Source organism: Miscanthus floridulus, chromosome 8 (assembly GCF_019320115.1).
Source record: "Miscanthus floridulus cultivar M001 chromosome 8, ASM1932011v1, whole genome shotgun sequence".
NCBI classification, from domain to species: Eukaryota; Viridiplantae; Streptophyta; class Magnoliopsida; order Poales; family Poaceae; genus Miscanthus; species Miscanthus floridulus.
Genome location: NC_089587.1, coordinates 136,734,307 through 136,806,395, shown reverse-complemented (window position 1 = coordinate 136,806,395; position 72,089 = coordinate 136,734,307). Strand labels below are relative to the sequence as shown.

Below are 72,089 nucleotides of genomic sequence, written 5' to 3'. Positions count from 1 at the left end.
ATACGTGTCATATGTATACAGACCACAAAAGCTTAAAGTACATCTTTACTCAGTTAGAGTTGAACATGCGACAAAGAAGATGGTTAGAACTGATTAAGGATTATGATTTGGAAGTACATTATCACCCTGGAAAAGCAAATGTGGTTGCAGATGCCCTCAGTCGCAAAGGTTATTGCAATTGTCTAACGGTGAGAACAATGAGTTTGAATTTATGTCAAGAAATGGAAAAGTTGAATGTAGAAGTAATTCAACAAGGAAGTTTGACCAACATAATTGTTGAAGCCACTATTCGAGATCAAGTTATTGCTACTCAGAAGGAAAACAAGGGTATAGCCCATATTAAGGAAAGAGTCAAGAATGGAAAAGCGGAATGCTTTAGCATTGATAATGAAGATGTGTTGTGGTTCAAGGATCGCCTGGTGGTACCAAAAGTTCCTGAGTTGCGGCAGTCAATTCTAGATGAGGCACATGCTACTAGGTTATCTATCCATCCAGGAAGCAACAAGATGTACCATGACTTGAAGCAAAGATTTTGGTGGACTAAAATGAAAATAGAGATTGCTAGATACATAGCAAAGTGTGATACTTGTCAAAAGGTGAAAGCTATACATTTGAGGTCTGCTGGTGAGTTACAACCATTACCTATTCCATCTTGGAAGTGGGAGGACATAAGTATGGATTTTATTGTTGGTCTACCCAAGACATCAAAAGGATTTGACTCAGTATGGGTTATTGTAGATCGACTCACTAAGTCAGCACATTTTCTTCCAGTCAAGACAATATATCCTACGATCCAATATGCCAAGATGTACATAGCAAGAATCATGAGTTTGCATGGAGTACCCAAGACTATTGTGTCAGATAGAGGTACACAGTTTGTCTCCAACTTTTGGAAACAATTGCATTCTTCATTGGGTACTAAACTTCTATATAGTACAGCTTATCATCCGCAGACTGATGGACAGACGGAAAGAGTCAATCAAGTACTTGAAGATATGTTAAGGTGTTGTGTCCTTAACTATTCCAATAAGTGGGATGAATGCTTACCTTTGGCTGAGTTCTCATACAACAATAGTTATCAGGAAAGCATTAGAATGGCTCCATTTGAAGCGCTCTATGGTCGTAGATGCAGAACATCATTGAGTTGGTCTGAGCCTAGAGAGAGAAGATTCTTTGGAGTTGACCTTGTGAAAGAAACAGAAGACAAGGTTAGGCAAATACAGAGTAATTTGAAGATAGCTCAGTCCTGCCAAAAGAGTTATGCGGATAGAAGACGGAGACCATTGGTATTTAACAAAGGAGATTTTGTATATCTGAAAGTATCACCAATGAAGGGAGTTACCCGTTTTGGTGTTAAAGGAAAGTTGGCACCTCGATATATTGGACCATATCAAATTTTGGAAAGGTATGGAAAAGTGGCATATCGCTTGCAATTACCTGAACATCTTACAGCTGTGCATGATGTGTTCCATGTTTCTCAATTGAAGAAGTGTCTCCGAGTGCCTGAACAGAATGTTGAAGTTGATGGAGTGGAACTAGAACCGGATTTAACTTATTCCGAATATCCTATCCGAGTGTTAGATCAAAAAGATCGTGTTACTCGAAGACAGACAATCAAGTTCTATAAAATACAATGGAATCAACATTCAGAAGAGGAAGCTACTTGGGAATCAGAAGATTACTTGTTAGAAAAGTTTCCAGCGTTTCTAGCGTCAATATAGAATAGAATAATGTTAGTTGAGCTCGGTTGCTACAAGTTGTGTTTTGTAAAGTAACCTCGGCTGTTTTATGGACAGAGTTTGTATGTGTTCTCGCGACACATTTCCTTTTCCATTACTTACCCTATGGCTTTGAATCTCGGGGCGAGATTTCTTTTAGGGGGAAGGATTGTAACACCTCGGGTGTTTAAATATTAAAATCTGGCATGTCATCATATGCATTGCAAAGCATTTGGCATTTGGTGAAAACTTTGATATGCATACACTAATACAAGTTTATATTTATGTGGTATGTGTTGCAATGTATTGTTTGACTCAAGTTCAATGTTTGTTTAGATTTTGAATTTTTCGAGAAAACTCCGCTTTTCCACATTTAAATCCTACCCTAAAAATCCATTTCAAAATCTAAGCATATTTTGGGGTTGGGCCCAAAAGCAAAAGTGTAGAGCTTAATAAGTTATACAAAGTTTATCTTTGGAGTTTTTCAAGTTGTTTAGAAAAATTTTGAGTAAATCAAAAAGGCGTAATTCGGTAAATTTCCCTATTCAAATTCAAAAGTTCATTTCAAAATCTAGAACGAATTAGGAGATGGTTATAAAAGCAAAGTTTTAGAACTTTTGATTTTGAACAACTTTTATTTTTGGAGATTTTTGAGTTGTTGCAAAAATTTGGGAGTAATTTGAGTTTCAAACTGGAGGGCAATTTTGTAAATTCGATGAACAGTACTCACCGCTCAAGCTACACCGGCGGCGACCTTCGGTTTGCTTCCAGGCGTGGTCGTGGCCGTCTATGGCATCGCGCTAGCGCGGTGAAGGCCACAGCATAGCTTCCTTGCGCTTCTGAGCTACTCTATTTAGCCCAGGCCGTCGCCGTTGGCCCCGTTCTCTTGCTCTGTTTTCCCGACGCCACCGCCATAGCTCCGACGAGCTCGCACCGTCTCCCTAGCGCCGTGGTCATCTTGGTAAAGGCCGTTCCAGTTCCGTCTTTCTCTTGCGCATCCACCCAGCCAACTGTGGTCGGCTGGTTTGGCCGGGAACTCGCTGACCACGCTCTTCTTCCTCGTGGCCGGCAGAGTCCCCGTCGAGCGAGCGCCATCGTGGCCAGTACTCTACGGTGAGCTTCTAATCTCGGGAAGCATTGTTTCAGCTTCTCCGTGATGCCGTGGTGCTTAATATCTTGTTGATTGCTCGTTTTGTCCACCATAGCCACTGGAACACCGCCGTCGCCATTGCTCGCACCGCCGTGATCGCTGTGAACGCCGCCCCGCTTCACCGTTGCTTCTCCGGCCTTAATTCTTGCTTGAACGTGTTCGTGGTGAGCTACTGGACCTTCCCAAGCCCTCTGTTTCCCCGTTTTTGGCTTCGTTTCACCGGCGTAGCACTGTCGTGCCACCGCATCCGCCATGGCCGACGTTGAGCTAGCATAGGACCGTTATCGGATCAAGTAGGGACGTCAATAGATGCGCCTAGTCTTGGTGAACGTTTTGGTACCTTGGCCATCGCCATTGGACTCACCGTCGGCGAGTTATCTCCGGTCAGAGCCGTCGCTGCCGTGGTCAACGTCGGAGGTTGAAGATGACATGTGGGACCCGTTGTCAGTGACTCAGCGTTCAAATGGATTTTTCTATTTTCAGATTTGAATGAATAGTGTATGTTTTTGTTATTTTTGTGTAGATTTATTTAGAGCTCCAAAAATTATGAAAATTTTTGAGTGACTTCTCTGTGAGGTATAGTATTTAAGAAAAATATGAAATAATGTTTTTCAGTAATTTTTAAATGTGATAAAAATTGCTCAATTTATTCATAAATGGATTTCCATGATTTTTCTAGGCTTATTTATTTATCCAAAAATTATGAAATTTGTTTTGTCACTTAGTTAACATGTAATGAACATGTACTAAAATTTTGAGCTCAATCAGAATAAGTTGATTTATTTCATAATTTTGAATTAAATAATTAATTCATAAAAGCAAATAGTAACCTTTAATGATTTAGGTTTTTGTTTGGACTTTTGGATTGAGTGATGACCTCGGGTCATTTGTTGTTAATGATCCTTGGCAGTTGATATATGTGTTACAAAAAAGATTTAGTTTGTTTGACTTGCAACTATACCGCGAAGGAAAGTTGTATTCAAATTATTAATTTTGCATCCATCATCGAGCATCATATTTCATATTCCGCATCATGTTAAACATGGCATTGTTATTACGTGTAGTGAATGAAGGTGAAAACGTGGTAGTTAATCAAGTTGTTGAGGAGGTTAATCCGTCTGTTGAAGTCGGATCGAATCCTTGTGTAACGTCGTAGGAATTGGACTTTTCCGTCAACGAAGGCAAGCCCCGGATGCATACAACCCTACCTTGTGTTTTACAAATTAATTTCGCTTTTGCTTTCCATTACTGCATTAAGTGATTAAGAGTTAAGTAAAAGCCTAATTGGTGCATTACCACCCTTGTTATTCCATACTTACCATTTTATCAGTTTTAAACTCGTATATGCCTAGTTTTGCTTAGCTATGCGTAGAACGATGAAAGTCGGGTGACCCCCTGCCACCTGCAAGTTTTAAATGGGACATTAGTCAATATTGTTAGCATGTGATATGGGAATGTGGAGTAATAAATCTAGATCGGGCGGACTCGGTGTGTGTGAGCCACAAGACATGGAGGTCTTGTGAGCGGGTTCTTTTCGCCTGTGTCGATTAAGGCACGTCCGTTGTTGAATTATATGAGGTGAGAATTTGTAGTACTAACCACATACTCCGGTAAGCCTGAACTTGGCAATTCTATTACGAGAATGGCTACTCGCGCACTGGGAGTGGAGAGATGGCGGGAATAGCATGTACCCACATGGCCATGGGCTGGAATGGTGGAGTACTGTGTTCTCGGGTGGCGCGGACCTGTTCTTGTTTTAGAGGATCCGAGGGTAGGTTGGTATATGGAGGTCAGGGACCTGCATATGTCGTGTGGTCTAGAATTCCCAGCTGGGTTTATAATCGATTCGAATCGTCGTTGCTCCTCGGTTAAGGAGACTCAACTCACTGTTCATCATTGTAGAATTAATAACCGGAACTTGAATAAGGCTTGTGAAGGTGCTGAATATGAAGTTTCATGATCTCAGTGCGGATCGTGTCAGCTTTGTATATAATTCTTGAGAAGTTTTCTATATAAAGAATGTTGTTAAAAGAGCTTTTACGCAAAAGAACTTTGATCATTGTTAAAGCTATACCTTGAATCCCTGAGCCTGCATTACTGAGTTTATCAGTTAATATTTCGGATAAGTCTTGTTGAGTACTTTTGTACTCAGGGTTCGTTGACCCCTTGTTGCAGGTGAGCCTCATGAGCAGATCTGTTTTGGATCGTGCTGCATGACTATCGTTCGTTCTGACGATGAGAAGTAAATGTGTGATCCTTGGGCAGGATGTTTATTTTGTGTGTTATGTATATATTAATTATGCCACTCCACTACTATTAGGGTTTGTAATAGTTAAAGAACTTAGTTTGTAAGGTTTGAAATAACTGGTTTGTAAACTATGTTATCGTAAGACTTCCGCTATTTTTACTCTGATTTTGATATTTGAATAAATGTTGTAATACTGCAATGACTCTGTAACGTGATCCTGCTCGGAAATCATGGATGATTCGGGGTTCCCCGAGGACACCCGACAGTCTTTTTAAGTTATTGCAAACATATGCATAAATGTCAAAGGTCGTCGGACAGTGACAGGTGCATGTGGCCCTATAACTTAGGAGGTTCTGCCACAGTGGCCGATGGCGCTGTGCTTAAAACAGTGAGGGGAGCATGTGGGCGAAGCGTCCTGGCATTGCCAACTCTAGCTTGAGCTTGCCACCACAGCAGCTGCGTGGCTGCTCGCGCGAATGCAGCAACATGGAGTGGCGGTGGCGGTGAGCAAGCACAAAAGTAGCTCGCCGATGGCCATGTTCACCGATTGAATAGGCCCTGTTCTTCGTGCTAGTTCTTCTGATTTTGCAAAACATCATCATGACTGGCTTTAAGAAAAAAAATTCATCCATCTGAGATCTCCAATATTGCTTAAAGGATCAACATCAACCGATCAAAGATTTTGAAGATTTTGGGTTGAGAAGAGAGGCACTTTGAAACTGTAGAACTACATTCAGTTAGGGTTTTGGAAATTAATTGATTAAGCTACTTTGGCATTTAATTATTGAACAATTATTAATCAAAACATCTCAACTAATTACACAATAACAAGATCAAGTATGCTACCAATCAATGCAACAAATGTTGAATGAACTTTATTCATGAAAATTGATTTAATAATTTTCCAAAATTTGAACTCAATAACTGCATTTTAGGGACTTAGGCAAAATTTTGTTAAGTATGAAATTCAACATTGAATCCAATCTTTGACTCAATTTTAAACTTATTTGACTTGTAAACATCATTAACCTATGACCCCACATTAAAGTACACACTATGCACTACAAAGTTTATTTTAACAAAAAAAATTCTTGTTTAAGCAAATTCACATATATAAATTAACAAAGTTTCTTAAGCACTAACATTGGCATCACTTGGTGCAACATACGAAACATCATATATGCAACATATGAATGCTATACTTGAAAAATAAATTGCATTTTTGATTCAATGCTTGATGATTATGCTGGATGATGCTCATGATCAAGTTTTAACTGCTTTTCAACATCTGGGATGTTACACCAGGTCCATCCTTGCATACTTGAACTAAACCCTTGTATATTAGTGCACAACATTAGTCCAATAGATCATGTTGTCACTCAATCACCAAAATCACTTAATGGCCATAGCTAGGTGCTAAATTCCTAACATATGGCACATTGTATTCCTTGTCATAAAAGCTATAATGTTGTTCAAATTTCTGACCTTTTCTTCCAAGAAATTTTACTTGCATGGTATGCCTTTTACCAGGAGCAGATCCATACCCTAGCGACCCTAGGCCCTCATCTAGGATCCTCTCTTGTTAATCTCTTAAGGCCTAGTACATGGCCTAGCTGATGAGCATAGGTACTAGGGGAGAGAGTGGTGTACCTGGGGCTAAGTGTAGCATCGCCTAAGCTCCTCTATTTTTTCTAGGTTTGCCACTGTCTTATATTATTGTTTCATATCATGATGCTAAATTCTTGAGTCACTTGCCTACCAATCTATACCATACCTCTCCTATGTCTTGTTCTACACATCCTCTATGCCTCTATGCTTGCCATTGCAATAGTAATTGTGGATATGCAACAGTCATTGTAGATGTGGCATGTAAGTCGCAAGAAACACCAACAATCAACAAAGGGATTTGATCTAGTTATTCTTCAATTAAAATTAATTTATCATCGTATAATAGTTAAATGGTTAGAAGCTCTTATGTAATTTATTTAATTTTTTGTAACACCTTTTAAACTCGCGCTTGAGTTCTAACTTAACTCAAGCAGGGAAACCCTCATGTTCCCATAAAACAACAAGAGAAGGCAACACTTAAAAATTAGCTCCTATTTGTGGTAGAACCACCCAAATAATATGGCCCACGTGCACCTATCATTGTCCTAAAGACCTTTGACTGCTGCACACGAGAGCCAGATAACTCTAGTAGTCTATTGAGTGTCCTCGGGGAACCCCTGAATCATCCACATTTTACAACTCACACATGCTCAACATGGAGTTACCACAACATTACAACAGTTGGTAAAGATATCATACATCAAAGTGCGGAAGATTTACAGAATTAGATTACAAAGCATGTTCAAGTAGAATCTTTAACAAAGTTCAATTGATGAGTAGAATTGTGGAAGTGACTTAGGTAAAACATCTTAAGGTAAGAGAGTCAACCAGATCACGTCAAACCCACTAACATGACCTTGATTAGCAGCACAAGTCAGAACCTACAATAGGGGTTAACAAACCTTGAGTAATTTAGGGTACTCAACAAGTCTTACCCGACTAAAATAAAAGACTCCAAGGGTATGCAAGCTTAAAGGAAAGTTAGAAGCAAGAATAACCTTTGTAGAAAAGCTTACTACAAGTGGATCCTTACTTTCAATATTTTAGCTATGTATTAGGTCATTATCAGAATCCAGTTTGCACCTGATCTAAACCAAACACTTTATATCCATAAGTAACCATGTTTCAATGATTAACTACGATGTATGGTCAGAGGGTTGAGTCTCCATAACCGATGAGCACGACAATTCGAATTGATTTGGTCCAGCTGGGGTTTCCTTACCACATGACATATGCAGGTCCTAGACCTACATATATCAACCTTCACTCGGATCCTCCAAAACATGAGCCGGTCTGTTGTTGGTATATTTTAACGCACATAGAAATCCACAAGCGCATGGATATTGTTGTAGCTTTCACCCAGAAGTATTCCAAGTATCATATCCATAGGGAAAACTATGTTCCAATTTAACTAAGGTAGCAACAAGGATAGGATAAATAGGAGCGTAGAGAGAAAAACTAAGGTTCTCTAATTCAGACTTGGGTAAGCTATGTGTTCCACTATTCAAGTAGGGACATTACTAAGGAAAGACACAAGCAGAGGATGCTTTCCTTCGCAATCGCGTCCTATGTGCCCTTATAAATGGGAGGTGGACTATAGAGGATTCAACGAAGCTATAAGAGTCACCCTCGTGAGCTACCACCGATATAGAATGTAGGATGCATCTACGATTAACCTAAGTCTAAGCACCACGCTTACACTTATGATTAATACTTTACTCCCCATATCAAGAGAATAAAGCACTCAAAAGAGTCGCAAACCTGATGAACAATATAAACAAGATGCTTACTTGGATCAGAAGTTGATTACTAGAGAAATCTCAAAGGCAAGCTTAGATAGAACTTGGATCCTCAAGGTACAAGCCATAGAGAGCATTGGTAGGCCGGCACCTCCTCCAAACTCTTCCCTCACTCTCTATCTCACTATTATTTACAAGACTAGATCCTAAAGATGACTAATCTTCTCTTGATAGCTGGCTCTGATCCTAACGAGGAGAATATGAATTAGGGTTTTAGGATGGCTTTAGGGAGGGGAGTACAGGGCTGTTTATATAGGCCAGAGCATCCATCGTGAGCCCTTGGATCGAACTAACTTAAAGGACGGCGTATATGCAATCTAGGAAGCTGTGGGGAACCGAATTAGCAACGAGGGGCTAAATGGTGGACCCCAGGGGCTGGGTGGCCTGCATGTAGGGCCGGCTAGCCCCACATATCAGTGTCTTAGGCTCCACTTTGGTGGAGAGCCTCCTGGAGTCTTCTAGAGTCTTCCCACATCGGTTTCGCTACAGAATTACGTGATTTCCTTTGATAATAGGTCCCCCTTGGCGGTTTTCTGATTAACCCTACTGAAAACATAGATTCACCAAGACTTGTGGAATTTGTTAATTTAAACCCCTAGACCTATGTTGGTGATCCTTTTGTGCATTTATACAAGTTATGTTGATGGTTTATAAAGCATGTTAATGATCGTCAACATCTGCGCTACCCGAGAATACAGTACTCCACCTCCCTGCACCATCCTGGATAGATTCACAGGATGGGTACACGCTACTCTCACCATATCCCACACCCAGTGTGTAGTTGTCTTTTCATATAATGGAATAGCTGAGGTATTAGGCTTATCAGAGTATGTGGCCAGTACTATAAGGTCTCAACCACACATAGGCCTACAATGAATGGTCCTTAATCGACACAGATGGGACAAGCACTACCAGGCAACCCTGTCGGCTTAACCACTAAAGACAATTCCCATGTCTCGTCCGGTCTCCATTTAACATTATCATGGTCATGGTATTCTCACAACCCATAAGCAGAGTCGAGAAGAGCAAGGTAAAATTGTTTCCCTCGAACGACGAAACCATCAGTTGGCTTCTATCGAAGTCTAAGCGTTACTAAGCATAAGAGATATCGACCTACACATACTAGTGGGGTAACAACTAAGTATACTTGAATATCAAGGTAATCATGCAGCAATGGTATTTGACCAACTCCTAATTACTTAATGCACATCTCATAAGACTTAAAGTGTAATAAAGATTTGGAAATGCTAGAGAATGGTTTATGCTCTAGGTCTTGCCTGTGTTGCAAAGAAGGTTAGATTCCATAGATGGATCACAAGAGTTAGACTTGGCATCAGCACCTCTGGTGGATGGACTCCTCTGAAACTTGATCAACATGAAACTACTCACTCTCGTGCGGTACATGTAATAAATGATGCTTTCCTTAACGTGATGGAATGCATGATGAGAGACATTCAAGTGCATAAAGGAAGTTAAACAAAGTTAAGAAAGTTGAGTACAACTTTCCTTCACTAAAGAACTAGGGTTTACATTATAAAAGCATTTTCATTTATTTAACTAACGAGTTAATTAGTTGTTATGAAAGAGTCAAATTAACATTGACCGGCAAGATTAGCATTTATCTTAACTCATGATCATTATTAAGAACTCATAAAACTAATTATTTAATTAAGTCATTTTAATTTATGTAAACAAATTGATTAAAAGCATATCAAGCAAAGAAATTAGGTTGTCAAGGAACAACAGGGGTTTGGGTGTTCCAAGGTCTACAATCAAAGTATAAAACTCACCAAAGTTATCTAGGCATTTTCCTAATTTATTTTAGTATTTATTAATTAAAGAAAAGGCATATTTACACACTTAAATTGATTAACCAATTTAGAATTATCAAAATAGTACCAAACTTTTTTGTGAAGGCAGGTATTAGCACATAGCATTAACACAAAAAGTTTCATGACAAAAGGATTCATATTTTTATCTATAGAAATTACATAAGGAGCCTTTTTCTATTAAAATAAAGAATTTTTAAGCATACCAAAACTACTGATAAAGGCTAACTAATATTTTTCCTAGATAGAGCATGTCATAACAAGGCTACAGAACAAATTACATATTTTTAGGAGCTCTAAATATTTAGTTATGAATTTTGCAAGAATCAACATATTTTAGCATTTTCTGAAAAACAAAAATCATTTTCTGTGCCAGGAACTTTTCTCACCCACTCTTCCCTTACCCCCTCTCACTGACACATGGGGCCAGGGTCAAACTCAACCTTACCTACCTTGATCGAGCACTCATCGGTGGGTATGCTGCGGAACTCACCGTCGGTGAGGTTTCCGGCGACGGGAAGAACACCGACGTGCGCCCCACGACCTAGCGCATCGATCTAGGCTGACAGTTGAGTGGGTTAGTGCTTCTATCAAGCTCGGCATTGGCCACGAAGGCACGGCGGTGTTTCGACCGCTAGGAACCCTAATCGGCCAAGCTTGGAGCCGGCGCATGGTTATGGAGCTCACCGAGACATGGTGACGCACATGGGCGAAGTGGGGGAGGAACAGAGGCGGCTGCCAGTGGTGATGGTGGTGGTGGCTATTAGAGGAGGGGTTGAGGAGGCATAGCACAAGCTAAGGAAGGTTGTGGTGCAGTTAGCTTAGGCGGAAGAAGCTTGGAGAGGGCGAGCGCACTGTGACCCTTGCGCGACGGCCATGAAGGACAGCCGTAGCCAAGCAGAGAGGGAAAACCGAAGACGGCCCCAGCGGCTTGGGCTGTTATAATGACATGGGCGATGTGGGAGAGGCCTCCAGCTCCTGCTTGAGCTTGCCACCATAGCAGCTACGTGGCTGCACACACAAAAGCAGCAAAGGAGGGTGGCGGCGACAACCGACATTGAGCAGAGGAGAAGACTGTTGCCGGTGTCTACTATAGCAACCGATCTTTTCTCTTGATTCCGTGTAGCAACTTGATCAACTCCATTAACAAACATTGTTCATCTACATGAGCTCTCCAACTTTGCTTTAAGGATCATCCTCAAAAGATCGACGGTTTTGAAGATTTTGAATTTTGAAAACATGATCACCAAAACTTAATACTGAATTCATTTTTGGAGTTTTGAAAATAGTTTTGGTTAAACAACTTTGGAAATTAATTTGGGGCTAAACATTGATCAAACATCACAAACGATGCTACATTATCAAAGTTCAAACATTACTCCAATCAAAGAAACTAAATTTGCACCAATTTTATTAATAAACATTGATTTAATAAATCACCAAAGATTGAACTTAAACACTATTTTTCACGGACAGGTAAAAATGCTAAGTGTGGAAAATAGTGATTGAATCCAATCTTTGAGCTCAAATTTAAACATGTTTGACTTGAAAACACAACAAACTTTTGGTTCTACATTAAAGCACACACTTTGTACTACAAAGTTTATTTTAGCATATTCTCAAGTGTTTAAGCAAATTATTAAACTACAAAATCACAAAGAACCTTAATCACTATAATTGATATCACTTCATGTAACATATGAAACACCATATATGCAACATATAAATGCTATAATTGAAACATGGAGTGCATTTATGCCATAATACTTGATGATTATGCTTGATGATGCTTATGATCAAAATTTTAGTTGCTTCTTAACATCTAGGATGCTACACTATGTTAGAGACAATGGGCTCTGTTTGAATAATTTACTCTGATAATACCGATCAGTGTATTCGTGTATGGGGAATCAAATGGGTAGCACACAAGACACAAGAATTATACTAGTTTAGGCATGTGGTGCGCAACGTCCAGTTTGAAGTAGATCTCTATGTATTCCTATGCTCGGTTACTGGTGTTGCTGATTGTAGGTATGCGCTAGAATGTAAAGGATGGGATCCCGATCGGAGGGCCCTACCCCTCCTTATATAGTCCGAGGGATAGGGTTATAGTAGATCCAATTGGCTAACAGATGTATTTCCTAGTTTGTTACATGGAAAGCATGACAGAATGATTTGATCCTATCACCTAGATATGATGACGTCAGATATCCATGGGATAAATTGATCTCCAAGCCTGCTAATGCGCTCGGCGTATGTGGGACTCATTCCTCATGTTCCTTGGCCCAGTAGGCGAGCATGGGATAGATATACGGGCAGTGAGGTATCCTAGTCCTATACATCCAATAGGCTCCTTCATAGGGGATCATTAGGAGGAACATAAGAATGTCTATTCTACTTCTTTGTCTTATTATCCTTCACCGCAGCCTATTTATGAGGGTGTCGTGGATGATACTAAGATCTGACTGTTGACAATGCATGCATGCACTTCAGGTAGGTGCATCCCATGGTTTGAACGGGTGCAAAGGTTAAACAAATATCCTCAAATCATGCTACACCAATGTCGGGTCAAAGAACAACCCAGCAGTATTGCTCTAGCACCATTGCTCGAGGAGTGCTATTGCCCCCGTCCATGTCACTGTCTCTTCATCCTCGAGGAGCGCTGCCGCTTGGCCCGTCCCCATACCCTTTGGCCTAAGGAGGGCTTCTACTGGCTTCCCCTAGCCCGTGTTGCACTGCGCCCACCCCGTCCCCCATTGAAGTCAGCACTAGCCCGAGCAGCGTTACTCTAGGCCCATCCACATCCCCTTTGGCCCGAGGAGCATTGTCGCCATCCCCTGCCTATGGAGCGCCACCACCGCCATGTCCCACACCCTCTCCTTCAACCTAAAGCGAACTGCCCCAACGTACATTGCTATTTTATTATTTTTCTACTTTCTAAAATACTATGAAGAAGTTTATCAATAATAGCACTTATGTGTCACTGAATATTGCAATACTTTAGTCTACCATAGAGACACATCGACATGATATGGTTTCTATAACATTTATGATCCATTGATTTGTTCTACATTTTTTATTGACAGTGATGGTTTGTAAATTATATGCAATAATACTATGAGGTTCTTTATTGTCCTTGCTCTTGCTTTTCTGTATTGTCTAGGATAAATTACAAGTGTTTCAACCTTGGAGTACATTAGTTATGTAGGGACCTCCACCCAAGGCACCTAGATTTTTCCCTTGATCTATGCCATTCGGGCTAACCTTGGCATGGACACAATTCTTGTTTTTGACCATAGTAAGAAATCTTATCTTCTATTCAATTTATACTTTTTTAGATTTTGTTACATCATAGAAAATTGAGCCTATTAGATTTTTGTTACACACACTACTAGAAATATCCACTTCTATGACGAATAGCTTTTGTCACTGAAGGAGCCAAATTTGTCATAATTTTAGTTCTATGATGAATATATGACAAAAAATGGTTCATCATAGAAGTCGCGTCATACTTGAACTTCTATGATGGTTTTCGCAAATCGTCATAGAAGTGGCTTGATATGTGATGAAAAATAGAACGCCATAGAACTGTTATGGCATGTGTGACAGGGGGGCTGCCACGCTGGTGGGTGCTTCCTTTGGAGATGCTTTTCACGTGTACATGTTATAGCGGGTTGCATTGGAGATGGTTTGGGTACGTGTAACCTTCATATTGCACAACGTGGCCATCTCTGGTTCTTGCACGTTTTAGTTCTTACTAGACCACATGTCGGGTCCCTGTTGTTACACGTGTTAGTTTACTACTAGCACACATGTTGTGTTGCCGTTGGATTATGTGTCACTTCTTCATTGGACCATGTGTCGTATTTTTATTGGTCCACATGTCTGTTTCTTATTCGATCACGCGTCACGGTGTTATCCGTCCACGTGTCATATTTTTATACGTCCATGTGGCATGATGATTTCCTTTCACGTGTTGGATTTTTAATAGCCCACGTGTCGTGCCCTGGTCAATTCATGTGTCATGCACTGGATGGTCCACGTGTCGCATTGTTTTTTGATCACATGGCCTATCCTGGTTCTACCGCGTGCAGGACTAATTACATTAGAAAAGTAATTTAAGATCATCACCACTACATAGATTGACTACATAATTATTCAAGCTGGCAATCAAATACCAACAATTAAGATTTTACATGTCAGCAGCAAGCCAGTGACAGAGTATCACCACAACAAACCATCACATGAGTCCACACAGACCACAAATGTTCACCGCATCAAGTCGCAGGAGTTGAAGACTGAGAGTTAATTATCAGGAGAGCTTAAGCGCATGACTTGCTCATAAAGCCTATTGTACTCCTCCTGTTGCTATTTCTTGAATTCCTCAAACTCCCTTTCAAACTCTTCTATCTTCCTCTTTAGTTCATCCTCTAGTTCGATGAGGGCAGTGATACTTTCCTATTCACCAACAAGCTACTCCCGAAGTGTCATCTCCGTCGATGTCTCTGTTCTGGTGGAGCTTCTTAGGATACCAGCATTCTTCAAAAAAAGGTATTTCCTACTTGCTAGGGAGGGGGCTTGCCTTGGGAGAGGCAGAGGATCTTGGAAACAACATCAGCCTATTCATTAGTTGCTGCTCATCAGCAACAGGTTCTGCTTGCATAGCTTCCATAGCTTCCTGTGAAACTCAATCAGTAAAACATTAGGTTACAGATAGTGGAAGAGGACTTCAATTGAAAACCTAAGAGATTAATTCATAACAAGTAATGCATAAGACTTCCTTAGCCTACTGCTGATAGAGATTACATAAGCACAATGCATAGGTCCTTTGCAGCCTACGTCCGATAGAGATTATATAAGCACAATGTACAGGTACCATATTGATTGGTGTAAAATTGCAACTACAAAATTAAATGATGTTGCCACATTAGGATCCTGCTGCATTTCCTTCTTTTATGACAATGGGTTCAGTAGATTTCAAGAAAAGCAAATGAAGGTACTTACAATTGCTGCTCTTCTAGCATCGCTTAGACCCTTTTTTATACTAGTATGGGTCGACCATGCTATTCAAATCCTAGATCATCATGTTGTTCATCAAGTCCTTGATCGTGTTCTGCAGCCTTCCTCTAGTTCTCCTTCTGTTCACATTACACATGAGTTTCTGTTTATATTTATACAAAGGCAAGAGTAACAATAAAACACAACCATCACTTACAAATGTTTGCAGCTGGACAACATAGGATCGAGATCCTATAGACTGGTGGTACATCACTTTTGTACAGTTTTGCTTGTTCTTTTTAGATGTTTCCTATAGCTTCATTTGTGTTAGACTACAGCAAAAGTAGACCATAGCAAGACTATACAGGAAATCGATGAGTTCACACACACCTTGTTCTTAGCACTAGACCAAGTCTCAACAAGTTCACACCACTGTTCATCACACATGGATGGGACAGGAGAGGCTGTATGGATCTAATTAGCAGGGACGCCATTGAAGTAGGTTTGCTTCAACCTATAGCGTGCCTGCCATACCCCATACTACAATACATTCCAACAAGCTTCTTTGTGTTGGTGGGTGAGCCTTGTCAATGTCTAGCCTTGACTGCACACAGTAGTGTGAATGAAAGTAAATCCATTAAAGTTGCTCAAAGCAGAGTTGAATGTTAAGAGAGGATACCCATACATACAGTTAGCCTCTCAACAATATTTTTGTAATGGACGAAACCAGAGGGCTTCTTATAATGTTTCCAATGCGTCAAAGTGGTATTTGATGCCTGACTACTACACCTGCCTCTAAGGCAAACTTGGTAGCTTGCACTAGATCATGTGGCCTTCTGTTCCCCTTGGTAACAGAGATGGGCATCCTCAATCCTCCCATTGATTTATTCATTTTGTCAAGCAAAATTCCATGAGTTTGAAGCCTCGCCTTCCTTGCACTTCTCGGCAATGGTACTATAGAGTTTTCATACATTCAGATTGTTAGAAAAGTAATATGGATATCAAATAGCTAGTGCAAATTGATTGATAGACATCTGTAAGGTAATACCAACCTAGGCAACTTTCATTGTTCTATGGTTGGGTGGAGACGGGAGTTTGCTCAGAGGGCTCCTCTTTGGCATGGCTATCATCATCTGGCCATGGGTAGTTTCTCACAGAGCTAGGTAGCTCAGAGGGCTCCTCTTCGGTATGGCTATCATCATCTGGACGTAGGTAGTCTCTCATAGGGCTAGGTAGCTCAAAGGGCTCCTCTTCGGCATGGCTATCATCATCTGGCCATGAGCAATCTCTCACAGGGCTAGGTAGGGTGCCTCCCCGATAAATGTTTCTAGTCAATTCATAAAGTTTGAATTGATCCCTGGGTACAGATGTTCATGGTGATGGAGAATTATGTTCACCTACTCCTGATACCTCCACCCCTTTGCCAGCAGCGGCCCTCCGACTACGAACTCCATGAACAACCTCTCCTGGTTGTGTTGAATTCACTCGTCTGGAGTGCCTTCACCCAGGACTCATGGCAGTGCTGCCATTTGTCCTGCTGGCAGAGCCTCCTCTATGGCTCGTTCGACCCAGACACTAAAATTGGAGATGCAAACTTAAGCAGCAAACATGTACAAATTACATTGCTATCCAAACAGTAAAACATTGTATTGCTACCTAAATACAAGATAGAAAAAGCACCTCAATTGCTAGGGGTATTGGCTTATTTTCTAAATCTGAATTTGTTTCATCTGTAACATCAAATCCCTCAGCTGCCTCCCTTGGTTCAGGGATATATTCCAAATCTTCACCATGTCTACCCTTTGTGCTTGACTTTTTTACCTTTGGAGATACAGGTTTTTGGCCCACACGTATTCCAAATTCTTCCATCTTTCTAGATTACAAAGGTATTTATTAACTAAAGCTTCTACAGAATGTCAACACAACAGAGCAAGAGTATGCAAATAAGCGCCTAACTAGTAACTATAGCGTATACGGAAGTCATTAATCTAATAAAGCACATGTTAGCTACAATAAACTATAGGAAATATGTAACCCCGTCGCTATCTACATATCCTTAGTTCAGCCTCTATAGTAGAACACACATCATAAAAGAAATTTGGGTACCTCTTCCTCCGTGTTCGTGTTCAGATCCGGTCTTGTCATCGTGGTCGTGGAGCTGGTGCGGCCGACGTTGATGAAGGGGTAACAGATCTGGTTCCAGCTAGGGTTCAGCTCTGGTCGATCATGGCAGGTGTCGAGGTAGGGGATTCGGATCTAGCTTGTACCATCGTCGAGGCTAGGGTTCGGAAATGTATGAGAGAGGGTGTGGCTGGAGAGTGGAGAGGGAGGCCATGGGACTAGGATTTGGAGCTGGAGGAGAGATGGTGTGGCTGGAGAATGGAGATGGAGGCGGAGACGGTGACTCTTTACGCTTTTATGTGGCCATCACAATAATAGAAATGCCCTCTGAAATCGATAGCGTGGTAAACCTATTTTCCACGTGAAGGGCAAAAGAGAGACATCTAATTTTCGGTGCATGTTGGCGAGACTGCTCGACACGGTGCTCAGCTGAGACCAGAATTTATTCCGTGTTTTAATAGGAAATGATTACGACAAAATGTTACTTACCTAATATCCGCCTTTTCATTTTTTTTCTCATGTGCACCTGTTTATATATCTGATGAATTAGTTGTTGCCTTTTTTATTATTTTATAATAATATAAATAAACATAAAACTAAAAGAAGATGATAATAAATAATTAATTAAAAGATGCATGAAATTTGACACCTAAAAATTACCAAAGAAAAAGAAAAAATAAACCTACTCGTTGTAGGTTGTTGCGCTGCATCTGCTGATTATTTTTTTTATTTATGTGACTGTATCTGCGGTTGTTGGAACTAAGACCCCTGGAGCCGGGTTCTTCGTCCGCGGTCACGCTCGAAAAGCGACCCCGGGAACCATCACCCGATGAGGGCAGCCACCAGTGATGATTCCGCCCCCTGCTACTCCAAACAGTTCGGTGAGTCATTTGGCTTCTCAATCAGATCGCTCTCCCCCTTATCTTGTGGGCTGAACTTGGCTTGCATTGTGCAGAGAGATGAAACGTCGCTGCACGCCGTCGCTAATCCTGTCTGACCCTAGACAATCTTCTGGTGATGCATCATCAGACGATGAAGAATACTTTAAGTTAAAGGAGGCTTGCCGCAAGACCACAGAATTGTACTTAGGGGCTAGTCTGGACGCCGATAAGCTGCGCAATGAGCTGAAAGCCACGCGTGCCGCACTGGGCGTCGCCCAACAAGAAGTCACCCAAGTGTGAGGCAAGAAGGTGGCCGCTGAGGCAGAGGTCAAGAACCTACTTTTCTACGCTACTAGACGCCACCGTCCCCGTGCAGGCTGCAGACAATCCAGTCGCTGTAGAGGAGCGCCTCCGAGCCCTGCTAGCCCGCCTTTGGGCTGTTGTGTCTAAAGCCATTTGTCAAGGGGATGCCACGGCACTGGCCATGGCCTAGCTATAGTTTGGCACGGAGGTGAAAGTCCTGGTGGTACACCAGGCTTTTTTGCCGGTACCGGATGATCAACATTTTATGGATGATCTATTCGCGAGCGTCGAACCGGCCGCCAACGTCGTCTTAGCGAAGGTGAACGTGGATGAGATACTACATGCCCACCTCGACCCTTGATCTATGAGATGTATTAGTAGTACAAGTCATGACTAAGTTTGGTCCGTGGGACAACTGTATGTGGAGTCTTAATTATTTACATGCATGTCTATGTTAACTTTTATTGAACTTTGTAATAGTTTAGTTAAACTCTGTTGAGCATGGTGTAGCTCAGGTCCTTTGGACATTTGGTAACTAGTTTCTAGCCCCTGTTGGTTGCTTTTGCCAGCAGATTTCTTTTTGGTTCTCTTTCTAATCTATAATGTACTAATGGTGTTCGCCCTTTCCGATCGGAAGATGTGGGTATATAGATGTTGAAATTTTCTTTGATAAAATATGTTGAACTTGAAAGAACCATGCAGCGAGAAGTTGATATGAACAAGTCTTGCCTCGATCTAATATAGAATGGATGAGCCATAGTTGCTGACTTTTACTGCGAACGCAAGAAAGTCCGCACGCTGTGTATTTGATCTCATAGGACAGTATAAAGTGTCATAGCAATTAGTCTGCCCCTCGACTGTTGTGACTACTTGGATTAGAGTGAAATAAGTATAGAAAAGACCTATCACAACCACACTAGACATTTAGGTGTCAAGCGTGTCATGGTGGTTTGAGGATCTTGATTGACATTTATTCTAACAGAAATCATGCCTACAGAAGGCAACTAGTTACCATACCACGGATGTGTACTCTACAACAAACGATCATAACTTTTCTTCTGACCACGTCCCTCTAGTATATTAGACGAAATGACATTTACCTATTTCTTATAAATAGTATGCTCGCCTGATAGTCCGAGTAGTGTAAATTTGAACGGGCTAGATATGTAACTCTTGTACAGCTATGAGTAGAACTTTTGCCTGATCGGTTGTGCTACAAACAGGAGCAGCTTCAAACACAGTCAAGCGAGTGTAGATGATTAGAACCTATGAAACCATGTAGCCATCTCTAGCTAGCTGTAGCCCCTTGGCTGCTGCGAGCCTGTGACTACTTGGATTGGACTGCACTATGCCACTGTATACTTCACCACATGACAGAAGGTCCAACCCATCTATAATATTCACTACACGGATACTAGTAATGATGAACATGGTGCGCTCGCGTCAGAAGCCTATTCCAGCCCTGGCATCCCTATGTGTAGAAAGCCAGGCCTCACTCCCATTGTTTGACTCCCCCTTACATTGCGCAAAAGTCATTGTGAGTTCCTACGCCAATTTGCAGAGGGTATTTCAAGAACTCCTATTGTAGCACCCGCTCGGTGGCCTCCCCCGTCTCCTCCTCATTCAACCTACATCATGCCACTCCACCTCTCTAGTCCTCTAGCTCACCACCATCCACACGTCATAACTAGATCCACGCTGGTAATCATGTCACTGACGGCGCTCCCTACCGAGGTGCAAATTGTGATCGCCGGCCACCTCGCTATGACCTCGGAGCAGCCCATGGACGACCTCTATAGCCTACAGACAACCTGCTCATCCATGTGCCACATCTGTGGTGTCGGCGTCTGGCACTAGATTGGTTCAGATGCGGGAGGACATGGGATGACCCAGCAACTATGAAGCCCTCCTTGCTAGCCTGACCCAAGTAGGCAACCCAGAGGCTTGCTTCCTCACTGGGATACAAACTGTATTCATGGAAAAGCACAGCCCCCGGCCATGCCTCGATGATTTCACTCGCACCGCTAATGGTGGGCACAATCTGGCGGCCTATCTGGTCGCCCTATTGCCCTATAGGCACAATGGCGGTGTCGATGATGGTGACACTATGAAGTGGTACATAAGACGGGTCAAGGGTGAGGAAGTATTGCGGGTGGTGGTGGTGGGCGGCGGTGGCAGACCAACGAGTAGGTGGCTAAGCAACAAGTGGTGTGTCCTCTGAATGATGTGGGGCAAGTTGTCATTGCCACCGCCGGCATAAGTGCGAGGTGATCTTCCATGCGTAGGCGGCGTCTGTGGCTATGCAGACGGATGGGAAAGAAGGGCTCTGTATTACATCGAGTACTGTAGGCTTTGCCAAAATCCATTGCTTCGAATGGAAAATTGGAATAAGAAACTAGTAATTCACTCTTTTTGAAAATAGTGTATTCTAGCATTTGAAATTTGTCCTCAAACATAGTGTATTCTGCAGCTCTTGATTTCCTATTGCTTTTGCTTTTCTATTGTTTTGTTTCAATTATATTTGTTTCCTTTAGGGATTCAACGAAAGTACTAGTACGAAACAGGTTTCCCTATATAACATGAGATGTGTCTGGCCTGGTCAGATTTACAATGCTTGGACTTTCTTATGTGTGTAGTAAACTTCAAATAGCTATGTGGCTCCACTATTAGGCATTAGATCGATGGGAGACTTGATTGGATGAATTCTGTTATGCATATTTACCATACTATAGATTAGAAAGAGAACCAAAAAGAAACTAGCAGGCAAAACCAACCAAAAGGGGCTAGAAAATGGCTACCAAATGACTAAAGGACCTGATCTACACCACACTCAATAGAGTTTAACCCATGCAATCGCTATGTTTGAGTTAGCTTTTGTTGAACTTTGTATTAAGTGGGTTAAATTTTGTCTAGCCCCTGTTGGTTGCTTTTGCCTGCAGTTCTCTTTATGGTTCTATTTCTGATCTGTAGTATACTAACAGTGTTCACCCTTTCTGATCGGAGGACGTGGGCGTATAGATGTTGAAATTTTCTAGATCCTAAGACAGTCCGACCGTAGGAAATATAGATGGCCCGGATCACTCTGAGTCGATGAACAATGAAATACAGTTATGGCAACTAACAGGGGCCATCCAACTAGTCCATAGAACCCAACAATTAGTTTAGGATACAAATAGGTATGGACTAATAAAACAACTAATTAGCTAATTTTTAGCCATGGCTAACTAGTCGCAGTCCATCCAAATAGGGCCTAAGACAGTCCGATACTAAGAAATCTTTATAGGTCGGATAATACTTTTGATGAAACAACAAAATACAGATGGTGTCAACTCTTGCGCCGAGTTCACCGCCTCCATCCGCCATTTGTCTTGCGCACCTCCACCTTGAGCTTAGCTTCATCGTCATCCAGCTCCTCCACCCATTCCTCTGGCTCCTCCTCCTCCTCATCATCAATACTGCAGGTGGCCTCACAGATCACACTGAAGAAGCAGGTGTCACTGACATTGAGGTTGTTGTCAGTGCAGAAGGTGCCCCACCCGTACTTGAATGACACTCGCCAGACTTTATTCGTCAAGGTCCTCTCCAAGCCCACAAACTAGAACTGCCTAGCCATCTATAGCTCAATGATGCACCGCTGCTTGTAGTCATGTGCTCGCTCAAAGTCCACTGGCACGTTCTTCGCCTCACACAAAAAACGACTGATGACAAAGAGGACAATGGTAACTTGCAACATCATTGGTACGTTCTATGTCTTACACGAGTGCTCACTAGATACTTCGCTTTGAGGTGGTACTTCTTTAGGATCACTACAAAACTCCTCAGCTCCATGATAGGCAGGGAGAGCTCATTATTGTTGGACTCAAAGTCGTGCAGGCACTGCTTGCGATAGTTGGTAATGTTGAAGACAATGACATTAATCTGTGACTGGCCATCATACCGCGATACAAGAGAGTAGCCATCGTGGAGGTCGAGGGTGCAGGCAAAATGACTCCATCCCTAGTGGAGGTACAAGTGGCCACCATCGGTGACGTCGGGGAACACCTCCACCTTCCACCGGGCCAGGCCCTCCTCATCGTCTAGACAAAGCTTGAGTTTTCGAAGACCTCCGACAGCCTAGACAATCACAGCGGGCAGCTTCTACATTCACAAAGATCGACATAGCCATATAGAGGGACAAGTCCATTCCCAATGGCAAACCCTAATAGATCAGATTCAGCAAACAGAAAATGGGCACTTATCAATTTTTTTGCATACATTCTAGGACAAAGGATCTTCAAGCACTCCAAGTCACCCTGGCTTGGTCCTGCCATGCCTTCTTGCAGCCCGCCATGCTAGCTAGGGAACATGACAATCTTATGGAATCCTTGCTGATTATCTTTGTTCTCGTTCTCCTCTAGTGGGGGGCTTTCTTTTTCTGTGTTTCTAGTGTTGTCACAGACACAAGGAGTGCACGCAGTGATGGGGCATCAGTGGAGGAGCTAGTAAAACCTAGCGCCAAGGCTCACATCGTCTCATCAGCATAAATGGAGGAGACGTGCTCTATTTTGAGCAGTGTATGGTTGGGAACATCAATGCTCCTGCATCTCTGGTCGAACACACCTTCTGTGGTATGATCTATAATATGCTAAACATTCATGAGTGCCTTTGATCTCTATTGAAGTCAACTTGTGTCTTTGATAAAATTTGTTGAATTTGAAAGAACCTTGCAGTGAGGAGCAAGTCTCGCTTAGTCTAATGCAGAGCAGAGGAGCCATTGGTGTTGAAATGTTATTGCACACGTAAGAAAGTCCGACCGCAAGTCTCGCCTTAGTCTAGCAGAGCAGAGGAGCCATTGGTGTTGAAATATTATTGCACACGTAAGAAAGTCCGACCTCTGTACATTTGAACACATCTGATAGTATCCTCCATAGTTTTCCTCGTCTTCCTGTGAAGCTTGTTATTGTGTCATTTATGATTTTAAGTTTGGCTAACTTAATACTAGCATAGCCTAGTAGTACAATATGGCGGGTGCATTGTAGTACTTTTGAAGTGTCATTTTTGTGTATTTTGGACTGCCCTCATCAGCATACCCCATGTACCCATGACATTAGAAATCAATATAAGTATTCTACTACAACTGAATTAACGAATGAAACGGTGACGGGAGCTGTAACACCATCGTAACACATGTGCACACCAAACAAATAGTTCAATTTGCAAACAAAACAAAGATGGCACACTGTTTAGCTGAAATAATGATAACATCCATCGTTGAGGAAATTAACATGTCCATAGACAAGCAAACAACATTGGTCCATTTAAAATGCATGACAGAGAGATACATCAAACGCAGCTTTATTTACTGCTCTGCTAATGAATCCAAGAACAAGGCAATACAAGGAAGATAGAATGGTCTGTAGATGAACTCTTTCTTAACTGGTACGTCTGCCATACTAAAAGACACGGGTAGGGATGACACAAACACTTATGTGGTCCATGTCATGCGATGATTATTCCATCCTCCCCAGCAAAGAAAATCAAATTCCATTCTGGGTGAACTGTAATCACTATGTCCTAGTCAACAAAATCTGGGAAACCAAATCTAATATTAATCCTTCCAAATAGGATCCATGTGGTGATCGTATGTTTCAATGTCCAATTATCAGTACCATAGTCTTCAAGGATCCAGATTAAAAGCTTGGAATCATTGGGACCACCAACAGTACATACACAAAAGTGACCCTAAGCTTGATGCATGGAGTGTTGAAGACTACTAGGCCCATCAATTTTCCTCCATGTGTTTTCCTCCATATCCACAGCAAGTATCATAGAGTACTCCCCAGAGTGCCCCATAATGTGCAGATAACCATTAAGAAACACACTTGGTTGTCTGTAAAATGTCACATCAGCATGCTCACCCCATTTAGATTCCTTATAGATCCATGCTGTAGTTTGAGATGAGTAGATCTCCACACCTACGCACACAGCATTGACATCCACATATTCAATCACATGGAACTGCGAGGAGGCTATCGGATCGAACACCAAGCGAGCCTCACCAACAGCATGGCCAACATCATGGGTGCTAGGCGATAGAATTTTAAACTTCTCGGTCCTTGGATTGCAGATGATATAGCGGTATCCATCAGCCCCAAGGCACCAGCATAGGATGAGGCCATTGCAGCAATCTGAGACAGCTACATTTTCAATGTTGAAGGGCAAGAATTCCAAGGAGCGGGGGCGTACACCACGGATGATGCTGGTGAAGTTTTGATTGCCATCCTTACTGTCGTTAAAGAAGCCGACAACAGTCTAGGGTAGCTTCTTATGGTTGTTGGGGTCCGAGATGAGGTTTTTCCAGAAGCGACACACATTTGTAGTAGAACAAGGAGCGGGCAGGGAGGTGGCATAGGATCTCAAAAACGATATCCTCCATGAGGCTGGCCAGTGCATTTCTCTTGTTGGGGGCCTCCTCCATTTCGTTAGTGTGTAGTACAATGAGAACTTCCTCAGTAATGAGATCATTGAAGAGGAAAATAATCTAAAAAAGATCCATTAGTGAAGTCCATAACTCATACCAAAGTGCAACTTTAACAACCATTAACAATTTTCATGGTATGACCTCATGTAAATTTAGAGTAGCACCACATAGATATATATAACTCAAACTAGAGTAGCAGTTAATGGAGCTGTAACCATTACAATTTCAATAGTTAATTGAGCTTCCTCAGTTTTCATAAGTAGAACTGCTAGTGAACAAGTGGTAGTGATCATTATTGGCATCAGTAGCAATATGTACAGCTTAAACATTATTGGCCTCAGTGATGTGAATGATGGACACAAAGCATTGATTTGCTTTCGATACATTCCTCTTGTTTGGAACCAAATGGATAACTTGGTTGTCAACAATGAGAAGACACAGAAAGCAAACATATGAGCTGCATCCTAATATATCCAACAACCATGTAGACATCATTGGCACAGAAATGTGGCCTAATATATGTTACAAGTTCAAAATACCATAAGGACTCACTGGTGGTACTAGGAACATATGAAACAGAAATGTAGAATCATGGATAGAAAAAATAGTTTAAGACAGAAGCGAAGGGTCTATATGTTTACCTAGATAGATAGGTATAATCAAGCAACCACTTCACAATTAATAGGCCTAGTTGCACATAGGCATTTACACAGAAAACTAAGACACCAGCAGAAAACCAACCAGTGCCACCTCCTAGTTCTTTTCATCAGCATTGGCCAGATCTACAATGCTATAATGTTTCTTGTATACCTCATGTTCAAGCAAGGACCAAAACAGTGAAGCGAACAGGAAAATACAAGAAAGGAGACCTACGGATCAGGATTTGTCACCCCTGCCGCGGCACACGACGGACACAAACACCAATGTCATCGCGCTCCACCAGGAAGACCTGTCGTCTAGCCTCCAAAAGGACACTTGAGCCACCATAACACACCGAGGATCCTCCGCTGCCGCTGTTGCCACAAATCCAATGGGCATAGATTTGTTTCCACTTGTAGGTGATACATCTAATATATAAGTCAACCTATCCACATAGAGGACATATACTACTATTAGGACTCCAAAGACATGTCAACACAACCAGGCGTCTAGCGCAATGGTGAAGACGGTCTATTCCTTGATCTTGGTCCTGGGTTCGACTCTCAGGTCTCATGGTTTTCATGAGTTTGAATTTATTAAACCCCGGCGGCAACAAGTGACATGCAAGCCATTCGGGTCCCATAGGTCAAATGGAGATGGAGAAAGGTCCCATAGGTACATGTGGCACGTAAGCCATTAGGTCCCAAAGGTCGAATGGTCCTATAGGTACACATGACACACAAACTATCAGGGTCCCACAGGTCGGATGGAGATGGAGAACGGTTCTACAGGTACACGTGACACATAAGCCGTTAGGTCCCACTGGTCGGATGGAGAAGGGTCCCACAGGTACACATCGGATGGAGAAAGGACCTGAGCGGAGACTTTTATGATGAATTGCAAGCGTCACGGATGAGTAACTACAGGTCCCATAAGTACACGTTGGATGAAGAATGGTCCCATAGGTACACATCGCATGGAGAAAGGACCGAGTGGGAGACTTTATGACGAATTGCAAGCATCATGGATGAATAACTATAGGTCCCACAGGCACACATCGGATGAAGAAAGGACAGTGTGGAGATTTATGATGAAGTGTCGTTCAGTTACAGATCGAAAACTTCATCACAGATGTATAATTAGCTCAATGACGAAGCCCTGGTCATCACAGTTCTAAAGAGGATCATCATAGATGAGTCGCACGAGTGATCTGTGACAAAACCAGGGTGCTCTTGTATGACACTTCTTGTGACAATATCTGATTTCGTCATAGATAGCTGAGGGTTGGAGGATCGTCAACACTGATCTATGATGAACCATAAATATTCAGTCATAAAAAGTGTTGTTCTATGACGGTTTCAGATTCGTCATTAAGATTTCATCATAGAAATGGATATTTCTAATAGTGACACTATGGTTTCTCAAAGTGCATCAAACTAATAATGTGACAACAAGCTTACATGATGGAGAGTCATTTTAGTGTCATCAATTTCACCATTGGTGCTAGAGGCGGTAACGCCCTAGAGTTGTCTCACTAATTTCCATAATGGGAATGACCGCACCCTATCAAATAACTAATGAGAAAAATGTGATGAAAGCATGTATGGAGGTGTTTGCAACCAATGGATACTATACTCTTGGCATCTCATCCATTCGGAGACAAGATTTACATGAGGACAATCCAGATGTGGCAGCAATTAACAAATTGCTCAGCATAAACAGAAATGATATGGTATAATGACTTATAGTGTATTATGATTTGATGCATGTTGTGTGTAGTGTCCATGTCATTCTAAGTCAAGCGGTTGAGCAACTTTGTAACCGCTGGTACTATATAAGATCAAGGCCCACCTCACATGCACTACGCCAGATTCGCACAGTAGGAACGAGGGCATTTTTATTGTAGGGGCAGCTAGGGTTGGGGGCGCCCCTATAGTGGGTGTCCTCAGGCCCCAGTAGCCTAGCCGCCCCTACAGATGGCACTATAGGGGCGGCTGGTAACCTGAGCTACCCCTACAGTTGGGGCTGATCTGTAGGGGCAGCTCAATCACCAGCCGCCCCTGCAGTGACCATTTTGTAGGGGCAGCTACCACCAGCCGCCCCTGCTGTTCTACTGTAGGGGCGGCTGAATCACCAGCCGCCCCTACTGATGGCGCACGAATAAATAGCAGCCACCCCTTCTTCCACCTTGGGACATACTCTTCTACCAAAAAAAGGTTGGGAGGCCTTTGGCTCCTCCTAAAAATTGCTCTACTAAGGGGGAAGGTTTTGATCTCAAATCCTTTAATGAAGAGGCTCTAAAAGGTAAGGAAATGCTTCTACAACTCTTTATTTGAAGTTTAATTCATTAGTTAATGAGTAATTTGATTTTTGGTTTTCTCTTTCTTCCATGGAGCTTGAGCTAGTTATGAGTGAAATTGGACTCTAATTTTTACTATACTAGGGCAATTAGGTAGGGAAGTAAGATTGCACCCTTTATTAGTACATCTTTGTTGATTTTAGTGTAGTATTAGTGAAGTTTGATGCATGTGTCATGAAACCCTATATCTAGATCTAGATCTAGGATTTTGTTTTTTTATTCTTTTTCAATTTTTTCTTTATGTGACTAGGGTTTGCATGTAGGTGAATGTGTAAGATTTTAATTGTTGCTAATGTGTAAAATATCCTCTACCATGGCTACTAATTATCATTTAATATTTATTTTGATTCCTTTCTATAATGTGTGTTTTTAATTAGTTATGGATAAATAGGCAATTAATTAATTATCCTCTACCATGAAATTGGAAATGAAGTTTGCATGAAAGGTAGTGGATGAAATATTAAATGTTGCTAATTGTTTTCTTTGAAATTATTTATTTGAACCTATTAATTTATATTTTAAAATATTTATGCATTAATAGTCAACTAATTAACTATCCTCTACTACTATGGTGCGTGTCTCAGGTATACACAATTATTCTCGAGTAATATTCTTTTTTTGGTTGTTTTGTTTCTATAAGATGGACTACAGGAACTCTTGGATGTATGGTTCGTTAAGACACGATGCTCTTTTCTATGATGAGGTGGACAAATTCATCAAAGCCGCAGAGAAGCATGCAGCGACGTTGAAAGAGAATAGTGACACGATTATTTGTCCCTACAAAGATTGCAAGAACCTTATTGCATTTCGAGATGTGAGTACCATCAAAGAACATCTGATTAGAAGAGGATTTGTTCTAGACTACACAGTGTGGATTCATCATGGTGAAATAGTGGTTGTTGATGACAGCGACGATGATCTAGCTGATGAAGCTGAAACCCAAGCATACTTGTCCTGATTCACAGACGATCTTGAGCAACAAATGGATCGTGACTATGGCAATCAACAAGGTGGTGGCTTTGGCAATGAACAAGGTGGTGATGATGCTGGTGGTGTCAGCAATGATGGCAAAGCATGTGAGGGGGATGCAGATGATGGTGACAACTTGGACAAAATGCTTGGGGCCTTTGGACCAGAAATATTAGAAAAGAGCAAGAGAGGTCTAGAAAATCTTGAGAGGGTGACAAAAGCATCGAAGAAGACTGTGTATGATGCTGAGAAGGGTTGTTCGACATACTTCACACTGCTACATTTTGTGCTTGAGCTACTCATCCTGAAGGCTAAGTATGGCTGGTCGGACTATAGTTTCAATGATCTATTGTGCCTCATGTCATGATTGCTCCCACAGCCGAACACAGTTCCCGCCAACACATACCAAGCGAAGAAGGTTATAAGTCCACTCACATTGGGGGTTGAAAAAAATCCATGCATGCCCCAACCACTGTATCCTTTTTCAGCGTGGCACATCGTTCGAGACTTTAGATACATGTCCTAGGTGTGGGGCTTGTTGGTACAAGAACAATGACCTTCAAAGTGGGGTGGAAGCCTCCATAGGAAAGAGGAAGAAGGGTGGGAAGAAGGTGGTGCAAGAATCTTAGCTCCCTAGAGGAAAGTCCATTAGGCAATGATGCAAATAAGAGAAGAATTCCTACCCTGGTTATGTGGTACTTGCCAGTGACCTGACCGCTTGAGGCGTATGTTCCTAAACCCTAAGGAAGCCACACTGATGACATGGTGGGGATGATGAGCACAAGGTGGATGATGATACGATCGCACACCCGGCTGATTGTAGCCAGTGGCAATCGTTCGATGCCAAGTACAAAGCAGAATTCAGTGATGACCCACGGAATGTACGGTTTGGCTTGAGCACCGATGGAATGAATCCCTTCAATGAGAGGATGACCTGACCATAGCACATGGCCAGTCATCTTGACCATGTACAACCTCCCAATGTATTTGTGTTAGAAGATGAAGTAGCCTTCTCCTCACCATTCTTATCTCCTGACCCCAAACAACCAGGCATTGATATAGACGTGTTCCTGGAGCCTCTGATGCAAGAAATGGAGAGGCTATGGAGGTATGGGGAGCCGATGTACGATGCATTCCGGCGGGAGGACTTTATATGCAAAGCAATAATATTTATTACTACCAATGATTACCCCACGTTGTTTGCCCAGTCTGGACAGTTCAAAGGCAAGACTAGATGCTTAGTCTATTTGGATGGTACTAAATAGGTGTTCCTAGATAGATCTAGGAAGATAGTTTACATAAGGAACCAGCGCTTCTTAAAGACAGGTCACAAGTACCGTGGCCAATTGTACCTAAGATACTATGGCAACATCCTGGAGGATGAACCCCCTCCAGAGAGACGTCATAATGGAGAACATGTGTTCAGAATGGTCCAAAACATACACGTCGTCTATGGAAAGAAGAATCTAGATGGAACGATTAGAGATAGAAGCACACATCCCTTCGAAGGCGTACCATTCAAGAAGTAATCGATCTTCTTTCAGTACCTACCTTATTGGCCAGACTTGGAGATCCCCCATGCCATTGATGTGATGCACATGCAAAAGAATGTCTTTGAGAGTCTCATGGCTACCTTGATAGGACACGGACAAGTCAAATGATGGTCTCAGATCACAGGAAAGACATGGTGCAGCTGAACGTGATGCGGGAGCCTTTGGCCGGTATAGCAAGATAATGGCAAGTACAGTCTTCCCACTGGCTAGCTTCAACCTAACCCTAGAGGAGAGGAGAGCTATATGCAATTTCCTTAGGGGGGTCAGAGTGCCGACTAGGGTTTTCGGTGACCCCAAAGAAGCTAGTGTCTATGAAGGACCTATCATTAACATACTACAAGGCTCACGATTGTCATATGATGCTGACAGTGTTCCTACCAATTGCAATCAGGGCTATAAAGCCAGAGTTCCTAAAGATGGCCATCACTTGCATGTGCTACTTCTTTTTGAAGATCTCATAGAAGATGATTCATAGGCAAGAGCTGAGTGACCTACATGAAATCATGGTGGGGACCCAGAACCAGCTAGAGATGTGTTTACCTCTCACTTTTTTTGATATAATGGTACATCTCATGATTCACCTAGTTCATCAGATCGAGGCACTGGGCCCTAGCTTCTTGCATGAAATGTGGTCCTATAAGCGGTTCATGTCGGTTCTAAGCCGATACGTGCATAACCGAACACACCCAGAGGGCTCCATGATAGAGGGTTACAATTCTGAAGAAGTCATCAAGTGCTGCCAAGAGTGGCTAAAAGTACAGAGAGGGATTGGTAATCCTAATTCTTGTCACAAGGGAAGGCTAGCTAGGAAGGGCACAAGTGGTAGGAAAGTGTTCCTCGACAATGATTATAGAGAGGTGAGTCGGGCGCATTACAGTGTCTTGCAGAGTATGGCAATGATGCAACCGTACATTGATGAACACATGGCTATCATTATGGCCGAGAGGAATGGCCGTTTAGATGATTGGGTCATGAAATAGCATAAGCAACGCCTAACCTCATGGTTGAAGGACCAGAACATACAGCCTAGAGAAACCATAGATTCTATTATCATCAAACGGTTGGCGGTCGGGCCATCGAAACAGGTGATGTCTTGGAATGCTTATGACATCAATGGGTACACATACTATACCGACACAAAGGATAGGAAATCTGTGAATTAGAACAGCGACGTCCGAATAGAGGCTCTTGAATGGAGTGGGGCGAAAGGTGTTGTACTTTGGCATAATTGAAGATATATGGGAACTTGACTATGGAAGGGATATAAAGGTGGCCCTGTTTCGATGCCGCTAGATCAAACAACATCAATTAAATGAGATCGGACAAGAGAGTCATCGACCTCCAAAATGTAGGCTACCAGGATGACCCTTGGCTGCTCGCTGAACGAGTCGCGCGAGTCTTCTATATGCCCGACCCTGCAAAGTAACCTCCCTCTAAAGAAGAAGACAAAGCATGTGGTGGCCTCTAGGAAAACAACATATCATCGGAGTTGATGGCGTGGACTGATGTTGAAGCTTACAATAAGTGTGATGAGATGCCGCTATTCACTAGACTTTTGTAAGAAGATCGAGGCTATGGAAAAGAACCTACCCAAAGATGTATTGCCATGGGAATGAAAAGGTGTCAGGGGGAAAGTTGTCACTGGTGGGCTAGCTAGTTTATGTAAGTGTGTTAGTGTTCGTAAGACTACATTCATGTATGTGTGTGTGAGACTACATTTGTCACAGAACCGACTAATTTATAAGAGCACAGGTGCAAAAATAATCGCCTGAAACGATCAAATTCTCGAACTTGAGCCCATATAAACCCGGTAGTCAACTGAAATCTCGAAGGATTTCAAACCAACTTGCATACAACCAAGATCATAGTAATTCAACATAACATATCAGTACGTTACAACATTTCGCAGACTGTTTGCAAATAGATTACATCATCACAGAGTCATCGTTATTACAAAACAAGTATTGTAAAGTACGCGAAAGCAAATAGTTTAACTTACACACCCGAGTTCAAATACAAATATTGGTTTGCTGATCACAACCCGCAAAAGCATTCAGATAAGGGAAACAGAGATCATGCCCATGATCTAGTCTTCATCACCCGTCGGGTGGAGACAATACTTACAGAATCCCTGATATAGAAGGTCATCTGCAATAAGAGGGAATAAACCCTAAGTACGGGAATGTACTCAGCCAGACTTACCCATCGAAAACCAAAACAAATGACACCAAGGATTATGCATAGCTTAATTTAGTGGATCTAGCTGACACTTTCTTTTGCGGAAAAGCATAAGTAATAATGATCAACTCTTAACCTGAACTAGCAGTGACTTTTAGCCATTAACCTATCATCTATATTAGCACCTGTACTAAATAATCATTTTATTAAGGTGCAAACATTAATAACCATATCAGGTATACATTGTGGCAACATTATCATCATCATCCATTTAACCATATCATTAAATTAATTGAATCTACGTTGCCAGCTGCTTAGTCAAGTTCTCACTATCCAGGGAGAGACAGGCGATTCGAATCGATTCCTATCCAGCTAGGAGGGGTATTCCTAAACACAAACCCTGCTTCCCCCGTCAGGGTCGCAAACAAGTCACCTTTGGTATGATTCAGGAGTCGCGAGTCCGAATAGATCGAACATTCTCAGAGAACCACTCTGCCAAGGCTGTTCAGGACTCTAACCCGCCTTGGACTTATGCCAATGGCTCTCCGCACATCCTTACTACATCTAGAATGCACGCCACTACTCGTGTCCCTGGCCTGAGTCAAGCTACTAGGCTTGGCGGTCGGAATGACTTATCCAGCCAGCTAAGTATTAGGCTGCGTTCAATATGACATGAGGACGTATAGCGTATCGGTCCTTAAATGACTCAGACGGAGTCACTATGTCCAAACCTACACAAGACTCCGCCCGGTCCTAATTCATTATTAACATGGTTCTTTTCCATGATAGAAAATATAGCCAACCGTGATCCACCTCATCCTAAAGCTCGCAGGTGACAGGAAATCACCTGACTTCTATCGCACTAAGCATGGCTAAGCATTTAACCCGTTCCTAAACTTAAATAAGATTCCAGTGCGATATCTGGACAAGGAGGGTTATATATAATGCAACAATTGGTCTCAACCAATTCCTATACTTAATGCATCATCAACGAATAAAAGATACTCAATGTATTTGTAAAAACATGGGAGGCTTAATATGCTGTGGGGCTTGCCTTTCAGGAAAGAGGAAGGCTGGTGATCAGGGCACTCGGGCAACTCCTCCGCGACGGCTGCTTCGTTGGCTTCCTGCACCTCGGGCTCCTCCTCCTGGTTGGCTCCCTCGAACTCTAGGAACATCACTCCCTCCGGCACACCTATTGCATGAATGCGCAAGATAAATATCATGGATGCACAAGAACGAATGGCAGGGATGCTCGGGGAATGCACATGTTCGCTTGTAGTCCGCATATTCCAACTTAAGCCCTATTCGAATCACTTTACTTACCAAGTTTATACAACCTAATGTATAATTGCTCATCTTCAGTTAATGACCTAGCACCTGCACCTAAGCATATTCTCAAGTTAGGCTAACCCCTAAACAATCAACGAGAACATTGCAACAAGCATACACTCAAACATTTGTACTTCAGCAAAATGGAGACTATATAGTGGTACAGTAAACTGGCCATAACTAGAGATTTAGAACTCTAAATGACATGCAACAAGACAATTTGGAAAGCTTATTAAATTGTCTACAATTCATTTTTAGACCTCTAAGCATGATTCCAACCTTTACTAGGTTGAATTCTTTAATCAACAGAACTCTGTCCTCATAAGACAGAGAGTAAGCAAAACTGTAACCTAACTTTAAACAGTTGTAGTTCCTAAACTACTGGGCCAAATGCCATCAAATTTTTATAGGAGCTAGATACATAAATTATCTACAACTTTTGTATTCATCACATTCACAGCAAACCAAATATCATGGGGAACTTTATAAAGTCCCCAGATCTATCTAGAGGGACATAATGCCAACAAATAATTATTAACTTATGATGTAAACACATAATTGGACAAAACTAATTCTACTCACTTATTACACATATCACAAGAACACCAGAAAGTAAGGTGTTCATCACCAAAATATTTCTTTTAATACCTTTCTTAATTTATTTAATTAATTAGGGGAAATGGTAAACTTATATGAAAACTACACCATTAATTCTACAAAAAATACAGTAGATACTACATGCTCTAAGCATACTACCATAAAAAATTTCACACCATTTGAGTAAGTATAATAGCCTACACAAAAATGATAAGGCATAATGGCTTAAAATGGCATAATTAGGAAACCTTAGTGAAAAAGTGTCAAGCAACAGATTTTATATTTTTTCTAGCATCCTTAAGGTACTAGGATACTCCCCACAAAGTTTCATGGTCATAGGATTCCGAGATAATTTACAAAAAATCACACAAGTAGCAATCAATGATAAAAGGAAAATCTATAACTCAAAAACCATACATGCAATGACTCTCAAATTTTAACCAGAGCTTCTACTAAGCAATACTAGCTTACCCACAAAGTTTTATAATTTTTGGACCACAGAAACTCAAGATATAATTTAAACAAGTTTGCATGCATTTAAAAACACATTTCAAGTTCCTATTTAATTCATCCAAAATTTCTACATCATGTGCTCATGTCATATTTTTCTTAAATACTAGACTTCCCTGTGAGTCTAACAAAATTTGAATCACACCATTTGGATCTACACATTTGTAGTTACAAAATTTACAAAACAGCATAGAAATCTGTAAATTTGAACTATCCTATCACTACACTGTCACTGACGCGTGGGACCCACGTGTATGCCGGGCCCGCTGGTCAGCGACGCAGAACAGGGGAGACGGCACAGCGATGGTCTAGCTCACCGACGATGGCTCCTTCGGTGACATCGAAAGCACCGGCGTGATCTCCGTGACGAGGTTATTCGATTGGTGCTACCGGCGAGACCTAAGACCTAGCGGAGGTGGCTCGTCTCTGGTGATGGCGGCACGACAGAGCTCCGACGCGAGGTGCCAGTGATGGCAAGCCATGGCTACCTCAACCGAGCTTGGTATGAGCTTCAAGGGGTCGCTATGGTGCTACCCAAGCAAAGAGAGGAGGACGAGAAGGCCTCGATGGTAGTTGGCCGCGTAGAGCTCCAACTCCGGCGAGACCCTATCATGGCGGGCGGTGGTGGAAACAGCCAATGTGCCCTTACCAAGACTCAATCGGCTCAGCTAAGAGGTGGAGGAGGTAGAGGAGGACATGACGGAGTTGTGGACGAGCTGGGGTTCACGTTTTTGCGGCGGCGAGCAAGCTAGGCGACGGCGGAGCTGCTCGGCAATGGTGGAGCGGCGCTGCTCGGTTGCTGCTCGTGGTGGAGGGCGAAGGAAATGAAAAATGGACTATGAGCCGGTCGGACAGGCGTGTGGGGGTGTTCATGTCATGGCCAGCAGCGCCAGGACGGCCGCGGCACGTGGCAGCGTGGTCAGGTGGCCGGCGATGAGTGTCACCCACGCGGCGCTCGTTTTCTGAATTCTGTTAGGTACTGTAGCTCACATTCATTTAACTGATCAGCCTGAGAGCAAGGATTGATAGCCTTTGATCTCCTCAACCGGGAAGAATCTATGCAAACATTATACATGAAAGTTGTAGAGCTATGATAGGGCTACAACTTTGCTTTAGAAATCAATAGCTAAATCTCAATGGATCACGAGTTATATCAAGCCAAAGTCAGCTCGATCCAACTAAAATTGCATTTAGGACTTAGAAATATTTTCAAGTGTTGAATCAGCCTTCAATACTAACTTGTGGGTCCTTTTTGAACATGTTGTGCACATTTTCATAACTTGGCTTCTAAACAAAGTTTGTTCCTTATAAAATTTGCTACAACTTTGTTTTAGGTTGCTCAGACATGCAAACATTCTAAGCCACACTTTTTAAACAGTCAAACAAAAAGGGTTCAGGAGTCAAAACAAGTCAAACCACTATTTGAAATCACAATTAGGCAACATGCTCAACATGAACAATGTTCCAAATGACATTCTAGGTGTCACTAAGTTGTTTAAGAGAATTTTTAGCCACACCACACATTGGTCACACAAGAATCAAGCATCGTATGTACTGAAACAATGAAAATCACATGAAATGTTACATTTGTTTCATAGTCATGTTTCACATGTTTCATGATCTTGTTGCATAGTATTAACTAACCATATTTCACTAAAGTGAGTTGCACATGTTGCACTTAAGTGTTGCACACCTTTCATTTCATAAAAGAAACAACACACATGAAATATGCAACATGTTGTAATGTTTCGAAATCATGTTTCAGGCAATACAAGCTTATGAATGGATGAATGATGCTCATGTTCATGAAATGCAAGTGCAAATGTGGAAGCCAAACACCTGGGGTGTTACAACATTTATGTATGTGTGTGAGACTACATTCATGTATGTGTGTGTGAGACTACATTCATGTATGTTTGTGTGAACAATGTGTACTAAGAATTTAACAAATTATAAATTACCAAAATAAAAGTTATCGATCTCCATGAGTTATTCAACTTTGGTATTCATTACTTTTTCAGTTGAAATGATTTGGGGGTCCAAATTTTGGTTCGAACTTATCATTTTTTCAAATTTCAAATTTGAAAGGTTCAAATTTTGTCAAATGACAAGATGACTAAAATAAAAGTTGTTGATATTAATGAGTTGAACAACTTTGGTATTCATCACTTTTTATGTTGAAATCAATTTGGGTCTCAAATTTTGGTTCGAACTTGTCATTTTTTAAAATTTCAAATTTGAAAGGTTCAAATTTTGTGAAATGACAAGATAACCAAAATAAAAGTTGTAGATCTTGATGAGTTGAACAACTTTTGTATTCATCACTTTTACATCTGAAATCATTTAGGGTTTGAAATTTTGGTTTGAACTTGTCAAATTTTAAATTTCAAAATTTTAAATGTGTAAAACATTGTCACATCCAAGTTTGATCAAACTTAAATGCTGAAGCATAATTTTAGAAATTTTTAGGAAAAGAAACAATCACATTTGGAGTTATTATGAGAGAGAATAACTAGTTACAAAGTTTACCCATAGATTAAAAAGAGAAATCACACTATTTTAGATGATCCTTACATGATCATAGTGAACAGTGTGATTTCTTTTTTTAATCTGTGGGTCAACTTTGTAACTAGTTTTTCTTCCTCATACTAACTCCAAATCTGATGATTTTTTTCCTAAAATTTTCTAAAATCATTCTCTATCAATTTATTTTGTTGGTTTTGTGAATATATACATATGAAAAGTTTGAGTAATTTAAATTTTGAATTTCAAAAAAATGCAACTTCAGACAAGATTTTGGTACCCCAAATGATTTCAGCTGAAAAGTGATAAATACCAAAGTTTAATAACTCATCAAGATCTACAACGTTTGTATTGGTGATTTCTTCATATGATAAAGTGATAATGACATTGTTCACAAATGTGACACATCTCTCGTAAGGTTTTATAAACTATATTAGACATGTGTAAGATTTATGAACAATGTGTGCTAAGAATTTGTCAAATAAAAAAGTGACCAAAATAAAAGTTGTAGATATTCATGAGTTGAACAACTTTGGTATTCATCACTTTTTATGTTGAAATCAATTTGGGTCTCAAATTTTGGTTCGAACTTATCATTTTTCAAAATTTCAAATTTGAAAGGTTCGAATTTTGTCAAATGACAAGATGACTAAAATAAAAGTTGTACATATTAATGAGTGGAACAACTTTGGTATTCATCACTTTTTATGTTGAAATCATTTTGGGTCTCAAATTTTGGTTCAAGCTTGTCATTTTTTCAAATTTCAAATTTGAAAGGTTCAAATTTTGTCAAATGAAAAAATGACCAAAATAAAAGTTGTAGATATTCATGAGTTGAACAACTTTGGTATTCATCACTTTTTATGTTGAAATCATTTTGGGTCTCAAATTTTGGTTCGAACTTGTCATTTTTTCAAATTTCAAATTTGAAAAGGTTCAAATTTTAGTCAAATGACAAGATGATCAAAATAAAAGTTGTAGATCTTCATGACCTCTACAACTTTAATGTTCAACTTTGATTTTCATTTGAGATCATTTGGTGTCTCAAAATTATTTTAGTAGGTTTGACTTTAATTTTTTAAAATTTAATTTTTTTCCCATTTTTAAAGGTTCAATTTTCAATTTTAAACTGTTGTAGTTGTCTTAGTTATTGTATATGTAAATATATATATATAAATAATTATAAAATTTTGTACTATTTATTTATTATTTACATTTCAAAAATTCATTTTGATTTAGATTTTTGAAAAAAAATTCAACTGTAGGGACGGTTTATAACCTCAGTCGTCCCTATAGTTTATCTGTAGTGGCGGCTTCATTTTGATTTAGATTTTTGAAAAAAAATCAACTGTAGGGGCGGTTTATAACCTCAGCCGCCCCTACAGTTTTTCTATAAGGGTGGCTTATAACCTCAGCCGCCCCTATAGTTTATCTGTAGGGACGGCTTATAACCTCAGCCGCCCCTACAGTGCTCTAAGGTATATCAGTGATCGTCGTTGTGGCCACCCGTTAAGTGTTGGGCGAAATCTCCTGTGGACATCGTCAGGCTGCCCAATTCCTCGGCGGCTAGGGTTCCTGCGGCACCGAGGAGGCGAGGACCGCAGGCTCCCGACGCGTCTCCAGTGGCCGGCCCCCTCCCTCTCCCTCTCCGCTCGCCCAGATCCAGAGCGAGGAGGCTAGGGTTCCTGCCGCACCGAGGAGGCGAGGACCGTAGGCTCCCGACGCGTCTCCGGCGGCCTGGCCCCCTCCCTCTCCCTCTCCTGCTCGCCTAGATCCGGAGCGAGGAGGCTAGGGTTCCCACCGCACCGAGGAGGCGAGGACCGCAGGCTCCCGACGCGTCTCCGGTGGCCGGCCCCCTCCCTCTCCCTCTCCGCTCACCCAGATCCGGAGCGTCGTCAACACCGTCTCCGGCTACCCGACGTTGCTCTACAACGTCTTGCGCAACCGGTTCGAGGCGGACTTCCAGTGGAAGGATCACGTCGACCAGGTACTGACCCTTCCTTCCTTTTGTTCTGCATGGATTCTGTGGTTAGTAGTATTCTTGAACCTCTCGGCAGCGTTGAAACACCAAGGAAACTTTATATGTGTAAACTTTATATTCTGGATGGTTAGTAGTATTCTGGATGGATCTTGCAAACTTTATATGTGGATTCCGAGGTAGAAAGTAGTAGTACTGATGATTGGGATCTGGTCAGGTTCTTGTTGGCACAGCAATCTGCAGTAGAACAACTTTGTCGTTCCAGTTTGGGTTTTCCTCAAGAAACTTTTAGTGAGCATAGCATTATCCTGTCACCAAGAGAGGTGGTGATCAGCTAGCATTAGACAAGAAAAAAAAGATGAGACTACCAGGGCATTCAGCACCCACAGTACTGTAGAGTGCATGGTATGTTAAACTGATGAGTAAATAATACATGTTTTAGTGAGCATAGCAGAAACACCGCCTGCTTATCAATATAAAATGCAGGGAAATGTAGTACCACACTATCACTCAGCTATAACCACAGTCCAGCTATTTATCAGTACAGTTATTTAGATATTACCTCCAGGTCACAAAAACTTGTAACATTTGACTTTGCAAGGTCTTTGATGCATACCTTTGGCCACTAATACCTTCCAGAATACATTCTTAAAGACCTTCAAATTTATGATATTTTGCAACAATAGATGAATTCTAGTGCACCAACTTGAGTTTTTCCCTGGAGTCATAATTTATGGCATTAAATCTATTTTGCATGTAAATATGTTAAACAATCCAATCCCTGTTCTATTTAATTTTTATGTTCTAAGAGGATCAATTTGGGCCTGCGTATTTAAGAAAAAGTGGACTGCTGAATAGCTCATCTTCTATGGCAGCTTGAGTCATATAAAAAGCTAGGTCAGTATAAGAATGGTTCTAAATTTGGGGTATATCTTCTTTAAGTTCCGTTAAGTAATGGAACGACTTATGTTTTAAATATTTGTCTTACAATATGGTAACTGGTTAACTGCATATACTCTACCATCTACCCTGGTTCGGATAATCTCTCCTGTTTAACAGTTTATCTTTGATTTTAGTGCCATTGCATATATGCTTATTTGTTTCTTTGTGCACAAAAAAGATTTATTTTTCTACATGTTTTACCTGGTTCGTAGTTTACCTTTGTTTTAGTTTACCTGGTGCGTAGTTTACCTGGTTCGGACAATCATAATCTTTATTTTGTTAGTGAATCATAATCTTTATTTTGTTAGTGTTATACTCTTGTCAGTTTTCTTCTGTGTTTAGTTGATATGCCTACTGGTTCAAATTCTCCATTAGTTTGACAGTGGAATTCAGCTTTTGATGTGACACATAACTTTCTACTTGAAAAGTCTATTCTTAGGACACTGACATATGTAGTACTGGCTAATGTTTTGTGAATTTTAGGGTGTTGTAAAAAATACAATCCCAGCCATTGCTTCAACGAATGCAATTATATCTGCTGCTTGTGCATTGGAAGCCTTCAAGCTTATTTCTGGGTGCAGCAAAAGTGTGTCAAACTATCTCACGTGAGTTCCATTGTTTCATAACCCATAGTTACTGTAAAAGTTGGTTTCCTCAAATGTAAGGACTAAATGAGTTATTTAAATGTTAGCCTGCTCGGATGTGCTATTTGGGCTGTAGCTGTCACTGCACACAAGTAAGCTGCTGAGCAGTAGCAGACTATCAGCAGCAGCTACTGCAGCCACAGCCAAAGTAGCAGTGTAGCACAAGCGATCACATTCACAGCTTATATTTTTTAGATTTAGAAATGCTTTTGTTTCATCATTTAACCAAACCTGTGCCTGGGAACTGACCTACAATCGTATTTCTCCATTTTTTTTTACTTTGCATATTTGACCAATGATGAATCCTTAGTATACTACATGTTAGATTTTTTATTCGGCAAATACTCAGTGTAACACTATAATTTGGGAAATAAGCTGGTAAAATTAGAGCCGCCACCCCTTGAGTTTCCCCCTTTAGCACGATGAGCGTGTCATCGGCATACTGCAGAACTGTGCAAGGTGTTTCAGCAGACCACTCTTGCACATGATCCATGGCCCCGGACAGCCATTAACTAGGACTGCCGACTTGGAGGAAGCTAAGATGTCATGCATCCAGCCTATCCAAGTTTCACTGAAACCCCTTGCTCTCAGAACCCTGAACAACCCTTCCCAATTGCTGTTTCTGTGACCCAAACACCTCTAAATTGGATGGATATTAGATATAAGTGATGTAGAGGTCCAATTACAATTAGACCTGAAGAGGTTTTCTTGTAGCGACACTGTATAGACTTGACCTTATATATGACAGAAAACTTAAAGCTTAAATGTTGGTGTTGTGACTGTACCTGTGGATTTGACCCATAGATCTCCCCAATATTATCGTTAACTTGTCATCTAATTTGTTGTTTCTGTAATCCACAAACACCTCTTTCATTGGATGGATAGTAGATGCATGCAGGGGTTCAGTTAGATCTCAATCGGTCTTTGTTTTAAAAGTTATAATGTATTGACAAGATGCTGGTGTGTGTTCTGAATATAGATGTGGTTTGCTCTATAGATTTTCCTTATGTAACTATGTTGTCATCAACTATTCTGCGATCCAGTAAATATAGTTATCTCTAATTTGGTCCCAACTGGAGCCCAGATTAGATAGTGTGACTACGTACTTACTGCTTACAGAATGATTGCGCCTGGCTTTCCTGAAGGTGTCCATATACGCATCACAAGATGGACGCATGCAGTAGAGCTGCAGTGGGCGCACCTCGTTTGTAGTTATTATTCCATGCATGGCAGTACACGTATAGTACATGCGTATTCTTAACTGTGTGTGCTGGAATGTGTCAGTGGCATATATTGTGAGTGGGTGAGATTAAGGTCCCTTGTGACAAGCATCTCTGTCTCTTCACCAAGTGCTGCTGCTGCTGCTGCTGCTGCTGCTACTACTACTACTAGTGCTACTACAAGTACTACTACTACTAGTAGTACTACTACTACTTATACTACTACTTCTACCACTAGTACTACTACTTCTACTACTTATACTACTTTTTTTTCTTGCATCTCTTAGAACAAGGCACGAAATGTCGCGAACATCAAAGAGTGCATCCCGATGCCCCGTGAATGATGAGCAGCCATCCCATGGAGAGCAAGAACTAGATGACCAGCTTACTCAGGAGCAGTTCGATAACGAGTTAGAAAAGGGTCTAGAAGTGATGCTTACTCAGGAGGACCTTGTCGATGATGAGGATCCAGTGGGGGGAGCCCAGGGAAGAGAAGGCGGAGAGGATGCCCAAGGCGAAGAAGGGGATGATGATGATGACACCTCATCAAGGGGATATGTAAGTCACGAGGATCCTTTCCCACAAGAACCCAGACGGAGGCCAACGGAGGACGAGTTGGACAAGGATTTTGATCCGAACGACGAGGTACGGATAAAGCCTTAGTAGCTTATAAATTTGGCTAATGCTATGGCTTTATGTTACCTCTGCTAACACTTTTGACCTGCCGAATACATAGGTCGTCCCTACTCAACCTCTGAAAAGACGACGTCGGCCTCCGGCTCGTCTTACCGGACAATACATAGTAGGGGCAAAGGAGATCAGAGGAAGGAGCCACAGATACTCATAATGAGGCCTCCGCTCCACAACCTCAGGGGACAACCACGACTGAGACTGCCCAGCCAAAGAGGAAATGAGGGGGGATTAGAAAGCCAAACCAATATCACGACAAGGCATGCTATGTGATAACGGAGGTCGGACCAGACGGGCAGATCCTTAAGCCATATACATACAGGGCGAAATTCCGTAATCACATCGGGTTTGTAGTTAGAGATAAGTTGAACCCAACTATCCATAGCTAGAATCTTGTACCTATGAGCCAAAAGGTAGACCTATGGGAGAAGCTGAAGCATAACTTTAGGTTTTCGGAGGGAACGCACGAGTTGGTACAACAAAATGCTTTTAAGATAATGGGGCAGAGCTTCCGACGTTGGCGGTCAGGATCTGAACAAGAACTTTATCCAATAGAAGTTAACTCCTTTCCACGAGTATGGCAACATAACTCCTAGTCAATGGGAGGAGCTCGTGGCTAAAAAGACTTCAGAGGCATCATTGGCCCTCAATGCCCGTAACAGCGAGCAGGCGAAGAAGAACCAACACTACCCTCGTCTAGGCCCCGGTGGCTACGCTGGCAAGCAAGAGGTCTTTAGGAAGATGGACGCAGAGGCCAAAGCTGCCGGGAATACGGAAGTGCCGAAGTTGAAGCCATGCCTTAGACAGTGGATATACGCGAGGAGTGTCGATTCATCCGGTAGTAGCCTCAAGTTTGCTAAGCCGGAGACCGGAGAGGTTGTATCAAAAATACTGAAACTTGCTGAAGACAAGGAGAAGGGCGCATTCAACCCTTCCAAGAGAGGGACGAGCTTACCGTTGCCTTGGGAAACCCCGAGCACACAGGACGCACCAGGGGGCTAGGGAAGAGGATGTCCTAGAAGCATGGATTCAGTAGAGGAGAGGCACATGTACAAGAAACATGGCAGAGACCGAGAGTCTAATCTTGAGCGCCAAGTGAAGGCTCTAGTTGAAAAGATGTTGGTGGAGAAAGGACTGTCTACGATGGAGCCACAGACACCAATGGGGCCGCCCAGAGAACTGGCGGTAGTTGGCAGCCCTCCGGATGTTCCCAGCAGTCAAGGTTCCAATGCAACCGGAACCCCTGTTGATCGCATACGGGCGCCAACCAGTTGCAAATTGGTGGTTCCGATGGGCAGGCAAAACGTGATCATTGAGGTGGCAACGGGCGTGGCACATCCTCTGGGCGGCACGTGGCACACTAGGGACATCCCGCAGGACTACACTTGGGTCAAGGTGCATACCGTGAAGCCCGAGTTCATGACTTGGAAGATAGAACACCCTACTCCCGAGGGGCTCGAGTTACTCGAAGACGTCATGAACCAGTTCATCCTCTAGCATAGACGTACAGGACATTGTATTGACCGAGTCTTTGCCAACTCCAATTGAAGTTCATCCTCTGGAGCGACCCATCGAGGACGGGGAGGTATACTCACCGGCCCATGACCATGACCACCACACGCTAGAGACTTCTCCACCTCGTACCGAGCAAGGGCATGATGACGTGCCACATCCTTCTCCACCTCATATCGAGCATGGGCATGATGACATGCCACGTCCTTCTCCAGCTCGTACCGAGCAAAGGCATGATGAGATCCAACATCTTTATCAACAAGCGCAGCCGATACATGAACAAGTGTCTCATGAACAGCAATTGCCTCGTGAACAGCCGATACGTGAAGAACAAGTGGCCCCTGGAGCAGGTGATGCACAAGTTGACAAGGACGTGCCCTGAATGGGAAGCTCGAAACAAAATCCCAATCAAGATAAGGCCATCGTATGTGGGCATTAATGATGTCTCATCGGTGCACAAGTGGATGGCTCATGACCAGTTCAAGCCTAAGAACCAAGTAAAAGAATTAGAGCACCAGCTTCTAAGGAGGGCACCACTAGCAAACTGCACAAAGGGTTAAACAAGTATCCAGCTGTTGATAACCTCAAATGGTCAAATGATTGCCCATGATAAATATGAAAAAGGCAAGAACTTCCTACCAAACCGAGTCATACAGTGCTTGCCACGTGGAATGAGAAAGTTCCACGATTGGTACTTGTGTGCTCAGATAACAGAACTAGAAATCTTACAAGCATGGATCCCTGCCTGGCACATTTGGAGCCCCAGGTGGGCAAATTGCCGTTGAGTTTAAGGATATCCAGGTATGCTTTCACCTCGGACGAATGGAAATGAATCTAATTCAGCATATGGTGCCTGTAAGTCCTTGCCCTCTCGATATGATATGAATGTAATCTTTTAATTTTGTTGTAACTAACACACGCCGTGATTTGTAGAATGCAAGCGGACTTTGTGAAAAAGAGGCTAGCTCTGAAACACGGGTATATAGACCCTTCACCTATAGCATCAACAAATTTTAATTACCCTAAAGAGTGGAAACTAGATTGCAAAGAACTAGGAGCTGGAAAGACACTTAAGAAGAAAGAGGAACATCAGAAACAAGAAAATATTGGAAGAGTCCCTCAAGGTTGCAGGCATACATTGCCCTATGTTTTAAAAATCTCCAACAACACGATAATATATGGATACCATACCACTTCAAGTAAGTTCGAACTGTATACTTAGCTTTGTTCAAATTACTTTGTTCGATGCAAAAGAGCTTATGTGTTCCTTCTATGACTAAATTCATGCAGCGATCACTGGATTTGCATAGGCGTCTGGCTCTCACATAGCATGGCATGGGTCTTTAATTCAGCGGATTTCCCAGTCGAGACATACAAAGACTTCATAACGATTGTCGAGACATATACATATTGACAATCCTCATTTTAGCTACTATGTTTGTATACATACTTATAAGGTTCAATGTGGGATACTAACAAGTTGTATTTGCTAAAACCATTAGAACAGGGCATTCAGGCACTATATCCAGGAACATAAGGGGAGGCATCATACAAATAGGAAGGAAAAGTTGTATGTCAAAACTCTATGTGCGGTAAGTGTCATTTACGTTGGTACTCCTATATATTACGTGTCTGTCAATAGCATTACTTAACATCTTCATATGCAAAACACACAGTGCCCCAAGCAGAAGCCTAGGGAGTCTACATTGTGGATACTACACATGTATTATGATGAGTACCATCGGTGGCTACAACAGAAACCCCAATCTAGTAAGTTTGAACCTCTTCGCTCGTAGTATGAAAAGTTCGCATATGTTGTGATATAGTAAACCTAAACTTGTTCTCTTGTAGTTGGAGAAAGATAAAGACACGAGAAGGAACCCATACAAGGATGACGAGCTCATAGAGATGGTCGGCGACCTTTGCAACTTTATAATGGACCAGATTGTGTATCATAAAGGCACTTACCATCGTCTTCTTTCTGACTTAGGTAGTAATCCTCTGTACCGACACCTTCGGGAGATTGATAGGTTAGCCCTAGGCCGTTGATGACAATATGGACTTGTGGTATGATTTGGATCAGACTTTGGAACAGTTTGGACTTTGTTTTGCATGTGGACTTGTGGATATCTTAATGGACTATGTTGTAATGATGGACTTTTGTGAATTATGATTTGTAATGATGGTCTTGTGTTTGTGGATGTATATATGTATATTTATGGCGGTCATATTCGAATTTGAATTATATATATATATATGGTCAAATTTGAATTTAAATTTTTTTTTTGCTGGAAAATCCACTGTAGGGGCGGTTCTTGATTGAACCGCCCTTATAAATACACACAGTAGGGGCGGCTGGTGATACAGCCGCCCTTACAGAAGTACACTACAGGAGTGACTGATATTACCAGCCGCCCTTACAGAGGACACTGTAAGGGCGGCTGAAAACACCAGCCGCCCCTACAGAGGGCACTGCAGGGGCGGTCAGAAAACCGCTCCTACAGAGGCACCCTCTGTAGGAACACCCTGGGAAGGGCGGCTGGCGCAGCCGCCCCTACAGTAACATTCTGTAGTAGTGATGGATTGTAGGGGCATTTGTATTTTGCTTTTAGTCCCAGCGCATGTGCTACGCCTCTAGTTTGTGTAGACCTTGTGCTCGGACATATAAAGTTAAAGGGAATGCACTAATACATACGCTGATATACTTAAATGATGTGCTTGGTTACACAATCAGGGATGTTCACTACACGGAATATGTCATGGTGCATAATAACTAGTTCCAGTGGGTGTACTCCACTTATTCTATAGAGACTTTGGTTTGTAATGACTCCATCTCTACTTATTAAGTATGCATATGGGTTTTCTAACTATGGTACATTCATATATTAAATCTTATAAGAAATGTAATGGCGGTGAGATATATATGATTTATTAGTGATATTGAATGTAAAATATTAGATAACAACCTATGCTTAAATTTAGTAATAAAGTATATAAAAAATGGGAAAATGAAGGTTATAGGCCCCGTTTGGCTTGCCGAATCTTGGCCGAAACTGGCTGAAAATACTATTCTGGCTGAATTGTTATGAGAGAAAAACATTGTTTCAGCTGAAAAAAATTAAGCCGAACAAGCCGAATATGGGGTAAGCCGAACAGGGCCTATGGTGCCGGTTGAAATTACTAAACCGACGGTGGCCCTCCATAATAACATTGCTGGGTACAAGTTAGATCCGATAGTAATCCTTATTCAATTACTACCAAGTCGTGTCCATGAACGATTGTTTTATTGCCGGGTCTAGGTAGGCTCTATTGTTGCCGATTGTCCTATGTTGAATTCAATTTCGATAATCACTAATCTATGGATTCGGAGTAGTGATCAAGAGCACAAATCGACCAACAACAATCATTAGGATAGACTTTTCTAGATACATAATTTTTATTATACACTTAGATATACACTACGTCTAAATACATGGTAAGAACAATGTGTCTAAAGAGACAAACCATCTTATAATTTAGAACCACGTTCGGCACCTTCTCTTCTGTTTTTGTTTTTGTTTTTGTTTTACATATGGCTTGGGCCTAGATTCATCGATCGCTCCACTCTTAAGCACACAACGAGACATAAGGAAAACGGAAAATGGTGGCCTGTAACGACGCACGGAGATTCTATTTTCAACTCAGGGCTTGTTTGGATACTCATTTATTGACATCAATCCAGGTGCGCTGAGGTTAATACATGGGCATCAAACAAAGCTTCAGCGTGTTTTTTGGTCAGTCTAAAAGCAGATTTTCACAACATAGCTTACAGTTAAATTTGGTGCACCGCAGGCAAGAAGCTAGCGGTGAGGATTGATCTCCGCGTCCGCCCATCGTTACGGCCGGCCAACCTTGGTGGCAAGCCTCACCCGTACACGGACATCTGTCTTGCCACTGCAGATTTGCTTTTCATAGGAGGTGGGTGGACTGGTGGTGGTGAGCGCCCTGTTTCCTGGGAACAGGAGGGTCTCCGTCTTTTCCCTATTCACCGGCAACACGTACAAACAGGAGGAGACCCTCCTCCCCTCTCTCCGACGACGATCGCCGGCGCCCCCCTCCTCCGAACGCCGCAGCTGCCGTGCACCCGACCGGTGACGGACGGCAGCTGCTACGTGTTCTTCGTACACCGCACACTCAACGGAGGATATATACTATAGTATATAGCTAGAGTAATTATTAGTTGGTAAGCATGGATCGATTGGACATGATGGAAAACAAGCCGCGCATCGAAGTTCACTCCTCGTCGTCGGACGACAGCGACAGGGAGAGGAAGAGGGAGGAGGATGAAGCACAGCAGGACGAAGTAGCCGAGGCGAAGAAGACGCCCCCGCTGGGTTGGAATCACAATCACCACGAAGCGGCCGGCGGCGTTGGCAATAACAGGAGGTGGCTTCTATCGAAGCAGCTGTCAATGAAGGAGACCACCAGGGAGGCCAAATGGGAGAAGCGTCGGCGGCAGATACTGCGGCGCAGCAGCATGGTATCGGTAAACGACGACGGAGGAGGCGGTGGCAACAAGAGCATCGTCGAGGAACGGCATCATCATCGTCATGTTATGAGGTCTTCGTCGGAGCGCGCAATGAGGTGCCTGACCGACGAGGACCTTGACGAACTGCGGGGCTCCTTCGAGCTCGGGTTCGGATTCGACGAGGAGACCGGCGGCGCCCACCTCCGCGACACGCTCCCCGCCCTCGAATTCTACTTCGCTGTGAACCGGCAGCTGTCGGACCCCAAGCTGCGGACGCTGGCGGCGGCGAGCCCCACGTCGACGCTGTCGGCCGTGTCATCGTCTTCCACGCTCCCCGACATCCCGAGCCCACGCAGCCCCAACGCCGGCGCAACCGCGTCCGGCGGAGCCGACGCATGGAAGATTTTTACCCCAGGTACTGTAATAAATTACACACGTACACCTGCTCTCAAGAAAATCATTTGAGCTGTCTTTCCATTAAATAATTCTGACGCATCATGCGTGCAGGTGACAACCCTCAGCTTGTGAAGACGAGGCTGAGGCACTGGGCGCAGGTGGTGGCTTGCTCCATCAAGCACGGCTGATAAAACAGAGAGAGACAATTAGCAATTCGTCTGATCGGAAATCCTCATCGCGCGCCACGGATGTCCTGTCGTCGACCAATATGTATAGGTGCGTGGCCAAATTAAAATGAACTCTTGACGAATTAACCAGCAACCAAATATGATGTAAACACGTGGTCGCCATGCTGTTTTCTGTCATTCCTCGTGTACAGAAGAAGAAGCTTAGTGCGTAACATGAATTAATGGTACACTGATTCTATCATGTTTCGTCTATTGGTGTCGTCCATGAAGTAGAGATGGTTTATTCCTGCTTGCACACGATGCTAGCTCGAGTTCACACCATGGTACCGTACGGCAGCCCTCTACTAATCAACTTCAACATTTTGGAACCTGCAAACCACGAGCAATACTGAAAATATGGGTTCACAAATGACACGATGTCCCATATACTCCCTCCGTTCAAAAATAGGTGTCGCTATAGTATACGTGCCGATCAAACTTTGCTAAGTTTGACTAAATTTATAGAAAAACTATTAACAACATTTCTATCTATAAATAAGTTTGTTATAAAAATAAATTTAACGATCTATCTAACGATATTAATTATGTACTCTAAATATTAATATTTTATCATATATATTTGGTTAGAATTAAAATTGTTTGACTCCTTGAGAAGCGAGAACGACGGTTTTGGAATGGAGGGAGTATTTGCAGATGCCGAGATGTTCAGGTTGTGCTTCACATGCAGTTCACACAGCACAAATTTGGCCAAATGGACTTCGAACTGTTAAAGTCACAAAGTTTAAAATTGTTAAAGTCTTCACCTTTAGATTCCCCAAAAGAAGTAACATGATCAGATCAACAAAAGTCACAAGTTCTAAAGGTTCACAGTAGGACACGACAACAAACTTCACCTCAAGTTTGACAACAACACTAAGTTTAGCATAGAAATGTAAGATCACAATAGATTGGCCTAATTGATCAGCATAGATTCGCCTATATGAGATCCATTGTCAGCATGCTCCCCTTCTCCAGCCTCTCTAGCAGTACCAGTTTCTGCAGCATCTATGTTTGAGCCTTCAGTTTCTTTTTATTATTATTTTTTTGACAAAACAGGAGAGGTGTGAGCACCTACTGGAATTTTATTAATAAGTGTGAGCCTCCCGTTTCTCCAGTACCCTTCATTTTTAAAAGCAAATGAGATTTCTAAAGTTTAAAGTGGCAATCAAGTGACTCGAACTGTAGTGACCTGATGAGATCTGCAGTGAAGGATGTGATCTATGGGAGGTGGGGATTAAAGAGAGAGGGAATCGGAGGGGCTAAGCATATTGGAGCATGGGCCCTGTGATTTAGGAAAAAACTGAAACTAGGGTGTGCAGCTTGGTGCTGCTAGCTTCTTGCCTGGGTGGCAGTGGGAGCAGCACTAGGGGCTGAGACGGGTGGGATACGGTGGCGGCGGGTTCAGAGGCGATGACACCGGTTCGAAGACGATGGTGGCGGCGGGTTGTGTGTGTCCACGAGTCTCAGCTGGAGACTGGAATGTTTTTTCTTGGTGCAAGCTTCGAGGGTTTTTGCCAGGCTAAAAAATTTTGGCGTCCGGCGCGAAGGGCAGCAGCTGTGCGCCGCTTTTGCCGCCACTTTAGTGAAAAACAGTTCCCGAAGGCCCGCTTGCATAAAACATTCGGGAGTCTCCTGACGACGTTCACGTTTGCCGCGCCTGCCTAAATTGTTCAGTCTAAAACAAAAGTATCCCGAAGGCAAATATAAACACACGGCGAAAGTGAAATATCTAAAGTGCTTTACCATATCCCGACTGCAATATGATACACTCGAGGATAATCCCGAGTGTTTTTGTTTTTGTAAAACACTCAGGAAACTATTAGGCACTAGCGAGCTACACAGAATAATCTCGTAGTGGACAAGATTACCAGATGCAGTAGTAACTAGTAACCATGAACCATCGACTTCTGAAATGAGAAAAGGTCAGGAATGGATCAAACAATAAGATAGCAAAACCACTCAATAGTCAAATAAATGAAATGCACTTTGAAAAGGATAAAACAGCTGCCAATTAAAAATAGGGAATGTTGGACACATATCCAACATGAATGATTTGACAAGGTAATACAGGGCCACCACCTCCGATCCCTCCCTCGCACCCTCAGTCTTCTCGTGCATCCTCTAGCCAGTTGGCTTGTTTCCCCACCAAGAACTCCTCCCGCATGTGGATATCATTAGTCCCACCTACGGCCCATACACCGCCCGTCTGTCGCCCTCGTCTCCAATCCATCGTCATTGGCATGCTCCACATCCCCATCGAGGCTGCCTCCACCACCTCAACTGCTCGACCAGCTAGGGCGTGCCCAGTGAAGTGTGTTCGCTTCGCATTTACTTCCTCCTCAACGACCCACAACATTCATTCCCCAAGCGACCAAGCGACCAAGAGAACTTGCCTCACATCCACCCCAGCAACCGGCAAATCTGGTTCTTCCTCTGCTTCAGATGGAGGGAACCATTCAACCCCCCCTTCCAAGACACGCTTCTTCTCCTTCCCTTCCCGAGGACCGGATGGCAAGGCCGAGGTCAAGCTAGCGCGGTCGGGTGCTCGCGACCCTTCATTTTCTCGGTCTACTTCACAGCTCACTGATGGAGACCTGGCGTTGAACCCGGTGCACCCGAAGTACTGGTGGCGTTGACGGTTGGCCAGAGTTCAAAATGGCAGAAACTTTGAAACGCTCAACCACCAACGCACCGCCTGCTCGATCTTCTCTTAGCGAAAATCTCTTGGCTACCATGAACGGTAAGGCCAGTCTCAATGCCAATTTCATATCCCAGTTTTCAACGCACATATTTTGGAAAGAATGCAGAAAAGTTTACTCTCTGTGCGTCTATGTAACTCTTATCATCCCTCTTTTAATTAAGATAGTGCCATATCAGCATATTTAATGCCCATAAAATTTTATAAAATCTCCATTGAGAATGGCCTAAATGCCTCCACTGCCTTGCTCGCGGACACTCCACGACATCTTGCACAGACCCGGTGAAGTGCATGTGTTGTGGCTGCTCAGACCATAAAAGCGGCAGTGTAGAAGCCAAAGCACTAAGCAAAACTTCAAGCTTCCTCCACCTCCTTCGCCACCGCTGCACGACCCCATCGGGTTCCCCCTCTCGCACGACAGGCCATGGCGATGCTGGGGGATCCTGCAGCTCATCCCAAAGAGACCTCGGCGGTGGATTCAGTGACCTGTGCCATGAACGACGAGCTATCTCACCTGTCCACTCACGGAGTGGTGGCATGGCTTGGTCGAAACCGTCCGATGGTCGACACCAAGATCATAAAGAAGGCCATCTGCTATAGGCTCGCAGTCCGATCGCTCGATGTCTCGGTCACGAAGCACTACCCTGTGGACTTCTTCATCGACTTCAAGCACTACCACCACCGCGATGAAGCTGTGGCACTAGAGAAACTCCCCTATGGCAACCTCAACATCCACATCAATCCATGGCAGCTCACTCATGGCGACAACTGCAACTTCAGTACCACATCCGCCTATGCTTGGAAAGAATTCCCCAACACGCCTAGAACTAGTGTATTGCGAAGCGAGTAGTGGCAACATCACGCAAGCTCGATTATGTTGAATAACCCTCCCTGCAGTGCAGGAACACCAAAGCTTTCTGCTTGTGGACATGGAACCACAATCCATCAAACATCACCAAGGTAACCTTGCTAACATTGTCTATCAGGAAAGCTAATTTCCATGATGGCGCTGCTCCTCCACCAGCAGAGGCCAACGCGGCCTCACCTTCAGGGTCCTTGTACACCTCGATCTCGTGGAAGACCCACCCGACAGAGATGGATGCATCGTCCCCTGCGACTACACATGGCACTATGACACTATCGATAGTGAACTGGTGCCACTTGATCGCCACGACCCTGAAGTCTTCGGCTCGCTGGGGCCCGCCGCCGGAGGCGAGGAAGACGACCCTGAATCAATGAAACGGTTACTGGAACACACGCGAACTCAGTGGATCAACACAGAGGGTTTTGGTGCTGGAACTACGCAGCGTTTTCTGACTCTATGCATTGCAATTTATACAAGAAACGAATGGCTCTCGGCCACCCGGACACAGCGCCATGCGCGCCACTCCTCCCGACTTGATCGCGCCATCCCACGACCGGACAAGTGGAGCGCTAAGCTTCAGCTACGACTCGAGACAAACCCGGAGAGAACACCTACGTGACTGCCTCACCGCGAACGATGCGCGATTCAGGCGTACAAGACGCACCCATGAACCGGGTTCAGTTATTTGCTAAGACTGACAAACTCGCTAACTGAAAACTCTAAAACCACGGACTGAAATGACTGAATGATACTAACAATCTCCCCCTGAATGAATTCGTTTCAGCCCAGGTTTACAATACCAATCTTCTCACGAAGCTCGCAGAACCTTGATCGCCCAAGCGCCTTCGTCATCAGATCGGCCAGCTGCTCCTGAGAGCTCGCAAACTCCAGCGAGATGCTTCCCTTGTCGTTGCATTCACGAATGAAATGAAATTTAGTATCGATATGCTTACTTCGATCATGCAGCACCGGGTTCTTGCTGAGTGCGATTGCAGACATGTTGTCCATCTTCAGTTTAGGCGTCTGAGGATCATCGCCCATGATATCCTTCAGCAACCTTGTGAGCCACACCGCCTGACACGCTGCTCCAGCGCCGGCGATGTACTCCGCTTCGTAGGATGAGAGCGCCACCACTCTCTGCTTCTGGGACTGCCAGGCCACCGCCTTTTGCCCCAGGAAGAAGACGATGCCCGTAGTGCTCTTCCTGTCATCCATATCTCCCCCCAAATCGCTATCACTGTAGCCGATCAGATTGTTGTCGCTGCCTGACAGCTTGGGGTAGATGAGTCCAAACTCAACTGTGCCGGCGATGTAGCGTAGCAGATGCTTCACCGCCGCCATGTGCTCCTGCCTTGGCTTCTCCATGAAGCGACACACGAACCCCACCGCGAACGAGATGTCCGGGCGAGTGTGCACCAAGTACCTGAGACTGCCCACCAGGCTGCGGTACTCAGTTGCATCGACCAAGGCGGTCGTTCCATCCTTCGACAGCTTCAGTCGAACTTCCATTGGGGTGTGACAGGGGTTGCACCCCGCCATACCTGCCTTCTGCAGCAGCTTGCGCCCATATGCAGCCTGGCCAAGGGTGATTGCAGTTTTGGATTGCCTCACCTCAATGCCCAAGTAGTAGGACAGCAACCCGAGGTCGCTCATCCTAAACAGCCGCTGCATCTCCGCCTTGAAGGCTTCAACTCCACCCTCCTTGGCTCCGGTTATGATCAGATCGTCGACGTAGACGCCTACGATCACCCGAGAAGACCCCTTGCCACGGGTGTACATGCCATGCTCGCTGACACAGCGCGTGAAGCCGAGGTCACTCAGGCTCGCATCAAGCTTCTGGTTCCACGCCCGAGGAGCCTGACGAAGCCCGTAGAGTGCCTTCTTCAGACGAAGCACCTTCTTCTCATGCCCCGCCGCGATGAAGCCCGGCGGCTGCTGCACGTACACTTCCTCCGCGAGATCACCGTTGAGAAACGCTGACTTGACATCCATATGATGGACAAGCCAGCCTTCCTGTGCAGCAACAGCAAGAAGCATTCTCACCGACTCCATTCTCGCCACCGGCGCAAACACCTCGTCAAAGTCGATGCCGGCCTGCTGGACGTAGCCCTTGGCCACCAAGCGCGCCTTGTACTTACTGATCGCCCCCAGTTCGTCGCGCTTGATCTTGTACACCCACTTGAGCCCGATTGCACGGTGCCCTTGTGGGAGACTCACCAGAGTCCAGGTGTTGTTCTGCTCGATCGAGGAGAGTTCCTCGAGCATGGCCTTCCGCCAGTCCTCACTGCCACGTGCTTCATCAAACGTCGTGGGCTCTCCGTCGACAGCGACGAGCAGCTCGCCACCCACCGCGCGATCCGCCTCCCCTGGAACGGGCTCATCACCGAGGACATTATCCATTGTCCTGAACCTCAGCGGCGCGTCGTCGGCATCAGCATCCAGCATTGGTTCCCCCGAAGGAGGTGAGGCGAATTCCACTCCAACCAGGGTTCCCGGCGCAGGTGTAGCCTCTGGTGTCGCCGGAGGGGATGCGGGACCCATAGTCGGTGTCGAGGGCCCCGGCGAGACCGGTGGTGTTGGCGCTGGTGACTGCAGCGGTGTCAGTGCTGGTGACTGCGGCGCGTGTCCGCCGCCCAGAGCAGACATGATCACGTACTCCACCATGAACGGCTCCCCCGAAGCCATACTTGGCAGATCCGCCGCAGCATCTTCCCACTTCCAAGGCCTCCCTTCTTCGAACACAGCGTCCCGCGAGATGCAGACACGCCCTGTGCTCGGGTTGTAGAATCTATAGGCCTTCGTCCCCGGCTCATATCCGATGAATGCCATGGGAGTGCTGCGATCATCCAGCTTGCGCTGGTGACCGCCAGCGACCTTCACATGTGCCGTGCAACCAAAAGTGCGGAAGAAATGCACAGCTGGCTTGGAACCATACCAGACTTCGTAGGGCGTCTTCCCGTCCACGCTCCTCGTCGGCGACCGGTTCAATATGAAGACGGCCGTGCACACCGCCTCCCCCCAAAGCCAGCCGGGCACGTTCATGCCCTTCATCATGCTCCGTGCCATGCCTAGCACGGTCTGGTTCCGTCTCTCCACCACGCCGTTTTGCTGAGGTGTGTACGGCGCGGTGAAGTGACGTTGCACGCCATGGTCAGCGCAGTGCTCCTCGAACACTCGCGCTGTGAACTCGCCTCCACGGTCCGTGCGCAGGGTCCCCAGCTTGCAGCCGGCTTCCCTCTCCAGCCTCGCCTGCAGCTGGATGATGGTCGCCGAGGCTTGATCCTTGGACGCCAGTAGGATCAACCACATGTACCTGCTTCGATCATCCACAACAAGCAGGAACAAACATTTGCCGCCGGGTGTCGACGGCGTGATCGGACCGCACAAATCCGCGTGAACAAGCTCCAGGGATCTTGATGCGCGGAACTTGCTCGCCACTGGGAATGGTTGCCGACGCTGCTTCCCAGCGAGGCAGCTCTCACACACCTGCTCGACGTGGTCGATTTGAGGTAGACCGCGCACCATCTCCTTCTTGGCCAGCAGCTTCAGTCCATGGAATCCGAGGTGCCCGTACCTCGTATGCCATTTCCAGGACGTGTCATCCGCGTGCGCCGTGAGGCACACCGGAGCACTGATGTGGACGTCGAGGAAGTAGAGGCGGTTCGCCGCTCGCTGCACCTTCACCAGGAGTCGACGCTGCTGATCCCAGACGCGCAGAACGCCGTCCTCGATCAGTACCTTGTACTTGTCCTCATCAAGCTGCCCGAGGCTGATGATGTTGGCGGTGAGCTTGGGGATGTAGTAGGCTCCTCCGAGCCTCTGATGCTCCCCGGTCTTGCAGCTGAAGAGGATGGTGCCGCGCCCTTGAATGTCCACCACGGACCCGTCGCCAAACCGTACAGTGCCGCGCACGCCGGTGTCGAGCTCGGAGAAGGCCGAGCGCACGCCGGTCATATGGTTCGTCGCGCCCGTGTCGAGGATCCAGCGCGTCTTGTCATCAGCGCACTTCTCCCCGAGTTGGACGAAGAGCTTGTCCTCCTGGATGTGGACCTGCTCATCGGCGGCGTGCAGGGTCGGTGAAGCCAACGCCACGTGCGCTGTGGTGTCTGCCGTGTACACGTCGGAGAAGACCCAGCGCGTCCTTGCGCTCCCGTCGCCCACTGGAACGTGCTCCACGTCCACCTGGGTGTCCGCCGGATCGATGGAGACCTCCGCGATCCCCACCATCAGCGCCGCCTCCGCCTCAGCTTCGGCGACATGGGCTTGCTCATCCCGCTTCTTCTTGCGGCACTCGCGAGCCCAATGCCCCGTCTTGCCGCAGTACGCGCACTCATCCCCGGCGAGCTTCTTCTTCTTACCGTTGTTACTCCCACCGGCAGGTGGTTTGGAACCGCCACGGCTTCCTCCGGCTTGGGCAGTACTGCCGCCGCGGCCACGCCGTTGGCCGGCGGGTGAGGACCGCCGGCCTCCAGACCCGCCACCGGATCCAGCTCCACCGGAGAGTTGAAGGCGCGACATGACGCGATCCACCAACTCGTCCTCCGTCAGGTTCAGCCGCGCCGTGGATGACCCGGTGTTGCCACCGAGATCATAGCGTTCCTCGGCCGCCTTGAGCCTCCCAACCAGCTCGTCCACCGAGAGCGTCTCCAGATCAAGCAGAGTTTCAATTGCCATAACAATTTGGGAGTACCTCGCCGGTGTCGCCTGAAGGAACTTGCGGACGATCTCCGGCTCGGTGAACCCAGCCTCCAGGACCTCGAGCTGATTGCCGATGTCGGTGATGCGAATGGCGAATTCGTCCACCGTCTCCACGTCCTTGAACCGCAGGGCCTCGAATTCCCGTCGAAGCGTGTTCGCCTTCGCCTGACGGACGCGATCCACCCCGAGATGGACCTTCTTCAGCGAATCCCACGCCGCCTTGGCCGTGGGCTTCCTGGCCACGTTGCCGTGCAGCTCCTCGGGGACGCCCATGGCGATGACCTCCAACGCGTTCCTGTCGTCGTCGAAGTCGTCCGTCCCGACGTTCACCGCCGTCCACAGGCGCCGCGCCTGGAGCTTCAGCTTCATGAGCGCCGCCCATGAGTAGTAGTTCGTCTTGGTGAGAAGGGGGAACTTGTTCTTCCCGGTCTCCTCACGCACGACCCGGCTGATCACCGGATCGCGAGTACCACCCGCACCGCCGCCGCCGGAGCCGCTTCCCCGACGCGGCGACGACGACCGATTCCTCCGCCGATCCATGAATGCCGCAGCGATAGCGCGGTCGCGCGTCCACCGCCGGAACCTGGCTTTGATACCAGATGAAGTCTTCGGCTCGCTGGGGCCCGCCGCCGGAGGCGAGGAAGACGACCCTGAATCGATGAAACGGTTACTGGAACACACGCGAACTCAGTGGATCAACACAGAGGGTTTTGGTGCTGGAACTACGCAGCGTTTTCTGACTCTATGCATTGCAATTTATACAAGAAACGAATGGCTCTCGGCCACCCGGACACAGCGCCATGCGCGCCACTCCTCCCGACTTGATCGCGCCATCCCACGACCGGACAAGTGGAGCGCTAAGCTTCAGCTACGACTCGAGACAAACCCGGAGAGAACACCTACGTGACTGCCTCACCGCGAACGATGCGCGATTCAGGCGTACAAGACGCACCCATGAACCGGGTTCAGTTATTTGCTAAGACTGACAAACTCGCTAACTGAAAACTCTAAAACCACGGACTGAAATGACTGAATGATACTAACAGACCCGCCAGCACCGACAGGGCACAATGGCTTCCACGACAATGATGATGGCGACGATAATAGCCTGGATACCATGATCACTAGGGCGACAACTAGAGCGCATGACATCCCTAGGCTACCAGCAAGACCTCTCGGCCCTCGAGGCCCCTTTCTGCCAAGAAAAGATAAAAGCTACAATTGACTCAATTCCCAGAGACAAAGCACCTCGCCCCGACGGGTTCAATGGGATCTTCTTCAGACGATGTTGGGACATCATCAAGTTTGATCTTAAATCCATTTACAATGGCAATATAGTTCACCTCAATATACTTAGTGTACGACAGCTGAATGTATAGATCTTTCCGTATGCAAAAACATATTTAGCGACTACAAGGAATTCTATTCTGATTGAACTTAATAATACAAGCAAAACCTTGATATTCAAAAACTCCAAACTGCCTATGCAACTTCAAATAGGAGCATAGTTAGGACATGTAGTATGCAGGTAATAATATCCCTCTAAGCACTCAATATTACCATAGCAACCCTGATATGCACTGTTTAATATCTACATTATACCCAACACGAAATACTATCAAATAATTTCTCATACTAAATTATATTCAAGTGACCATCCAGTGTTCGACGGTTCTTTTTCCTTGTATCTTTGTACTAAAGAAGGAATAAAAGTCTAAGAGCAACTCCACAAGATTGAGTAAAAGTAATCCCCTTTCCATATATTGAGAAAAAAAAAGGGGGATCCAAGCCAAAAACGTGCTGCAGCAGATCCCCTTTCTCAATCCCTTTTCCCTATATTTTTTTCTCAATCCCTCAAATGGAGAGGATCTACCACCATTTTTCTCAATCCCTTTTTCTTTCTCCTCCGGTCTCTGATGTCACCGGCCCACGGGTGGACCTGCTACCACCGTACGCATGAGCCGCCGGTCGCGTCGACGCCACTGTCACAGTCTTGCTCGGGGTCCGGTTGGCGAGTGATTAGGGCAGGACCGTGGGCGGCTGCTAGACGGCAGCAGTGGTGCTGCTTCACCGGGTTGCTGGAGACGAGGGCGGCAGCGTGGGCTGGGACAGAGGACCACGGCGTGAACGCAAGAAGGGCGGCGGTGTAGAAGAGGAAGAGAGAGAGAATCGTTTAAAGAGCAATGCTCTATTCCTTTGTTGAATTGAAATAGTTACAGTGTCTATATATTTATAGTCCCTATAGGACTTGCACACCAAGAAAACTATAAAAGGAGTCCTTATATATTTGAATTTCCTTTCCTAAAGCAAAACTCTCCTACTTCCTAAAAATTATCAACTCCTTTCCTAAACAAATCTCTACTTATTTTTCCTATGTTTATTCCAAATCTTTCTTTATTCCTAATCTATCTAGAATTCGGTATTAATATGGAGGCGGTGGTGGCCTGCCCTCCCTGGCCACACGCACCCTGACGCGCGCATGGCGCCCCCGACGTTGGCCAGGGTCGGGTCCTGGGCTCCCGCTGACCCGCTAGGCCCGACGTGGGGGTCCCAATTGGATGTCTGATAGCCACGCTGGGTAGGCGAGCACACGGGCCGCTGGCCGGGCCGCCGCCGCCTGCTGTTGTTGCACCGCTGTCTGCTGACCACAGGAGAGAAGAGCGAGGAGAGAGAGCGCCACGAGAGAAGAGAGGAGAGAGAGAGAGCACAACGAGAGAGGAAAAAGAGGGGAGAAGAAGAAAGGCGATGTCACTTACGGGTGAGTCCCGTATAGGGCTGGATAACGAGCTAAGTACATTTTTTAAGCTTTTTTCAAAATTGACATAATCTTATTTATCATGGTCTCCGAAATTATGAGACCCAACTTCAAGCTGAACTTAACGAGCTGAGCCTAACGAGCCGAGCGGAAGTCGAAAGTCACTCAAAATCTACTTATTTTTATATTAAAGGGAAGATGAGTTCAACAGAAGCATTTTTTACTCGAGCCACCGAGCTGGCTCAACGAAATTTTTGTCAATGTGTTGTATAAGGGTATAAGCTCTCCCCTATAACCTGAAATTGAGTTTTCTCAATTTCCTATATTGTCTTTTAAGTAAAAGGTGAAAAGGTATATGGTGGAGTTGCTCTAACCATCAGTCTGTTCGCTGGTTGGTTTCTGGGCTGATAAACTCGGCTGGTGCGGGTTTGTTGTGAGAGAAAAACACTGTTAGTTGGCTGATAAGCCCTGGCTAAAACCAACAAACGAACAGGCTGAATGCATTCTGATTTTCCATTGTCTGGCACATGAGGACACACTCGAAGGTTACTCTTTCACGAGGGAAACGACCGAAACGAATGGATTAGTCTAAACACTCAGAGAGGGAAAAAAAAGAGACAATCAAGATCCCTGCCTGTACCCAGAGCCTGGCATCTTGCCTGATGGCGAGTCCTTACTGAGCTGTGACCATCCACTCCAGAAGACACGCTTTTCATTCCAATATGCCAGGTGAAGCGTGAAGAGACTGTCAAAGCCCTTTCGTTTGTGAGCAGGTAGGGAATCCCTGGACCATTCCCACCAATCCATCAGGCCTAGTGCCTCCTCCGGGCTTGGGAGATGAATTCCCAGCGTTGAGTAGATTTCCCACCAGACGCTGGAAGAGAAGGAGCAGCACATAAGCACTGTAGTGCTCAACAGTCACTCTAGATGCCATGTTATGCAATAATGGAGGAAGTAATGATGTATGAAGGGACCAATCAAGTATATTTCAGATGAAAATTCAGTGAAGAAAATCATGCACCAAATACAACATGTTCAGAACTACATAGGAAGACAGTTCAGTTGCATCTATATGAACATCAGAGCTACTGCTCCGTTGTGATTATTCACAGTGACACCAATGTCCAAATACCCCAATAGATGCCCATCATTTGTCAGGAAAAATCAAGAAGATCATCAGGCATATATGAGTAACTGAAGCAATGGTTCAAGTAAGTGGCATAGGAATCTTCAATCAAGTTATTAGAAAACACCTCAATGCATTTTGTACCAGAAAACAATACGTTATGCAGCATTCTGTGCACAAGTAGGATATGTTCCAACAATGTGGAACAACCCCAACATTAGCTTCTACTCATGTTTCAGAAATGAAAGTTGGAGCATCAACACAACCACATATGAATCAGGATGTGGTTATTAGCCAACCTATTAACATATAAGTTCAGCGACAACTGTAGAACGCTGTATTGACAGTATCCACTGAATTCATTGATGAACCTTGATTTACTTGTGTCTGGAGCATAACAGGTGGCTTCTTATCTGGCACCATTGTCAAGGGTGCAGTCCCATCAAGCATCTTGACTACCCTTCGCATACCAGGTCGCTTCCTACAGTCCGGATGCACACAAGAGAGACCCACAAGCAGAATCCGTCGCATCTCCTCCGCAACAAATCGGCCCTGAAGCCGCTGGTCTGCAGCATCAACTAGCCTCCGACGATCCCATAGAACCCACACCCAGTCAACAACAGAGATTCCCCTCTCTGTTGGCCTCCGGCCAGTGGCCACCTCCAGAGCAAGCACACCAAAACTGTACACATCAGACCGCTCTGTTGCAACACCTGAATGCACATACTCTGGAGCAAGGTAGCCAAGTGTGCCTGCTGGCTGTGTTGTCAGCGGTAATCCACCATGGCTCACCAGACGAGCAAGTCCAAAATCACCTAGTCTGGCATTGAACTCACCATCGAGTAGCACATTAGATGACTTGATATCACGATGTAGAATCCGGCGATCACACCCATCGTGTAGATATTCAAGCGCAGAGGCGATACCAAGCACTGCCCTGAACCGTGCCTCCCACGGAAGTGTTGCTCCACCCATTGTGTGCAGCGCACAGTCAAGATTCCCATTGGGCATGAACTCATAAACAAGCACGAGCTCATCCTTACTGCAGCACCACCCAGCAAGCCGCACAAGATTGGGATGATTTGGGCAATTGAGCATGGCCGCAAGCTCACTTACAAATGATTTCGTGCACGGCCATATAGCCTGGAACCGTTTGACAGCAACTCTTGAACCAGATGGGAGCACTCCCTCATACACAGTGGCACCAGAGCCACCAATGCCAATCACATTGCCACTGTCGAAGCTCTTTGTTGCTGCTCGTACCACCTCCATAGACATCGTCCCATAAGGCTTGTCCTCGCTCGGCGGCACTGTACGCTCTTCAGTTGGGCGACGAGCTGGCCTGGAAAGCCAGACAACAGAGGCGACGATGGCAAATATAAGCAAGACCATGCCTCCAAGGACTCCACCGAGCACCTTGTAGATTAGGTGGTGGTGCTGGTGGCTTCCTGTAAGCAGCAGTGGTTTGTTGGGCGGCAGCAGTGCCTTGTTGGGCTGTGCTGGGGGCTCAGATGGCGGCGACGCGCGGGATGAGTTGGCAAAGCCGAAGGTGCGGAAGGTCCAGCGTTCAATGACATGAAGCGCCGCGCCATTGCCATTGGACGCCGAGAAGCCGGCGTACATGTATGTGCGCAGGAGTCCGGAGAGGTCGGCATCAGCAGAGAGCGCGGGCTTCTCTGGGCGGCGGAACGACGAGTACGAGAGCCACACGCTGAGGCGGCGGCGTGGGGCGCGGTACTCCACCCAGGCGGTGATGGGTACGCCTGCCCTGAGGTCGACGCCGGGGCTCGCGGACGCGACGGAGAAGATGGAACCCGCGTCGAGCGCGACGTGGTTGCCGTCCGGGTCACGCAGCGCCACGTCGCGGTGGGTGTCGAACTCGACGGCTACGGTGGTGACGCCGCGGAGGTCGGCCTCGCCCTCGTCCGAGGCGGAGGAGGAGGGGAAGAGGCCGAGGAACCCGTTGGAGGCGCCGAGGAAAGTCCGGGAAGAGGTTAGGAGGAAGGCGAGGCCGTCACCGTAGGTGGGCGCGGGCGTGATGCGGAAGGTGAAGCGGGTAGAGAAGGAGGCGGCTGCGGAGGAGGAGGGGACGAAGAGGCGGACGGGCTCCGAGAAGAGGGCGCGCCCGGCACCGACGCCGTCACGGGACGGGGTGGTGAGCGCGACGGCTGTGGCGCCCGGGTGGAGGGAGGCGGAGCCCAGGAGCGTGAGGTTGCTTGCCCACGATACGAGGAGGTAGGAGGCGGGTGGTGCTGGGGCGGATTCGGACGCGTGGCGGTGCTTGGCGGCGGCGGCGGCGGGAGGGAGCTGGACGGCGAGTAGGAGGAGGAGCGTGAGCACGGAGGGGCGCGTGGTCATGGCGACGCCGACGCGTGACAAGGGTATTGGTGGTCAGTGATCACATTGGGTAAGATGGGAGACGCGAAGCTTGAGAAATCAACAATGGAGCTGGAAGTGGGATTAATTTGGGGGCGGTTAGGGCGGTCAGCCGGTCACTTTGACGTCGCGGCCCTGTTCACGTGTGCCGTTTTTTAAATCGAATTCTCACAACAAGTTCACATATGGGATTCGACACCCGTTCCTCAGCTGGATTAATAGCTCGAATGCTCTCATTGCAGTACATCCACGACGATGGTTCAAAAAAGTACAGGCTCAGATAGAGAAGGTGAGATGATCCTGTATCGATTATGCTCTAACCCATGTTCTTCTTTTCTGATACTGGTTTATGGTTTCTGTTCTTCTCCTGCCATACCCTTTTGCAGGTTGTTCGATCGTTCAGGCTCACATGAAAGACATGGTGTGATGCAGCAGCCCACGATACATATGCAGCAGAGAAGCCTAAGTTCAGTTCAGTAACATATGTGTGTAAATTCCACTCAAAAAAATACTTATGTGTGTAAATTGAGAACTTGCTATTTCAATGAGACTAGACACGACATGTATTCCACTTCTTGTACTAGTGTAACACTTCCAATATGCGAATATATTTTCTCCATTTTGCATAGGATAGAAATGCCTTTTTAACTCTTGTGTAACGGTGCTTGGCTTTGCTATGTGCAACACCAGAGTCATCGCCACCATCTACGAGAGGTGATGCCCCCTAAACCCTAATCATATTTGTGTATCTTGGTGTACATGTGTAGTACATGTGTTTGAGGAAATGCCTCTCAAAGTAGTTTTACATTTACTCATGTACTGTATTTTCTATAATCAACCAACGTGAGTCCTTTTTAGTGAAAGTGGAGGTCATATGAAAAAAATTATTATTGTTTAGTTTTCTATATGCACGAAGAGTACTTGAAAACCACTACGATCCACAATGGCCTTATATGGACAATAGAACATTATTTCAACTGTTTGAGCTTCATGAAGAGTGATAATTGACTACAAACAGAATGTTGCTAATATCATGCTCAAATACTTACTTTTTATAATTGTACAACACACATAGGTTATTAAGAAGTTGTGGCATTCAGAGAACACTTTAGGATAAAATTGCTCCTCTTAGTTTCAGCCATGCACAAAATTCAATTTGTAATACCTATTCATCTCCCCATATGTATTTTTTGTTTTGTTTTGTTGGCTATTAATATTAGCTGACGTAGGATAAATATCAACTAGATGTAGCACGAAGTCAATAAAAATCTACTTGTTTTCTTTGTTTTCATAGTGTTGTCTCCTGTATAGGCATGTCGCAAACAAAAGGTGATAGATAGAATAGCTAAATATTCTTAATGAACTAGATTCTTACGGTATAAATTTGACTGTTTCAGTTCCACGTCAAAACTTTGACTTGTATTTTAATTGTCAATCCTTCGTAAAGACCTATATAATATTGATGCTTCATACAGCATGCTTAGAATGTCATTTTGGGGTAACTGTAAAACACACATGGATACTGAAATTATGTAGGCATTATCGTTCGTTCTGACGATGAGAAGTAAGTGTGTGATCCTTGGGCAGGATGTTTATTTTGTGTGTTATGTATATATTAATTATGCCACTCCACTACTACTATGGTTTGTAATAATTAAAGAACTTAGTTTGTAAGGTTTGAAATAACTGGTTTGTAAACTATGTTATCATAAGACTTCCGCTGTTTTTACTCTGATTTTGATATTTGAATAAATGTTGTAATACTGCAATGACTCTGTAACGTGATCCTGCTCAGAAATCATGGATGATTCAGGGTTCCCCGAGGACACCCGATAGTCTTTTTAAGTTATTGGAAACATATGCATAAATGTCAAAGGTCGTCGGACAGTGACAGGTGCATGTGGCCCTATAACTTAGGAGGTTCTACCACAGAATGGTATCAGAGTGATCGTTACAAGGTTTTGTTGTATTGTTTTACAAAACTTCAAAATGATTTGGATGACTAAATTTAACTTGGTAATTTAGTCCAAATTGCTTCTGACTTATCTTATTTCTTTCTCACCATTCCCTATTTGATTAAAAAGGTTTTTGTGTGGTGGAGTAGTAATTATACTATGCCCTAAATAAAAATAAATGTTGTTTATGTGCATTATAAACTTTGATGTTTTTGTTCGTAAGAACGATTCATGCATCAGGAATAATTCACTCGTTACTTCCTTCACCTCTTAGTCTAGAGTTAAGTAGTGAGTTTGGTTTGAGGAATGTAATCCATCTTAGCTACTTTTTGGATTTTGATCAAATGGTCTTACTTGGATTAAATTGGCTTCCTACAGTATGGCTCGTGCCAAGATGACGCCCCGTAAGTCCACCGGACCCAAAGGAGTTCCTCGTCACCAACTTGCCTCTAGAAATGATGGTGCTAGCAGTAGCAGTACTAGGCCTGATCCCCAAGCAGAGATACTGAGGGTTTCTATGGAGTTAGCACAATCTACTAGAGATAGGGCTTTGGATGTTATACAAATAGAAGAATTACAGGGTCAATTGAGGCAGCTCACCACCGCGCATAGGAACTGCGAAAGTATGTTAGTTCGTACGGTGGAGGGAAGAAATGAAGCTTGGCACAGGGAAAATGTAGCTAGAGCTAGAACTCATGAGCTAGAATTCTATGTAGAAGATTTAGAAGAACATAATACATATCTACATGAGGAAGTTCATAGGCTTAGCAATCTACTAAATCCGAATCATGAACCTCAAGCTGATGCCATGGACCCCGGTGTCATCCTTGCCGATGATGATGAATCGGGAGAGGAAGAAGAAGAAGATCCTGAAGAATTAGTAATGATCGATGAAAGTGATGATGAAGGCGGTAATAATTCCGGAATGGATACCGAGCCTGAAGTTTGAAGAAATTGAGGAAAAGAGTAGAGTTGTATAATAGTAGCTCTAGTTAAGATAAGTAGTTTTGTTCTCGTACTCATGGGTTTGTTTGTACATTAGTAAACTCTTTGTAATGTGTCTAGAGTAAGCTTTGGTACAATTCAATAAAGACATGTGAATAAAGTTTGGTTTGTTATGAGCAGATGCGTCGTACGCGGGGTTCGTATATTCCTGGAACTTCACAAGATGAGGATGGTATTCCAGATCCGCCACCTGTTCCAACCAATTTAGCTGATGCTATAACTGCACTTGTCAATGTGATGGCTGAAAATTCTCGTTTGCTTCATGAGATGGCCCAGAGTAATCAGAATCAGATGAACGGAAACCGTGGACGCCACCATAACCAACAAGAGGATACATATGTTGATTTCACAGACACAAGACCCCCAGTGTTCACCAAGGCAGATGAACCATTGGAGGCTGATGACTGGCTTCGAACCATGGAGCAGAAATTTGACCTTATACCATGCACGGAGTATCAGAAACCTACGTTTGCCGCCCAACAACTTAGAGGAGCAGCAAGTGCTTGGTGGGCAAACTTAGTGGCTATGCAACCTGCTGGTATTCCAATAACTTGGGCTAAGTTCCGTACTACCTTCAGAGCCCATTATATCCCTGAAGGAGTGATGGCTATGAAGCTAGATGAATTCCTTGCTTTGAAACAAGGAGATCAAACCATGATGCAGTATGTGGGAAGATTTAATCATCTGTCCCAATATGCATCCGAACATGTCAATACTGATGCCAAGAAGAAGAGGTGGTTTATGAGAGGCCTGAATACCAAGTTGCAGACTATGATGACCACTTGCACTAATGTTACTTACCATGAGGCAGTAAATATTGCAATTGCTTCAGAATCAAAGTATCGGCAGCATAAGGAGCTCAAAAAGAAAAAGAGTGTGCCATCTGGATCTTTTGGTGGAAATCAGAAGAGGCAGAGGGTGATTTATCATCCAATACATCATAATCGTCCTCCTTATCGTCTGCCATAGTTCCAAGCTGGGCAACACTCAAATGTCCATCCTACTATAACCTATCCGAGTTCACAGTCAACCAATGCTCCTGGTGGCAATGCTCCAACATCCCAGGGTCACAACTATCCATGTTACAATTATGGAAGAACTGGTCATTTCTCCAGGGAATGTCCATATCCTAGGCAGGCTAATCAAAATTATCAGAAGGCCCCTGCTAATCAACAACAGGGTCAGGCACCAAACAAGAACCCCAATCAGAATGCTCAGAAGGGCAAAGATGAGAGGAAGACAGGACGGGTGTTCTATATTCAAGCTGGAAAAATTCCAGAAGGGGAGTCAGTGATGATGGGTGTGTTTCCTGTTGTCAATCACCCTACAGTTATACTTTTTTATTCTGGCGCATCGCATTCATTCATCAATAGAACATTTGTTGTGAAGCATGAAATTTCAATTGGGGTAACAAAGGAAAGTTTCTTTATACAGTCGCTTGGGGGACGTCTGTATACTAAGGAAATGGTATACCAGGTACCCGTAAACCTGGGTGGGCATATTTTTCCCACTACCATGATTATCCTTAAGGATCAGGATATAGATGTAATTTTGGGAATGAATTGGATGTATCAGCATAAGGCTATTATAGATGCTTTGAATAGGACATTAAGAGTAAGTTTGCCTGATAGTAATTCTCAACTTCTTATCCAACTTCCAACCCTAAGAAGATCAGTGGGCAAGATTTGTGCAACTACTGTCAAAGAGATTAGAGATATTCCGGTAGTGTGTGAATTTCCGGATGTGTTTCCTGAAGATTTACCTGGTCTACCACCTGATAGGGATGTACAGTTTAATATAGAGTTACAACCTGGAATAGCTCTGATTTCTCGGAGAGCTTATAGGATGCCACCTAAGGAATTGGCCGAGTTGAAGACTCAGTTACAAGAATTGATTGAGAAAGGGTTTATCCAACCTAGTTCCTCACCTTGGGGATGTCCGGCAATTTTTGTGAAAAAGAAAGATGAGACCCTGAGGTTATGTGTTGACTATCGTCCGTTGAATGAAGTGACCATCAAGAATAAATATCCATTACCTCGGATAGATCTGTTTTTGATCAATTGGCCGAAGCCAAAGTTTTCTCCAATATAGATTTGAGATCAGGATATCACCAAATCAAGATAAAGCCTAAGGATATTCCCAAAATGGCATTTACCACAAGATATGGGTTATATGAATACTTGGTAATGTCTTTTGGTTTAACAAATGCTCCAGCTCATTTCATGTATCTAATGAACTCAGTATTCATGCCTAAGCTAGACAAGTTTGTAGTAGTGTTTATTGATGACATTTTAGTATATTCCAAGAATATGAAAAAACATGCGGGACATCTCAGAATTGTTCTGACCCGTTTGAGAGAACATCAACTATATGCCAATTTCAGCAAGTGTGATTTTTGGCTTAAAGAAGTGCAATTTCTTGGACATGTCTTGTCAGCCGAAGGAGTTGCAGTTGATCCAAGCAAAGTGAAGGATGTGCTTGATTGGAAACCGCCAACCACAGTTCATCAAGTTCGGAGTTTTCTGGGTTTGGTGGGATATTACCGCCGGTTTATTCTAGATTTCTCAAAAATATCAAAGTCCATAACTGAATTGTTGAAGAACCAAGTTAAGTTTGTCTGGTCATCAGATTGTGAGGAGGCTTTCCAGACTTTGAAGAAACTATTAACCACTGCACCAGTATTAGCCCAACCTGACATCGAGAAGCCGTTTGATGTTTATTGTGATGCTTCAGGTATTGGTATTGCATGTGTCTTGATGCAAGAAGGTCGAGTCATTGCTTATGCATCCCGGCAACTTAAGCAACATGAAGAACACTATCCGACCCATGACTTGGAGTTAGCAGCTGTGGTTCATGCTCTGAAGATTTGGCGGCATTACCTGCTTGGTAATACGTGTCATATGTATACAGACCACAAAAGCTTAAAGTACATCTTTACTCAGTTAGAGTTGAACATGCGACAAAGAAGATGGTTAGAACTGATTAAGGATTATGATTTGGAAGTACATTATCACCCTGGAAAAGCAAATGTGGTTGCAGATGCCCTCAGTCGCAAAGGTTATTGCAATTGTCTAACGGTGAGAACAATGAGTTTGAATTTATGTCAAGAAATGGAAAAGTTGAATGTAGAAGTAATTCAACAAGGAAGTTTGACCAACATAATTGTTGAAGCCACTATTCGAGATCAAGTTATTGCTACTCAGAAGGAAAACAAGGGTATAGCCCATATTAAGGAAAGAGTCAAGAATGGAAAAGCGGAATGCTTTAGCATTGATAATGAAGATGTGTTGTGGTTCAAGGATCGCCTGGTGGTACCAAAAGTTCCTGAGTTGCGGCAGTCAATTCTAGATGAGGCACATGCTACTAGGTTATCTATCCATCCAGGAAGCAACAAGATGTACCATGACTTGAAGCAAAGATTTTGGTGGACTAAAATGAAAATAGAGATTGCTAGATACATAGCAAAGTGTGATACTTGTCAAAAGGTGAAAGCTATACATTTGAGGTCTGCTGGTGAGTTACAACCATTACCTATTCCATCTTGGAAGTGGGAGGACATAAGTATGGATTTTATTGTTGGTCTACCCAAGACATCAAAAGGATTTGACTCAGTATGGGTTATTGTAGATCGACTCACTAAGTCAGCACATTTTCTTCCAGTCAAGACAATATATCCTACGATCCAATATGCCAAGATGTACATAGCAAGAATCATGAGTTTGCATGGAGTACCCAAGACTATTGTGTCAGATAGAGGTACACAGTTTGTCTCCAACTTTTGGAAACAATTGCATTCTTCATTGGGTACTAAACTTCTATATAGTACAGCTTATCATCCGCAGACTGATGGACAGACGGAAAGAGTCAATCAAGTACTTGAAGATATGTTAAGGTGTTGTGTCCTTAACTATTCCAATAAGTGGGATGAATGCTTACCTTTGGCTGAGTTCTCATACAACAATAGTTATCAGGAAAGCATTAGAATGGCTCCATTTGAAGCGCTCTATGGTCGTAGATGCAGAACATCATTGAGTTGGTCTGAGCCTAGAGAGAGAAGATTCTTTGGAGTTGACCTTGTGAAAGAAACAGAAGACAAGGTTAGGCAAATACAGAGTAATTTGAAGATAGCTCAGTCCTGCCAAAAGAGTTATGCGGATAGAAGACGGAGACCATTGGTATTTAACAAAGGAGATTTTGTATATCTGAAAGTATCACCAATGAAGGGAGTTACCCGTTTTGGTGTTAAAGGAAAGTTGGCACCTCGATATATTGGACCATATCAAATTTTGGAAAGGTATGGAAAAGTGGCATATCGCTTGCAATTACCTGAACATCTTACAGCTGTGCATGATGTGTTCCATGTTTCTCAATTGAAGAAGTGTCTCCGAGTGCCTGAACAGAATGTTGAAGTTGATGGAGTGGAACTAGAACCGGATTTAACTTATTCCGAATATCCTATCCGAGTGTTAGATCAAAAAGATCGTGTTACTCGAAGACAGACAATCAAGTTCTATAAAATACAATGGAATCAACATTCAGAAGAGGAAGCTACTTGGGAATCAGAAGATTACTTGTTAGAAAAGTTTCCAGCGTTTCTAGCGTCAATATAGAATAGAATAATGTTAGTTGAGCTCGGTTGCTACAAGTTGTGTTTTGTAAAGTAACCTCGGCTGTTTTATGGACAGAGTTTGTATGTGTTCTCGCGACACATTTCCTTTTC

At 44.1% G+C, this 72,089-nt stretch overlaps 2 protein-coding genes and 1 long non-coding RNA gene across 4 annotated transcripts; 2 read left to right on the top strand and 1 right to left on the bottom strand.

The window, feature by feature from the left end:
• Positions 1-48,769: 48,769 nt before the first annotated feature.
• Positions 48,770-50,131, top strand: LOC136473560 (uncharacterized). Its single transcript, XM_066471202.1, has 2 exons — positions 48,770-49,683; positions 49,776-50,131. Exons 1-2 carry the CDS (start codon positions 48,990-48,992, stop codon positions 49,850-49,852), a joined length of 771 nt encoding a protein of 256 aa, XP_066327299.1. The 5' UTR covers positions 48,770-48,989; the 3' UTR covers positions 49,853-50,131.
• Positions 50,132-52,179: 2,048 nt separating this feature from the next.
• On the top strand, positions 52,180-64,919 carry LOC136473559 (uncharacterized). Its single transcript, XR_010762677.1, has 3 exons — positions 52,180-52,631; positions 64,652-64,698; positions 64,796-64,919. It is a non-coding gene; the product is annotated as an uncharacterized lncRNA (long non-coding RNA).
• On the bottom strand, positions 60,589-64,672 carry LOC136473558 (L-type lectin-domain containing receptor kinase S.7-like). Of its 2 annotated transcripts, XM_066471200.1 has the most exons (2): positions 62,405-64,672; positions 60,589-61,781 (listed from the first exon to the last, which is right to left on the bottom strand). In XM_066471200.1, the coding sequence occupies exons 1-2, from the start codon at positions 64,389-64,391 to the stop codon at positions 61,720-61,722; spliced, it is 2,049 nt and encodes a 682-aa protein (XP_066327297.1). In that variant the 5' UTR covers positions 64,392-64,672; the 3' UTR covers positions 60,589-61,719. The 2 variants fall into 2 exon arrangements, with proteins under 2 accessions (XP_066327297.1, XP_066327298.1); XM_066471201.1 differs by lacking the exon at positions 60,589-61,781 and having other exon boundaries at positions 62,067-64,672.
• Positions 64,920-72,089: the final 7,170 nt, after the last annotated feature.

What these genes read in the sequence shown, in the direction of transcription:
- LOC136473560 (XM_066471202.1), top strand. Translation starts at nt 48,990, where the DNA reads ATGGATCGATTGGACATGATGGAAAACAAGCCGCGCATCGAAGTTCAC. An exon ending in ATGGAAGATTTTTACCCCAG is followed by an intron (nt 49,684 to 49,775) that starts GTACTGTAATAA and finishes TCATGCGTGCAG; the next exon opens with GTGACAACCCTCAGCTTGTG.
- LOC136473558 (XM_066471200.1), bottom strand. Translation starts at nt 64,391, where the DNA reads ATGACCACGCGCCCCTCCGTGCTCACGCTCCTCCTCCTACTCGCCGTC. An exon ending in CCAGACACAAGTAAATCAAG is followed by an intron (nt 61,782 to 62,404) that starts GTTCATCAATGA and finishes CTTCTCTTCCAG; the next exon opens with CGTCTGGTGGGAAATCTACT.